The sequence below is a fragment of the Enhydra lutris genome, unplaced genomic scaffold, assembly GCF_002288905.1.
Source record: "Enhydra lutris kenyoni isolate GAN:26980312 unplaced genomic scaffold, ASM228890v2 scaffoldscaffold53, whole genome shotgun sequence".
In the NCBI taxonomy this organism is placed as follows: domain Eukaryota; kingdom Metazoa; phylum Chordata; class Mammalia; order Carnivora; family Mustelidae; genus Enhydra; species Enhydra lutris.
In genome coordinates this window covers 12,399,962-12,459,534 of record NW_019154137.1, presented here as the reverse complement: position 1 = coordinate 12,459,534, position 59,573 = coordinate 12,399,962, and the positions used below count along the sequence as shown (strand labels likewise).

The window sequence follows — 59,573 nt, the reverse complement described above, 5'->3', positions numbered from 1 at the left end:
AGGGGAATCCTGGGGTAACAGGTACGCATCTTTTTAAAGCTTTCCTTTCTGTGGCACTTGTGAAATCCTGGGCGGCCCCCCCCCCCCCCCCCCCCGTTCCCAAGATCTTCTTGTGACTTCCTCCCCGCTGTCCCCCAGCTTGCCCCACGCCCTTTGACCATCGTTCCTTCGGGGTGAGCTCAGTGAAGACAATCCTTCTCCCCCAAGTTGAAACCATACTTCTTTGACTCTTCCTCCTAAGCTGGCGGGTGGGGGGGGGCAGCACCCCAGGTCGCTCCCCCACGGGCCACGCTCCCCTCGCTGGAAGCTGGAGAGCGCCAGGGCTTCCACCGCCCGGGTTGGAGGCCTGGGAAGGAACCCGTCCACGTAGGGGACCTAGCGGGAGCAGGGGCTAGGAGGGTGACCCCGCGAGTCGGGGGGCGGGCACAGGACTGCAGGGGCTCTGGGCGCTCGGAGCTGGCTGCGCGAGCGGTCGGAGGCGGAGCCCCCCGCAGAACCTTCAGGGCCTGCGCCGTGTCCGCGGACCGGCGTGCAGGATGTGCCCTGCTTCCTGTTTGCTCAGCCCCCGCCACGAGCCGAGCTCACACACTAACCGCAGAGCCTTCAAAGGCAGCCAGCTAACCAGCGTTCTAGGCGGCCGCCTCGCCTAGGCCTGGGAAAAGGCGGGGTGGTGGTGGTGGCGGTGGTGGTGGAGGGGAACCTTTATCTAGTGAAGTACAGAGAGGCCACCAACCACCCGCCCCAACCCCGGGACAGAAGGGAGCGAGTGTGTTCTGTCTACGCTGCCCTTCTGTCTCCTTTTCAGATGTACCTCCTCTGGTCAGCAGCTCCTCCCCACCCCCTCTCTGGGGATCTAGGGCTCCCCTAGTTGGACTCGCCTTCCCCCAACTTTTCCCTCCCAGTACGTTGCCCTGGCCCTAACACATTGCCCAGTCCCCAACTGGCTAATGGGCCCTAAACACCTTTTAAATAGGTTTCCCTTCTGGGCAACACATTACCATTTTATAGGTCACTTCCCAGGTACACAGATCCGTCAGCTAAAGAGGTGGTCTAGATCAGTAGTGCAGTGAACAAGGCCGCCTCAGTCTTGATAATGGGCTGGCAGACAGGACCGAGGACTAGTTCTGGGCAGAGCATCGTGCCGAGCACTGCGAAGAGACGCAAAATAAATAGTTGTCAAAGTCCCTTGCACCTGGGAACTTCCATCTAGGCAGCGAGGCAAGCTCACATTTGCCCAGCACTTGCTCTCCGCCAAGCACTACATTAAACCCAACACAACCCCCAGAGGTAAGCAGTTTAAATTGGGATTACTATGGCAAAAATGTGCCCGGTATAGATGTGCGGTGGGAAAGCCCTGATTTAGCAGCAATATTGCTATTGTGTGTTTTGGGGTAGGAGGTGGCACAGATAAGTGAGATGCGTCTGAACCCTCAGAGGGTAGACAATAGGGCTATGAAGACAGGACGGTTATTGTCAGCTGCGTTCAGGTAGAGCAGCCCACCCCCCACCTACACCCCTGAAGAGATTCTAATTTGGTAGAAGTTCATGGAAGGGATATTTAGGGCAGTTGGGACCCCGGTATGTGTGAAAGTGTCCCTCCCTCGAGCTCCTAACGGGTATAATCCTGGTTTGAGAGAGTAAGGGTTTGGGTATGGAAGGATATCTATATTTGGATAAACCTCCCAAATGATTCTTATTCTCACCTCTCCCGGCCACACACGCACATCCGGTGGAAAATAATACTCTGTGGCAGGCGGTGGGAGTGAAGAGAAAGGGGAGGGCGTCTGGAAGTCTGATCCTGTGCACAAAAGCTGAATAGTTAGGGCCATGTATGTGTGTGTGGGGGGTATCTATAGGGGAGTCCCATCAACCTGGGGAGTACTCAACACCTGTAATATTTGGCTTAGAGGTTTGGAGTGGAGAAGCAAGTTGACTTTGAACAGCTGTCATGTAGAGGAAAGGATCTATTCTGGGTGGCAAGGAATGATGGGAAACATAAATGGAAGGTTTGGGTTTCTTCCCAGGAAGACATTTTCGGGGTGTGTGTGTATGTGTGTGCGTGTGTATGTGTTTAGAAAGGGAGACAGTGAGTGGGAGGGGAAGAGGCAGAGGGAGGTAGAGAGAATCTTAAGCAGGCTCCATTGTGGAGCCCCACACAGGGCTCAACGCATGGCTCGACCTGGCGCTTGTTCTCACAAACCTGAGATCGTGACCTGAGCCTGTAGCAAGAGTCAGAGGCTTAACTGACTGAGCCAGCCAGGTGTCCAGACATTTTCGATATTTAGATGGTACTAGTTCAGCCCTGGTTAAGTAGTAGAGCTTCCCATCTCTGGAAATGTTCAAGCAGAGACTACGTAGTTGCTTGGAAATACTTGGGCATTTCCAAGGTGAAGTCCACTTTGGAAAGCCCAGCCCGTTAGCAGATTTCATGGTGGTAATCTTAGGCAAGGAGCATGAGGAGAATAAAAGAGCAGGTAGGAGGAGAGCAAGAACCTGGACAGGAAGCATCCATTCCTCAGGCACACACACAGTACATGCAGAGTGTACAGCTCTAGGAGTGTCAGGGAGTCCCTGGTAGCAGGGGCTGATGGGAGGGAAAGTCATTTCTGAATCTCTGAGCCCATGATAAGTCTTGGTTTAAAAACAAAGAACACCTGCAGGCAGCTGTGGCTATGACCGCAAAGAAGAGGCTGGGTTTTTTTTTTTTCTTTTTTTCATTTATTTGAGAGAGAGAGAGAGTGAAAGAGAGCATGAGAGGGGAGAAGGTCAGAGGGAGAAGCAGACTCCCCATGGAGCTAGGAGCCCAATGTGGGACTCGATCCCCAGACTCCAGGATCATGACCTGAGAGGAAGGCAGTTGCTTAACCAACTGAGCCACCCAGGTGCCCAAGGCTGGGCTTTGGTGCTCTGATAAAAACACACTCACTCACTGTAGGGCCTTTCTATGGGAGACTGGGAGGACCGGGCTGCTCTGCCTAGGACTGTGTCCCAAGGTTACAAGGACGAAAGTCACCTCCCAGAAATGGGGTCAGGTAGGACTGGATTCAGATTGCCATATATCACAGGTTGTGTGACCTTGGGCAAATGACCTTGGGCAATGCGGTCTCGGGGAAACAATGATAATGTGGGCCTTGTTTGGGGAGTGTGTGTGAGTGTAAATAACCAGAGTTACCCAGATGACATATTAGAGAGAATGCTGTCAGTCCAGTGCACAGCTCATGCAAAATGCTTGGTACTTGGTGGGGGAAACTCTCTCAGTTCACTCCAGGCTCCACCCACAGTGTCTCCTCTTGCCTTGGCACCTGCGTCTACATCTCGTCTGGACCCCACCTGAATCTCTGCTACATGACTCTGGCCCATATCCGGTGTGTCTCCACCTTGCCAAGGGCAGAGTCCCTCAGCCCAAGTTAGTCTAGGACACAGAAAGTGTGACAAGCAAGAGAATCTAGAACTACTCAGGACCACTGGGAGGGAAATTAGCTTTTCAGCTTCAAGGCCTTGGCTACGGACCCCTGGGGTTTTCTCAACCACCCATCCTACCCTACTTGAGCTGTCAGCTCAGTTCCTGTTTCACAAAGAAACAAGGAAGTGCCGAGGTGGGCCAGCCTGAGGGCAAGGGCTGGCTGGGCGTGGTCAGGGAGCACCTCCTACTTCCAGCTTAGAGAGCCCTGGAGGGCAGGGATGGACATGGAGGAAACAGTCGCTATCGAGTCTTTCATATTTCCGCCTATTTTTTGGCACCAAGAGCGCCCAGCCACTGATTTGAGGAAGTGCGTGGTGAGTTGGTAAAATTCGCTGCTGACGTGGTTTAGCCGAGTGAAGGCAGCCAGCTCCACCCCTTCCGTGGTCCCAGCTCACGAAGCACTGGAGCCAGCTAGCTGGCAAATGAGAGAGGACTGGCTTAGTTATAATTTTAAAAATGAACCATTTAGATTCTTTGTGTATATACGTAAGTAAGTATGTATGTATGATCTCACCCAGGTTCTTTCCTATTCCAAAAAAGTTTTAAAGCATTGAAAAATGTAACTCAGTCCCATCATCACGCCTGTGTGCCCGGCAACTAACTGGTCTCCTTGGGCTTCAGTTTGCTCCTTAGAGGCAACAGGGAGTGGCAGAAGGACACACTGAAAGCCGGAGAGGAGCGAGCACAGTTGAGTCAGGATGCTGGGGATTAATCCTCACTTGGGCCCCAATGGGCTGTGTGACCTTGGGCAAGTCCCTCCTTTTTCTGGGCTGCTGTTGCATTTCCCCATCTCTACATCAAAGGGATGAAACCCGCTTTTTCTTAGTTTTATTTGGTTTGTTTGGTTTGGTTTGGTTTTGGTCATGGAGCTCCCGGTCCGGGCTGGCTGTGGGATTTGTGGGACCTGGTAAAAGTGAAAATGCAGGGCCCCTTGTTCAGACATTTAAAAAAAAGATTTTACTTATTTATTTGAGAGAGAGAGACAGTGAGAGAAAGAATGAGAGGGGAGGTCAGAGGGCGAAGCAGACTCCCCTTGGAGCTGGGAGCCTGATGTGGGACTCGATCCTGGGGTTCCGGAATCATGACCTGAGCCGAAGGCAGTTGTTTAACCAACTGAGCCACCCAGGCGCCCTGTTCAGACATTTAAAAAAAATCTCAAAATGATGACAGCAGAGCACAGGGCTCTCCTTTAAAAAAAAAAAATCTATTTATTTATTAGAGAGAACACGAGCAGTGGGAGAGGGGCAAAGGGAGAGGGAAAAGGAGACACCCCACTGAGCAGGGAGCCCAACATGGGGCTTGATTCCAGGACCCTGGGATCATGACCTGAGCTAAAGGCAGATGCTTAGCCAACTGAGCCACCCAGGCGCCCCTGTACAGGGCTCTTCTAAGCACACGGCCCTACATGACTGCACAGGTCCATCACCCAGAAGTTGCCCCTGCAACTACTTCCAGTACAATTTTAAGGGCAGCCCATGTAGCCTGCTTTTGGCTGGAGCTACGCTTTTTGTGGCAGTCCTTGTGGCATTTCTAAGGATCCTCTGGCTCTTAGGAAGCATCGCTAGAAAAACACAAATTAGATACTTGGTTGATAGCCTGTGTAGTTTCGATGATGTAGGTATAAAATTTGGATCCCCAGTTTTTTCCTTACCTACCTCCGAAGGTGAGGCAAGAGTTGAAGTTGCGCTGAGCGAATAATAGCATTATCATCTCCCGTCTGCGTGGCTTCCTGGCTCACAGAGTGCAGTCACATCCGGGTCTTATGAGCCTCTCACTGTAACCTCATGTGGAAGGTGGTATAGGTAGTTTACGGAAGAGAGAACTGAAGACCAGAGAGGTGAAGTGACTTGCCTCTAGATACACAGCAGGCCCAGCTGGAACGAGAACCCTAGAATCTGAACTCCTAAGTAAAGGGGCTTTTCCAAGGGGGCGTTTCTTTATCTTCAGTTCCTAATGAAGTCTTAAGTGCTCGTGCGTGGGTCGGCCTTGCTGTGTATGCTTGAGCATTGCCCTGTCTGGTGCAGCGTGAAGCCCTTCAAGCAGGCTGCTCAGTGTGCTGACAATCCGGGCCCCAAGGAGGGATGAGCTGGGGTAGCAGCAGCCCCCCGACCCAGCCATACTTCTGATGCGCTCCACCCCACCCCATGCTGGTGGATTGGAAGGGGTAGGTCAGGGAAGCGATGAGGCAGAGCCCTGGGTGTTGCACTGAAGGGACGAAGGAGGAGCACGTGAGCTGCCCTGGGCTGAGAGGCCTGTGAGCAGGTCCCTGTCAGGTTTCCCAGGCCCGCCTGCTGCCTGTCAGAACCCCAGGAGCAACGTCAGGGATCAAAGGGAAAGATCTGGGGAAGCAGGATGGTGTGGAGAACAACAGTTGGGTCTGAATCCCAACTCACCAGCCTTGTGACCCTGCCTGAGCCTTAGTTTTCTGAGATACATGAGAGCCGTACCACCTGCCCTTTCCTGAGAGAGTGCGTTCTTGAATCATCTGACTGGTTTGAATCCTAATTTTATCATGTCCTTGAGGAGTGACCTTGAGCAAGTCAGTTAATCTCTATGAGCCTCACTCGTTTTCTTCTCTTGTAAAACAGGAACAATAAAAGGACCTTCTCAGAGGTTGTGGACATTAAGTGAGAAAATGAGATAATGTATGGTACACTTGACAATATATGAGAGGGTAGATCTCATGTTTACCATTCCTATCACAATAAAATAAAAAATATTTTTAAAGTGCATATAAAGCATAGTGCCTCAAATACACGAAACACTCAGTGAATGGTAGTGTTGATGACAATCGTGATGATGATGACGATGGTGTTAACTTTAATTTTATTAGTAGTAGCTGTCTTTGTGGGGTGACCAGGTGAGAGAGTAAATGAATCAGCAAGTTGAGGCCCGCTGTTGGGTGCCGTAGGCTTGCAGTGAGGACGGCTGCGGCCTCTGGATGCAAGCCTCAGTGGTGATAACTGTCACAGGTCATCAGTAAAATCCGTAAAATAGGCCTGGTGGTCCCAGGCTGGGGGATGAGTCTGCCTGGCGCCTTTACCCAGCACTCTGCCCCGGAGACCTGGTTCTCTCCCCGCCCAACCCCGACCCTGCTCAGCAGAGCACAGGCATTGCTTCCAACTTTCCTGGACTACATTTGACAAGCCCTGCAGCATGGGGCTCCCTTCCATCCTCTCCAGAAGGCTGTGACCTTTGGCACAGGCAGTGGTTGACTGAATGTTCACACACGTACATGCACGCAAGCTCACATGCCCATCTCAAGCCCGTGTGCTCCCCAACGGAGCTTCTGAGAGCCTCACATCCCTCCCCGCCCCTCACCCCCTCCCCTTCCTCCCCCACCACAAAAGCCACAGGTAACAGCAGTCCCCAGCAACACAGAAGACACAGTGTAAAACCCAGAGGCAGGCTTCGTTGCCGTGCTGTTTTAAGTATCTAGCAGGATGTGAGCCCAGGTGGCTAACGGCAGGGCTGACCAAAGAAAACTCCCTCCCTCCCCTCCGCCCTGCCCCCAGCAGCAGGCTCAGTGAACTTGGAAGGGGATGGGAGGTATGCTAAGGCATTTTACATAGTGCCAAAGGGCAAAATAGCTGGACTGCGGGCCCATTCTGACTCCGCCATGTCCCACCCAAACACTGTATCCTTGGAGAGGTCCCCCAAGCCGGAAGTCAGTTTTCCTATCTGTAAAATGGGAAAAGCAGAGTCCCACAAGTCGAGCCAGCCCACACAAATTCAAGACCATCTGAGGATGCTGGAGGATTTGTTGGCATTGTCATTGTAGCTGCATTTTGGAAGGTTAAAATGGCCACACACGTGCTGGGGAGTCTGGGATAGTGATTGGGCACTGCTGCTGAGGCTGTTCCCAACTTTGGGTAGGGTCATATTCCAAAATGCTCCCCACATTCCCTCCTACCCCATGGCCCAGTTTCTATGGCTGAACTCCCTGTCTTGTGCCTTGGCATGGAATCCACCCAGGGTTTAGAAGTGACAATCTCACGTGGGGGGCAGGCTGGTGTACGTACGTGCCCCTTTCTGGCTGGCCTCCCTGGTTGCAGAAGACTCAGCCTCCTTCCCTTCCTCTCCCTTCACAGGTTCAGCAGGGACCCTAGGCCAGAAGGGCGCTCTAGGGCCAGGGGCGGGTTGGGGGATGGTCAGAAGCAGCTTCAAGGGTGTGGAAAAACCAAGTCAGGAGCCAGTGGGGGTGGGAAGAGCTCCGAGTATATCCAGCAGGTGGCGATAGGGTGGGGCTCTTGGGGGGGGGGGTGGCTGGAGACCCTGGGGATAGGGTACTGCCTTATGATGGTCTTTGCGGGGGTGGGGGTTATAGGTTAGGCCTACTGGGCTCACAAGAGGAAAGGTGCCAGGGGACTCTCCTATCCCAGGGCTAGGGGTTGGGAGCCTAGGGTGAGGTGTACAGGCCCTTCGGGGACATGCCAGGGCCAAGAAGCCCTGGGTCGCTGGGGTTTAGTCCTGGAGAAGAAAGCTGAGGGCAATGGTTTCCGGGCAATGGGCTGGCAGGGGCTCTGGGAGCGCGGGTGGTGCAGGGTGAGGGGAGATGAGCTAGAGCGTTGGCCAGGGAGTCTGCGTGTCTAGACGCTCCAGCTGAGGATGGTAAGAGAGGAGACTGCCAGCAGAGAGGCCAAGGAGGCAGTACACGGGGCTCTGGCGGACAGGGGCTCTGTGTGCCGCTGCAGCCACTCAAACTCCTCCAGCAGCAAGCGCTGCTGCAGCTCTGGGCCCACCTTCTCGCGGATGGTCTGGTAGTAGCGGTTCAGGTACTGGAGCTGCAAAGGGAAGGAGGGCTGAGGGCCTCCCCAGAGAGGAGGTCTTGGTGCCAGCCAGTCCACTCGACAGTATTCTGGCTGCCTACCCTGGCGCCCAGCCACCATCAGGCCACAGACATTCTCTGGGGGCTTTTCAGAAGCAGTTTGCTACAGTGACCATTTAGTGTCATGGTGACTTTCTTGGGGTGGGTGGGGGATGGGAGTGGAATGAAAGTTGGGTGAACATTATTATCCCCATTTTATAGAAGAAGAGACTGAGGCTTATATTAGGATTTCAGGTGGCAGAGTCCAGAGACTCAGTCTCAGACTCCCCAGGAGTTCACTACCTAGGGTTGGGCAGGTTGGGCTGACTAGAGAGTTCTAGAAGCTTTGGATTCTCTGGGGAGGCCCCAGTATGTGCCAACAAGCCAACAGTGTGGACTGTCCCAGGGGAGGGGAAGTGGCAGAGGGTCTTGGGGTAGGGAGAGCAGAGGTGAGAGGCCCAGGGTTGGGAAGAAGGCAGTCATGGTTATGGGCTGAAAGATGGACAGTGCTGAGGGTCACTTACGTGTTCGGGAGACAACAGGCTGACGTCAATGAGGTTCCGGTCATAGGGTACCAAGGACACCACTTCAAAGGTCAGGTAGGACCCTGGGTACTGGAATGTCAGAGGGAAGGTAGGAAAGCAGGAGAATGAGTGAGTAGAAGGGGCTTGGCTGAGGGGTCCCACGCAGAAGCAATGGGTACAGGGAATGGGCCCTCGTCAAGCCCGAGACTCAAGGTAGGCTGGATGTCCTACAGTCCCCATGTCCAGCCCCCACACCCCAGGCTGCACTCAGCACCTCATCTTTGGTGCTTATCAGATCTGTATTTCTCTCCTTTTTAAAAAAGATTTTATTTATTTATTTGACAGAGATCACAAGTAGGCAGAGAGGCAGGCAGAGAGAGGGAGAAGCAGGCTCCCTGCTGAGCAGAGAGCCTGATGCAGGGCCTGATCCCAGGACCCTGAGACCATGACCCAAGCTGAAGGCAGAGGCTTTAACCCACTGAGCCACCCAGGTGCCCCAGATCTCTATTTCTCCAAGTGTGTGCTATAACGCAGTGGGGGCCTTGTTAAATATGTAGATTCCCAGGTCCACCCCCCAGACCACTGGAGTGAGAACTTCTTGCACAGGGCTGGGAACTCACATTTAAATAATTTTAAGGTAAGTTATTAGGTTTTTATATCTATCTATCTAATATATATCTTTATATATTTCTATCTCTATCTAAATCTCTTTGTATCTCTTGATTGACCTACCTATAGAAATAGGTATAAAAAAGACAAAATAGTCCATAATTCCCATCTCCCAGAGATCCCTTGCATGGTTGTGCTTAGAAAATTCAAACTACCATAAGATACACAATAAAAATGGAAAGTCTCCTCCCTGCCCAGTTCCCTTCCTGAAAACATTTAAGACATATACAGTAATTAATCCACTAATTAATTATTTTAGTCCACACAAAATGGATCCTACCACATGCTTTTCTGCACCTTCTCTCCACCCTGTTAATGGTAAATGTAGGCAAGCGCTGCATATTAACACGAGGATATCTACCTCCCTCTTTTCTAAGGGCTGTGTAAGGGTCCACAGTATGCATGACGATACACTCAACCAGTGGCGGATACTTAGGCTGTTTCCACTTCTTTTTTTACTATGACTATCGATGCTACAACCCACATCAATGTATAAAACATCTTGGTGACCTTGTGGAACTAGATCCAGAAGACACATATCTGGGAAAGGGATTGCTGAGACAAAAGGTATAGGCATTTTATTTTATGTTATTTTATTTTATTTTTAAAAAGCTTTTATTTATTTATTTGAGAGAGAGTGTGTGTGTGTGAGTGAGAGAGAGAGAGATAGAAGGAGCAGGGGGAGGGGCAGAGGGAGAAGGAGAAGCAGACTTCCCACTGAGCAGGGAACCCAGATGTGGGGCTTGTGGCTTCATCCCCAACACGCTGGGATCGTGACCTGAGCGGAAGGCAGATGCTGAACTAACTGAGCCGCCCAGGAGCCCCAAGGCATTTTAAATAGATATTTTTATTGATATTGTCAAACTGTCCTCTAGAAAGATTGTATCAATTTGTGCTTCCTCCAGCAGTGTGTGAGAGGGCCCATTTCCTCATAGAGTCACTGTAAGTCAATCTGGATATCACTAAAATCACTCATTGTTTGCCAATCAGATAGGTGAAACATGGTAATCTATTGTTATTTTGATTTGTGTTTCTTTAAGAGTAAAGTTGAGCATCTCTGCATGCTTATAGATCATTTGTGTTTATCATAGAGAGTTGCCTCTTCGTGTCCCTTGCCTCTTTTCCTGATTTTTGTCTTAATGATTTGTAAAAAGCTCATGGCAAAAGAAGGAAACACATGCTTTCCCTGTGGTACCTACTCTATTTGTCATACATATTTTGACTTTGTTTATGATATTGTTTCCGTATATACAGGGTTTTTCTTTTTAAAGATTTTACTTATTTGAGAGAGAGAGAGAGAAAGAAAGCATGAGCAGGGGGAAGGGGCAGAGGGAGATGCAGACTCCCCACTGAGCAGGGAGCCTGCTGTGGCGCTCAATCCCAGGACCCCGGGATCATGACCTGAGCTGAAGGCAGACACTAAGCCAACTGATCCACCCAGGCACCCGTCCATATAGACAGTTTTACATTTAATTTATCTATCTTTTTATTCACGGCTTTTGGATCTTGCATAGAAAGGCCCATTTCCACCCTCCGATTATAAATGAATTTATATAGATTTCTTCGAGATCTTTTATGGTTTTACCTTTAAATCTTGATCCATTCAGAATTTTATTTTGGGGTAACAGTAAGGTTCTTCACTTAAATAGCCCCCAAATGATTAGCCATTTGTCCCCCCCGCCCATTTATTAAATCTCTCTTGTCTTTACTGTTTTGAAACCCCAGTTTTATTATAAATTAAATTCCCATTTTATTTACAGAACTTAGAAGGGCACCTGGGTGGCTCAGTTAGCAAAGCATCCTATTCTTGATTTGGGATCAGGTTGTGATCTCAGGGTTGGGAGATTGAGCCCCAAGTCAGGCTCTACCCCCAGCGTGGTGCCTGCTTAAGATTCTCTCTCTCTCCTTCTGTTCCACCCCAACCCCCAAGAAAAAAAGGAAATTAGAGGGTATATTTCTGGATTAGTTGTTTTGTTCCACTGTGACATCTGTCTCTCCCATCTCTGGTGCCATACTGTTTTCATTACAGTAGCTTCATTGTATGTGTTAATATCTGAAAGGTCGGTTTCCCTTATTGCTCTTCTTTTCCAGAACTTTCCTAGCTACCTAGCTATTTTTGCATCTTAATTTTACAAACAGTACTATCATTTTGTGAAGTTACAAAAGCATTCCGTTAACACTGAAATTGAGGTGGTCTTGAATTTATAGATTGATTTTGGGAGAAATGACATCTCCATAATATTGAGGCTTCTTTCCAGAGAGCACCATTTACTTAAATCTTTTTTATGGCCCTCAGTAGACATTTTCTCTGTATAAGTCTTTTTATGTTTATATGTAGGTATTTTATCCTGTCGGCTGCTATTATAGGGAATCTTTGTAACTAACAAGCTCCCCTGGTGATTATTATAGGCATCGAAGACCAATAATTTAGGACAGGGATACTGATTCATTTGGTCTAGAGTGGGACCTGGGCATCAGCATTTTTTTAAAACTACAGGTGATCTTTTTGTTAGTTTGTTTTAAAGATTTTATTTATTTATCTGACAGACAGAGATCACAAGGAGGCAGAGAGGCGGGCAGAGAGGGAGAAGCCGGCTCCCCGCCAAGCAGAGAGCCTGATGTGGGGCTCGATCCCAGGACCCTGGGATCATGACCCGAGCCAAAGGCAGAGGCTTAACCCACTGAGCCACCCAGGTGCCCCTGGGCATCAGCATTAAAACCAAAAGGCTCTTCTGATGATGCTGATATTCTAATGTGCAAACAGGCTTGAGAAATTCTGAGCTATTATGGAATTTTTCTGGAGCACAGGAAAACTCCAAATCAATTCATGTCCACCTATTAAATGTCCTTCTCCTTGGACCTTCCTTATACTCCATGGAGCCCAAAGTCCCTGCCATGCTGTCTGTAGCTCTAACCTGTCCCAGCAGCACTTTACCTTGGTCTTTGCTTCTACCACGAGGGCCACATCTTCAAGACGTATCCCAAATTCTCCATCCTGATAGTAACCAGGCTCTAGGAAACACAGACATGCTGGTGGTATTAAGCAGGAGAAGGACCCAAGTCCGTGTTTCCTGTACCAATCGAGGAGTGGCTGGAGGCCCAGCTGCCTGGCTGCTCCAGGCTCGGGCAGACCCACCACTGACCGTAGCGGAGGCCAGGACTTATGGCCCAGCAGGGAAGACATAAGAGCTCACTTGGATCCTGGAGGCACTCCTATCTCCTGGCGTGCTACTGTCCTGTTACCCCAGCATTTGACTGGAGACTCCAGAGTTTGGATGTACAACCAGGAACCAACTCCCAAGGGCAAAATGAAGGTTTGAGCTGAAGGGATTTAGGATTAGGATGGGACAATGCACTTGGGGCTGGGAGTGCTGGAGCCCAGAGGGCCTGTGCCTGGCATGCTCTCTGAAGGCTGGTGCTCCCTCAACTGCAGTCGTAGGCTGGTCTTAGAGTAGGGAGGGGGGTGGAAGAGCCCAAGAGCCATACCGATGGAAGTGAACATGCCCTTGGCCATGGGGATGTTGCCAGACTGGAATCCCACTGGCCCTGGAAAAGGAGATGTAGGCATGATGTCAACTCTCCCATACTCACCAGCTTGGAAACTAGCAGGCTCTAGGGAGGAACAGGTAACTGGGGACTGCTGGGGGTTCTTTAGCAGCACTTGTCCACCACATCACTGTCTACCTAGGGCTGGTATGGAGACCAGACTGGCTCTGCTTTTCATTACTCTGACATTGATGCCAGCCACCTGCTAGGCCTTGACCTGCCACTCTTCTCTCTGAGCCCTTCCCCAGTGCCAAGCAGGCAGCAGGAAGGGCCAGTTCCTACCATTTCTCACTTCCTTGTGGAGCATCACCTCCCACCAGCTGGGTGGGTCACTGCATCCCTGTGGGTCTTAGTCGTTTCCATACCTGTGAAATGCTCTACCTCCTTCATAAGACGGGGGACCCCAGGGAAGTGTAAAAGAGACACCTACACTCATGCACGCACAGGAAGTTGCCAATGCCATGGCCTGTCCCGTGACCATAATTGAGCCCGACATCCCACAAGGCTCTGCGGGCAAAGACCTCCATCACTCGCCCTGGAAGAGAGATGGCCCCAATCAATCGGCTGGACCCCAGACGCTCTGCTTCACCCCATGCTGCTTTCTTATCCCAGAGCCAACTCCCAAGATGGTACCCGTGGAGAGTTGCTCCTGAGAGGAAGCTTAGCTAGCATGCACTTTCCCCAGCACGTCTCACATCGTACCTATGACTGCCATAACCCACAGAGACCTCACCCTCCCCATGGACATATAGTATTGAATTAGGAGGCAGGAGGCCTGGATTCAAGGCTTCCTCCCCCAGTAACCCTCTGTGTGACCTTGGACAAGTTGCTATCACTCTCTGGGTGGGATCTATACAATCTATACAATGGATGGGATGAGGATATAATCCGTGCCCCACTAGCTTCCCAGGGTGGCCATCTGGGTCCAGTGAAATCAGGGCCTGAGTCTCTGGGCCCAGCCTGCTTTCCAAAACCCACCTGATGTACTAGCAGGAAAGACGAGTCTGGACAGATCGATATTTCCTATCAACACGCGGGTATATGCCTCCTGATGGGGAGAGGGAGAGGTAACATGCTGAGTAAGAGGAGGGTCTTGGTAGTTTTCAGGTGCTCAGCCTGGGCCCACACAGGTGTGTGGGTCCAGGCCTGCAGGGGGGCTTAGTTGGGGGGAAGGTGTGTGCTCACGTGTGGTCACTCAGGTTCTGGAAAATGGTCAGGGGCAGCTGAGGGGACCTGCTGAAACGTGGAGCTTGGTCCATGTGGTTCTCTTTGGCTGGCCCACAAAGGACATTTGTACATGGTGGTGGCCTGAGGCCTGACAGTGGGAGTTGGGAGGCAAGCTCCCTGAGCTAGAATTCTAAGCTGGCCACTCACAAACTCTGAGACCTTGGGCAAGCAACTTTAACCACTCGGTGCCTCAGTTTCATCCTTTGTATTGGAATGATCAGAGCACTAGCTCAGAAGGCTGTTGGGAGGAGTAGGTAGACTCCCACACATAAGGTGCTTCAAACAGTAAATGTTCAAATAGAGGTCAGTGCCCTTATTACTGTTATGCTCATCCTTCAGTTTTCTTAAGGCCTTGGGTTCGGGTTGGGGCCCCATAATCTGGGAGGTCAGCTTTGCTTGGTTGGGCTGCTCACCTTGTGGATAAAGGGAGGGAGACAGGCTGACAGAAACCTCTTTACTCCTTGTGACAATGTGGTAAGTCCCTTTCATCACACACACACACACACACACACACCACACACACACACACACACACACACACACGCACACACACACACGCTTGCCATCTTGCGCAGGACAGCCTATGGACTCAACCCATGAAACTGTGAGCTCCTAGAGGCCTGGCCAGCTTTTGATTTTTTCTCTCTTTCCAGCACCATGCCTGAGTCATGGTCTGCTTGCCGAATGCATGAATGCAACCCCCACCCCCGCCGCCCGCTGCCACTTCCCACCCACTCAGAGGCGCTCAGTGCACACAGGGGAAGTCCTAGCCTCTGCCCCAGGTGGACCAGCCCTCACTCCTTTCTGGAAACCTCCAGCTCCTTTCTACCTCACTTCTGAGACTGCCTGTGCTATTTCTCTCTGCCTGGAATTCTTTTTCCCCTCCTTCCTGCTGCACACAGGTTTAGGCACACAGACAGCACCAAGTAAATATTTGTTCACTGATTTCCTGAAAAGGGGTGGTGAAGAGCTTCAGCTGAGGCCCTGTTGGAAGCTGAAATATCTCTGGGGAAATAGCCAGGAGCATTCGGTTTTCTAGTTCTATCTTGCTGTGTGACCCTGGGCAAACTGCTTAACCTCTCTGGGCCTCAGTTTTAGCCTCTGTAAAATGAAGGGCTTTTGCTGGAGTGATTGCTTGGATGTCTCTTGGGTAAAGGTGGGTAGGGGAATTCTGGGTCCAATGCTTACCTTTTGGAAAGCAGAGGGGGTACCCCAGTGGATTGTTCTGGTGATGTCTGTGGTTCCATCCCTGTGGACAAGGAAGAGCAACATATACAGTTCTGCTGAGTACCTGGGGATAGGGATTGTGGCTGTGTGCTTCCTGTGTGCTTTCCACTCGGGTTCGAGCAGCAGGAATGGGGTGGGGCTGAGGTGGGTTAGGGGTAAAGGAAGAACACAGATGCTATCCTCAAGTCCCCATCTTCAGCATCTGTGCATAAAGGGATTCTGCAAAGCTGTTGAGTTCAAAATCGCTAGGTTGTGTGACAATCCTGATGCCCACATACATACACCACCCCCATATCGCCTATTTTGGCTGTTTTATAAACATGAGTTTCTTGGGTCAGCCTGGCTTTCAAAGCAGAGTTTCTTCCAGGCTTTCAGGGAGGCTGGAGGGAGGGGGAATATCCCATTTTTACCAGTGAAGAAACTGAGGTTCAGAGAGATCGTCACACTCTTACACATTCACATAGTTATTTCCCATTTCTAGAACACTTTTGCAGCTCCCTTGGAAGGGTAGCAGAAGAGGCCACGTTATCCTCATTTCCCATTACCCTCATTCCCCAATTGAGGCCATGAGCTATCTCCCTTTCTGAGCCTCAGTGAAGCCAGGCCTGGAGCAAATGCTGACTCTACACAGTCCTCTCCTTGTAAACATGGATCTGACCCAAGGAGTTGCTCAGAGTCCCAGGGAACTGAAGCCAGGAGCCAAAATGTCTGACTCCCAACCACCAGCGGCAGCTGTGCCCCCAGATGGCCCCTGTGGCCACCACCAGGGAGGGGGAGGGGAGAAATGGTCCCAGGGCCCTGGGGATTCCTCCCTGGGAGCAGGTCACAGGGCGTGGCTGACTTCTTCAAGAAGGAGAGAAGAGGAAGTGAGGTGACCATTTCCCTGGCCTCACCCTGCTCAGAGCGTGCCCCAGTCCAGCAACGCCCCACAAATCCACTTCCTCTTTACACACTGGCCATCTCAAGTACACAGTACACACAACGCCACACTGGGGACGAGCAAAGTCTGCTAGGCTAAGCTCTCGTGTTAGCTCCCAGAGCTGCGCTTGGAACAAGCGAAGAGCCTTTGTCATTAGCACGTTCCTCATTTCCACAGGACAGAGAATGGGAAATGGTTTGAAACTCCTTGCTCCTCCATCAGTTCAGCACACCCCTTCCTCCCCGCAACCAGCCCCACCCAAGCTTTCCACAATCCACTTGCTTCCTAGATGAGAAGGGGGGAAAAACCTACTGGCTCATCTCAACTTCTGTGTGAATGATTGGTCACACATTTGGAAAAATTGGGTCAGCCTATTCTGCACATCTGTCCTGTCTAGGTGTTCAGACTGTGCACTGTACAAGGGTAGCATGGCTGAAGGGGTACCAGGCACTTCGTGGTTATATAGGAATGCCAATGAGAGCACACAGGTAGACACACGGATCGTGGAGTCTTGGAGCAGGGGACAGGGCCCTCCTACAGGACCCAACATGGCCACGCACACACTCACGCATATCTACTCACAGACGCATACCCGTGCTGACAGGTGTGCCCAGTTCCAACTGGGCTCCAGGCATCCCCCGAGACTGCTTTTCTTACCTGCCTGCTGCTCTCGGAAGCCTGATCTTGCCCCCTACTCCAACCTGACATGGGTACCTTGTCTGCAGTGTGGGGGTACTCGTGCTGCTGATGGCGTGGGGACCATGTCCTGGGTACACACGAGTAGATGAGAACATGGGTACGGTGTCTGTGTGGCCAAGCAGGGCTGCTCAGACTGTCATGATATGTGGGCTTCAGGAACGTTTTACTTGAGTAAGGAGAGATGATTCCTGATTCTCACCGAGGTGCTGCACAGGCAGCCCCACTCTTGAGGTTTTTGTGTGTTTTCCACCGTGCAGGGGTCCCCAGGTGTGCAAATGGGCACGATGCTCAGGCTCATTCCACCCAGGGCTCTCCTTTCTCAGACAGAGGATTCACACCCAGGAAGGGGAGAGCTGTGGCCAGCTCTTGGGAAGCCCTGGATGTCTGAACTGAGGTAGTTGGCCAGGGCAGGGTGGGGGATACTTACCAGTATTGCCCCCCAGAATCCAGCAAGTACATCTCATCTGAAGACAGCTTCCGGTGCTGCTCCTTGGTTGGACTAGGAAGGGGAGAGCCACTGAGAAGGGTGCAGCCTAAGCCTGCACTGGGCAGGGTAGGGGTGGAAGCAGGGGAACCCCTCACCCCTTATATCCCCAAGGGCCCTGGGCAAGTACTCGGTTGATGCCATGAATGTCCTCAGTGCACACCTGTTGATCTTGTACCTCACTGAGCAAGGTTCCCAGGAAGGGGAGAGAGATAGGAGCCTGGAAGGTGGGAGCCTGGAGAGCCTCAGAGAGCATCCAGGGCCACCATCTCCTCCTGCATAAGGAGACGCAGGCCAGCAGAGGCTCAGTGGCTTGTGGGAAGCTGTGTGGTAAAGCTGGGAAGGAGATGGGCCTGGACCCAGACGCTCAGTCCCGTGCCCCCTCTAACTTTCTATGACCTCTGAGAGCAGAGGGCTCCGAGAAGCCAAGACACAGGAAGGGGGGGAGGTCCTTGAGGGTGAGGCTGGAAAGCAGGAGTCGGTAAGGCCAAGGAATTCCTCTCCTGCTACGCTCTAGTGGGGAGAAGGGGTCAGGCCAAGGCAGCTGCAGGCTTGGGAGGCTCCAGGGGAGGGAATTCTGGGGTAGGCCAGACTGGCCCATGGAGGGCATTTGATCTGCTCTTGCTGAGCCTGTGCCGGGCTGAGGCATTCTGATCAGCTTGGGCCCCCAAATTCCATCAGGCAGGCCTGCCGGTGTTTGTTTTCTACGGAGCCAAACATCTGGTTAGCTCACCTCTGGGCCCACCTTCATCGGCCCAGGCTGAGTAAATAGGCTTTTCTCCCTGTGTATTCGATCGTGAGCTTCAAGAATTAGCTAATATAAATAACTCACAGGAAGCCAAGGAAAAGCATCCAAAAGCAGCCCTCCCTCCCTTCCAGATCCCTCAGCCCTGTGTGCTCACAAAGTCTCAGCCTTTCGTGGCAGAAAACTGCTTGGGCCTTTTCATTTCAAGAAGACTCCTGATCCCTGACTGAGGTCCACTGCCCACCCGTAGCCCCCACAGTACTAAAGTCCTCAAATCTTAATGTGGACTTGGGTCCCAGAGCCACCACCGCCCCCCCCCCCCCCCCCCACCACATACATCAGGATCTCGATGCCCCGGGGCCCTAGAAAATTTCTTCTCCTGAAGTACCTGTAGTGGGCTAAGGCAGCATTCAGGCCACTAGCAGAGATGGTTTCGAAACTGGGTCCAGAGGAGAACGCTTCCTCTCTGGAAATCACATGGCAGAAATGGTCAACAGACAGCTCAGAAGCTAGGCTGGGCCCAGGATATCTAACCAGGGCAAATGAAGGTCACAGCTGCCTCTACCTCAGCCAGACTCCATTGGGCGCCCCCAGCCCCACCTCCCGCTGCCATCTTCCCAGGCTCCAGTCTGTCAGCTACAGAGCCTTCCAGGTCAGAGAAGGAGGGACTGTAGACACTAATTACTCCCCCTCCACCTCCATTTTACAGATGGGAAAACCAAGGCCCATGGTCCCACAGCGAGTTTGTGGTAAAGCAAGAGTAAAGAATCCTAGCTCCTTGTGTCTGAAAGCTTCCCCAGGCCCAGGGCGGCAGCCTGCACCTCAAGCCTGCTTACGGCCTGAGTCAGACGTGCTCTCAGGGAAGGTCGCTCCCCAACTTGATATTTTCAAGCTGTCCAGGAGCCCCACCTGGCCTGAGCCAGCCTCCCCACCGCCCTCCCTGCAGGGGAGAGAGGGTCTGTGCCTGAAGCAGACACTAGGGGGCACTGATGGGTTGTGGCCCTTCAAGTTGGCCTGCTTTGAGCAGGCGGCGGGGGACTGTCATGGAAGACGCCCTGCCCAGCTCTCCTACTACGCACGGACCTGTTACTCCTTGTTCCAGAGAGGCCCCCCAATACGAGGAGGGCCTTCCTTCCTGCTGAAGTAAAGAGGCCCAGTCTCCCTCCCTGCCCCCACCCCCAGACTTAAAGATAGCCCGTTCCAAAGGCGGGCGGTGGTTCTTCACCTGCGTAACTGGTCCAGCCACTGGGCCCCTGAGAACTCATCCACCGTGCCTTTGGGCACGTTCTTCTCCAGCCACACCAAGTAGCGGATCACAGCCACGGCGTCCCGCACCTGGAGCCGGCGAGCAGAGCAGGGGACCGGCTGAGCTCGCAGCCCCGGCTCTGGGACCAGGGAGATCAGACAGCTGCCCCGGGAGCTGAGCTCCCCACACTCGAGGGCTTCCCTGACTGTTTGATGATATTAAGGGATTCTTGTCCAAGTTTATATATGATCAGAGTGTGATTATGTTTTGAAAAGAGTTCTTATCTTTCAGAGATACTGACTGAAGTGCTATCTTTTAGAGATACTAAAGTTTTCACAGGAGAAACCGGATGATAGCTGGGATTTGCTTTAAAAACCATCCCTTGGCAGAGGATGGGCGTGGAGGCAAGGACCGTGGCCTTTCAGACCAAAGGGCCACAAGCTACCTAGTGCTGAAGCTGCAGGAGGGTGCGGGGCAATCATTAGGCTAGTTTTTCTACTTTTGTATATGTTTAAACTTTAAACTTTTCTATAAGAAAAAGTTTGGTAAAATGAGGCGATTTCTTCTCGTTTGGACAGGAATATCCAAAAAAGCAAGCCATCCTCTTGCAAGGGTGGGGAAATCAGGCGAGCAAAGACGAGGAATGTGCCAGGCAGTGATCAAAGCAATATATATATAAAATTCAATATAATTGTATTTATATAATTATGTAACTCTGTTTATATATATGTAATTATATATTTATAAACTCATTATATATTTGTCTATGTGCATATTTCTATTTATATGTATCTACTTATTTCTATGTAATTGTATAAAACACATGTATATGTGATTATATATTACAATTAAATATTAATTAAATATTACTTGTAATTTTTATAGCTATCATATATTATATAACACATGTTTATTTATCTATTTAATCCTCACCACAACCCTATGCTGTAGATTCCTGTTATGATACGCATTTCACGTATCTAAAGTAACGGAGGCCCAGAGAGATGAAGCAACTTGCCCAAAGTCACCCAGCTTGGAGGCGGGTAGAGGAGCTGAGATTTGAACTCAGACACTCTAGCTCTGGGGCTCAGGCTCTAGACCATGGTACCAGGCTGGGAATAAGGGGACAAAGCTCAGGTGGGTGCCCAGGAGTCTGGGGTCCACTTCACTGTTTCCACTGAACTTCTTCGGGTTCCTTGGCAGGCTTTCCTTTCTAACTCATCAGACCAGGAGTTCCCAACAGGCTAGGCTGCCTTCTCATGACTTACGTGGCTGGCCCTGAGGAGGGCCTGCTCCTTGCTGTTTTTCACTGCCTTGGTCACCATCACTGGGGAGTAGGTGTCTTTTATAAGTTTTTCCTGTCATGGACAGAGAGGAAGAGGTCAGGGAGCATCTCCAGGGCAAAGTGGGGTTTGGAAAGGATTGGCAGGAAGTCCCAGCTAAACTGACACTTGCCATTCCCTATAGTGACAATGGCCTTTCCGTCCAGGGTTTTCTGGCTGCCTAGGTCTCTCCCTGTCTTCCGTGTCCGGCTGAATCTTACCTCCCTCCCTGCCCCTGAATCTGGGATTCTCTGGGATGGATCAGAGCTTAGTCCCTGGGATGGATCAGAGCTTAGCCCCTGCCGCTCCATGGGCTGTCTAACAACGTGGGATTCCCGCACTATCATATCATCACAGATAACATTTATGGAGTGCTTGCTGTGTGCCAGGCATGGGGCCTCACACGTACTATCGCCTCTAATCTCTTCAGAGCAACTCCTCTGAGGTCGGGACTCTTACTGCCATTTTGCAGGTGAGGAAACAGAGGTCCAGACTGGCTAAGTCACTTGTCCAAGGTCATTACGTAGTCAGTTCAAGGTAGAACCAGGACTCAGTCTCAGGTTTGGCGACCTCAGAGCCTCTGCCCTACCAGGCTGTGTTCCCTCTAGTCTGCTTGACAATCTTCGGGCTCTCTGCGGATGGACACCTGCCTCCTCTTTTTCCATCTCTTCACAGGGAGGCCTAGAAGGGGACTGACCAACTGTCTGAAGGGCTGAGGGGCTGTGGCCCCACTTTAGGTCAAGACTTATCAGGACTGAGGTGGGGGTGATGCCTGGCCCAGGCGGGGGTCTGGCAAACCTACCACAGGTATCACTTCATAGAGCCCGTATGTCGTGTAGCTGGTCCCAATCCAGATCTTCACATCTCCGGAGGCATAGGTCTGGACGGTGCCACGGACCTGGCTGTAATCCTCGAGCTGCACACACATGGAGCCCGTGCAGTTGGAGTTCAGGTACTTCAGGGTCTTAGAGTCAAGGCAATCCTTGTTTACAAATAACCTGGGTCAGAAGGGAAGGTCAGGAGGGTCCTGAGGGTCTCTCAGGACAACACAAAGACAAGGATCCCTTCATTCCTAGAGGTCAGAGGAGCCCCACCAAGGGAGCCAAGCAGACCAGATTTGCAGTAGGTGGGAACAGAGGTCAAGGGTCAGGAAAAGCTGACTGGAGGCTTCCTAGTGGGCCCTGTTGGGAGCAGGCAGCAGGATCCTGGGAAGGGCAGGGTAAGTGGTGGGGCGGGCGCAGTGCAGAAGTTGGGGGAAGTCCCGGAGAGCAAGCCGTACCTGATAGAGGAGTCTGTGAGCAGTGTGTAGGAATAGAAGAAGGGGTTATAAGGGATGTCACTGCCTCGAAGGTTGAAGAGCCCTGGGGAAGAGAATTGATGGGGACTTTTTGAGGCTGATCGGCCTGAGGCAAGTCCATATCCCACCTTTGCCCCACTGTTTGCTCTGCCCGACCAAAGAGTCCCAGCCATATGCCTGCACATCTGCCTCTGAATGTTTTTCAGGGGTTTTCTTTGGGGGGGGCGGTCTTTGAGGCACTGATGAGAGCTATGCCCCCTTCCTCCCAGAAAAATGAAGACACCCAGCCAGCAGTCAGCGTAGTTTTGGGGTGTTCCCAGCAAATCTGAAGCCCAGTGCTGGGACAGAATCAGGCAGCATGTGGTGCTAAACTGGGGAGTGTGAATGCCCCAGGCTGGTAGCCGCGCCAATGGCAGGTGTTAGCTGGGCCCTTTCCCTTCCTGAGACAGCCTTTGCCGCTGTGGTCAGCCCATTCCTCTGATGGTCCATAGGCTGGCTCCAGCTTGCTCTGCACCTCCTGGTTTTCTTATTCAGCCGCTTTCTCAGTTCCCACAGGCCATGGCCATGGACTTCACGGAACCCATGGTTATAAGGTGATTGGGGGAGGAATCCAGTGCTGCAGGGCCCAGGAGGCATGGGGGTTGGGGGGAACCAGGTGCCCGCCCCGTGTCCACAAGTCCATACTCACAGGCCGTCTCATCGAGTGCCGACAGAAGGACTGCAGTTGGGCCTTTGTAATGCTTCTGCATCTGGCTGCGGATGTCAGCTACCTTCTCCTGCCAGGTGCTCCCTAGAAAAAAAGGTGCCCAGAGAAAGCATAAGCGACATACTTTCCCTTTGGCACACTGTTTCTGAGAGGGCTCCCTTAGGGCAATCATTTTCCATGGCTTTCAAAGCAATAGAAACCTTTCTCCAAACAAACTCTCACTAGTGTAGTTGTTAAGGACATGGACTCTGGAACAACTGTCTGCATTCAAATACTGGCCCTGCCATTACTAGTTGTGTGACCTTGGACAAATTCCTTAACCCCTCTGGGTCTTATCCTGTATACCTGTAGAATGAGGATGGATTATCATGATAGTATCTAGTCAATAGGGTTGTTAGGGGGCTCAGATGAATTAATATTTGTAATGCGCACAGAGTGGTGTCTTGGTGTATAGTAAGCCTGATGTAACTTACTGATGAATAAATAAGCATGTAGAACAGAGATTGAGAGAGCAGCCTTAGTTGAAGGGCGAAGGGATCAGACTAGGTCATGTTCAAGCCTCTTTTCTGAAATGACCTGGTGCCTAATTAGCCATGAGTCCCTGAAAATTGTTTTAATCCCTCTGACCCATTTTACAGATTTTATAGAGACTTCAAGGAGGAAGAGGGACTTGTCTAGGGTTTCATAGCTAGCAAGGGGGTAGAGTTGAGATTTCCAGGTAGGTCTGTTTGACTACATGACCTTCTTAGTCTATATGGACACTGGACTGTCTTGCTAACATTGTCCGTCCCCAGACTTGTCCTTAAACTCTGTGTCCCAGAGCTGTCCTTCCTAGGATGCTTGTACCCTGGTTCTAGTTCTCATCTTTTATTCCTACTCTCTGCAATGCAGATGAAGAGTCTGCCCCTAGGCAGGGCTCATAATTTGCTGGCAGAAGGTCGTAAACATTAAGGGTCCCAGTTGGGCTCAGAGATTAGGCATAAGTAACTTAATGCCATTTATAAAAAACTTTATGCAAATGGGTAAAAACTATTCAACAAAAGCCAGAGTTTTGGGTGATACTTTTTAAGGATTATCTTATTTTATTGGGTAAAATATACATAAAGTAAAATTTATCATTTTAACCATTTTAAAAAGTGCACAATTCAGTGGCTTTAAGAACATTCACACAATTGGGGCGCCTGGGTGGCTCGATTGTTAAGTATCTGCCTTTGCCTTAGGTCATGATCCCAGGGTCCCAGGATGGAGCCGCATCTGGCTCCTTGCTCAGCAAGAAGACTGCTTTCTCCCTCTCCCACCTCCTTTGCTTGTGTTCCCTCTCTCCTATGTCCCTCTCTGTCAAATAAATAAAATCTTAAAAAAAAGAACATTCACATGATTGTGCAACCACCACCACTATCTAATTCCAGAACATTTTTATCATCCCAAAAGGAAACCCTGTAGCCATAAGCAGTCACTCCCCATTGCCCTTCTCACTCAGCCCCTGGAAACCATTCACTGACTTTCCATGTCTATGGATTTACCTGTACTGGATATTTCAAACAAATGGAATCATACACTATGAGGCCTTCTCTGGCTTCTTTGTTTAGAATTATGTTATCAAGTTTCATGAATGTGTGACAACAAACAAAGGCAAATTTAATTGTCTGATGCATACAGGTATCTTTGAATAATTAACTTTTCCCAGTCTTCTCTTTTCCCTTTGCGCCTTTTAAAGCCTGTCAGTTGCTAGAGAGAAAGTCTCGCTTGCCTCTGTAAGTTTATAGACTCAAGAACTCTGTGCTTGGGCTTCTGGGCCCAGTTCCGGCTCTGGATGGCTCTTCCTTGAAGACTAGCAGTCTGTGAAGACTCAGGATTACCGTCACTTGTGGGCAGTGACAAATCCCGTATGAATTCTCCCTCCATCCTTGGAAGGCTTTCCCCCTTTATCCCCTCCCTTTCCTGACATAACTTCACCCTTCTTTATCTGAAAGGGATGAGTTTTACTTACGATTACACAGTCTCGGCTAGCAAATTTTAAAAACTTTTTCGAGATACAGAATGATTCTGCAAATTATATCAGAATGGATAAAGAAAATTGGACACAATTTTAGCTTGTTTCATCCTCCTTGCTATTTTGAAATTTCCCTCCTGCTTTCTTGACTCCTTTTCAAACAAAGAATGTGCACAGACCTGGATGAGGATAGGGGCCTCTCGGATTGCCCAACATTCCTAGGAATCCACATCCATGCGCTCTTTTGGAATTCCTGGGGAGGTAGGGGGTGGTGGTAGCCAAGACAGTGATTCATCATCAGTAGCCTGGTTCCGGTCAGGATTTTAGTTAACCACTTACCAGAATCATAGAACATGCTGTTCTTTTAGGACATATTTAGATGGTATCAATGACGTCAAAGTGAAGATTAGCTATGTTAGAATTTGGGGTGATCACTTCACTTTCCTTTTGCTCTGGCCAAAACCTGAGCTGTAATTTGTGCCATGGATGGCCCCTGAGCTTAGTTATATACTTCCTTTGTCAGCTGGCCCACCTGACCCTAGTCATCTTACTCCAGGAGGGCTGGAAGGCAGGGTTTGAATGAATCAATACAAGCCAATTTCCACTACTGGACAAGCAGCTCATATCATGTTTTTTTTTTTTCTCTCTCTTCAAAGGGGTAGGGTTCTTTTTTTTTTTTTTTTAAGTCTTGCTCTGACTCCCTTGTTTCCTCCTTTCCTGTTCCTTCTTGCTTCAAATCTCAACACTATTTATTCCAGCATTTTCTATATATGGTGTGAGGACCTTTTGATTCAGACGGAGATCTTTGAGATGAGAGGGCCCAGACGTCTGCTTTTTCAATAAGCATCCCAGGCAACTCGGGTGCACAAGAAAGTTTGAGAACCTTTGCTTTGGTAATTCCCAGGACAACATTTTCAGCCAAAGGAGCAGCAGTAGGGACCGTGTTGCTTCAAGCTGGGAAGAACATGTTTAGAGAATCACCTGTGAATGCATCCTGCAGGGCATAAATGTGCTGGCTTGGAAACTGAGGCTTCTCTGATCCCCATGCCAGGTCCACAAGGTTGGCTGTGGTGGATGCCAGTTTTATGTTAGAGTTTTTGAGGGCCGTGTTGTAACTCTCCCAGGAACCTGCAGAGACAGAAATCCGTCACTCGTCCCCTGCCTATTTACACCTCAGGAAAAACCGTGACTCGGGCAAAATTAGTCCTTGTCTGCTCTGCCTCCCACTCCACTCCTGCTGCCTCAGCTGCCCAGAGCAGGTCCAATCAGTCTGGTCCTCCTGGGGTATGTCCTCCCAGCCCCCTCTTTCTGCTTTCAAAGCCCCATTGCCTGGGGCCCACTCCAACACTGCCACAGCCTACTGGCTAGGTTTATCTTTTTAAGTGCCAGTGGCAGTGGGGCCTTCTTCTCAGTACTATCCATTTTAACAGCGCATCAGTGCCCCTGCCCAAAGGAATGGTGATGTTCACACCATCACCATCAGAAAGGCTGACAAAGGGACGCCTGGGTGGCTCAGTTGGTTGGACGACTGCCTTCGGGTCGGGTCATGATCCTGGAGTCCTGGGATCGAGTCCCGCATCGGGCTCCCAGCTCCATGGGGAGTCTGCTTCTCCCTCTGACCTTCTCCTTGCTCATGCTCTCTCTCACTGTCTCTCTCTCAAATAAATAAATAAAATCTTAAAAAAAAAAAAAAGAAAGGCTGACAAAGAAGCCAGCTCTGAAGGGGGAGCCTTTAGATATACATACATGATGACTTTGCCCTTGGGGGCAATCTGGCCAGCTGGCTGGGGTCCCAGAGCCGAGGGAGCTGTATTTCTCGGAGGAGGGGAGTATGCACCTTTGTTCAGAAACCCACTGAACTCCTTTGACCTTCCAAGCTGCCTTCCAGAAGAGGGCTACCAAATGATTCTAGTGCCATAACTGGTAGAGCTCCAGAGCATAGAGGATGGTTCTGGGTTCAAGAACATCCTGGCCTACTGTCTGCTAGATCTTAATGACTCCTCAAGTCTTCTAGGTTGGGTCTCTGTACTCGTGACTTTGAAAAAAAAAATCTGCATTCATTCTTTTACATATACTTTCATTTCGCAATCCATGAATAAATCTTTGTTGCAAAATATTCTGCAACTACAACTTCAGACACTATCTTTGGAGTCATCCTGTCCCTCCTTCTACCAAGGAATGCTTCTTTACATCCCAGAGCGGCTAAGTCACCCTTGTTGGTGGGGACAAAGGCAGGAGTGAGGGACGAACATACCGATGGAGAAGAGAAAGGGGTCGAAGCCCACACTGCCTCCAGCAGGAACCTCATTGAGGAGCCAGGTGACGATGGAAATTATGTCAACTGAGAGGAAGACAGGAAAGAATGTAGTGTCACCTCCAGGGCCGGACCCAGGTCTTTCTGTCAGACTTCTGTCTGTGACCGGCCTACCATATCTGTCCTCCTCGAAGTTAGCCTCAAAGCTTAGGGACGGCTTCAGATTTCCAGAGTCTCCCATAGAGGCCCATCATGGTTTTGCATGCATTTTCTTACCTGTGCCTTCTTGAACCTCGTCCAGGTTTCAATGTTTGGGGGACATGTGACCCCTTTTACCTTCTTTATGTAGCTCCCAGTTGCAGTCCATCTGCCGCTCAGCCTGGGTCCAGTAGCGACTGTCAGTCCAGAGACCTGCTTTCCCCATGGTCACCACTGCCGTTCCTGGGGAAGAGCAGAGAACCTTGGAGGTGAGGATGAAGGTGGGGACGGTGGCCTTGGGCAATGCCTGGGCAGTATGGTGCCAGGCAGTATGGTGCTGGCTCTGAGAATGTCACAGGGGCCTCTGGAAAGAACTTCTCTCCTCCGTTGCAAGGAAATGAGGCAGGAGACACTGAGGAAAGCATTAGGGAAAGCCAGCCTGGGCATACCTGCTTTGTGTTGAGGGCCTCTCCTAAGGAGGGATGAGTGGGTTCTGCTTCTCACAGTCCCACAGACTCAATGCTACATGTAGATGCTCTCAGGAAAGACGGTATGCTAGCTAGTCTCAAGACTCAGTGCCTGATAAGGACACTAAGCCAGGGGCTTAGCTGAAGACAGGCAGAGGAGCCAAACCCAGAGATCTTGGCAAGGATGGGTAAGGCAAGGGAGTGTGAAGCCCAGGGGAAGAATGTTTAAGGATCAGCAAGGGAAGCTTGGATTTCATTCGAGGGGCCAAGATCAGGGTGGGAGGTCCCTTCAGAAACTGGGACCCCATAAAGGGCCTCTGTGTTTGCGTCTCATTTGGCTACAGGAGGTGTTTTCCAGAGAAACGACCGGCCAGGTAAAACTGTCCCCAAGTGAGACACGTGTGAAGGGAATCAGTGGGCCCCTAGTGGCTGGATGTGGACGTAGCAGCTGTTCCTGAAAGGAAGCCCAGGGTGTGCTAAGCTAGGCCTGGCTGTGGCAGGGCAGCAAGCACAGGAGCAAAGCCAGGACAGCCATCTGCCTCATGCAGAAGTGTAGCTGGGGAGCTATGATGTGTGCCCTGGTGACCCTTTTCAGAGTGGTGGAGGGGAGGCGGAGCCTCTGACACTAGGTCCTGGGGTCCTGGCTTCTGAGAACTGGCCACATCAGAGCCTCTGGGACCACGTCTGGGTCTACCAACAGAAGCAATAAGGGCTGAATGGCTCTCACCTGCCGACCCTGTAAAGCCTGTAATCCATGCACGCCTCTTATCACGATTGCCGATGTACTCACTCTAGGAAATCAATAACACCATCATTAGCCTTTTTCATGGAGTTAGACCCCTACCCCCCATGGAAGACCCCCCAACCACATCCCAGTTCTTTCTGTCTGGTCAGATTCTACCAGTTCTACAAGCCCAGGCACACTGGGCACCTCGTCCAGGAAGTCCTCTGCCACTCCTCCAGATCTCAGGATCTCCTCTTCCTTTGGACAGCTGTATTTCTCGGAGTCTAAATCCCATAGTCCAGCCCTGGGCAGAACAGCCTAAGAAATCTCATCTCCCTGGCCAGAATGCAAATTCTGTGCAGTCTGGGATCATGTCTTTTGGTCCTTCTGGGTTCTTCCCTCCAGCTGTCCCGCCCCTCCCCAGTCTAGTACAGTACACTGAGTACATCATGAAGAACTTCTGCAGAGGGCTTCCCACATTATTGTATTTTGATCGTCATCATCCTTCAAGACAGATCTCAATATTTCCATTTTGCAGAAGAGGAAACTGAGGCTCAGAGAAGTTGAGACACTTACCCAAGGTAAAAAAACAAATTCAAGCAATCTCATTGACACTGAAAGTGGCTTCTTTTCCGAACAGCTAGTGCTGGGAAGGTGAATGGGATGTAGGTGGGACCAGTGGTGGGGAAAGGATGGGTTGGGTGCATAGGGTTGCAGCTTTGGGAAAAGCAGTTCTTACTCAGACAATCTTGTTTCCTGTCTGCTCCCCTCCCCCAACCTACACCTCAAACTTGTATAGCCTAGGCCTCTGGATCATTCCAATGCTCCATCCATCAGGTTATGGGAAGGTTAGAATTCCTCCAGTCCAATTCCTAGCCCATACTCTAACCTCCTAGGGCCAGAGTGCCCTAAACATTCATTCTGGATCTGCCATCTGAGAATGATCGAAATAGGTTCTGAACTTATTAATAGTTTCACTGCCTGAAGTCAAGGAGCTCTAGCAGTGTCTTCTCTCCTATGCAAAGAAATACATTCTTTCAGCTTCCCTAAAACTCCCATGTCTAAGCCCCCTACTTCCTTCCCTTTGCCTTTTGAATCCTTTCTCTGCCTTCATCTTCTGAGCCTTAACGGCCTCTGGTTTGTGGCCTGTTCTCATTGGCGGTCGACCCAGGAGAGCAGAGGGCGCGGGTGGGGGAGGAGCTGTCCCTCACCATGTGGGCATCCGTTTCAGGGATGATGTAGGCAGAGAGATTCTTGATGTGCATCTGCTGGCGGAGGGCTGTGAGCCGTGCCGTGGTATTGACCGCAGTAACTGGAAGGTACTGACAGGTGACAGGAAGACACCAAGACACACACAGAGACACACTGCTTAGAGAGGATGATGCCTGGGCCCAGTGTTAGGAGGCGCCGCCACCCTCTCCTTAGGCAGGTGTTGGGAGTGGGTAGGCTGGGCCAGCCTGGAGAGGAATGGGGTGGCAGCCGATGGTATGGGTTAGTCTTGATTAAGGGGCCTGGGCTAAGCGGAGATGGAGGTGTTGATGAACTTGGAGAGGAACTCCTTGTGACAGTAAATGGACCTGGGTCTGGGATGGGGACATGAGTGAGAACGGCATGAAACTGAACCCTGGCACTGGGCCAGGCTGGAGGGACAGTCTTTCTCCGGATACCCTGGAGGCGGAGTTGCCAATTTAGCAAATCAAAATACAGGATATCCATCCAGTCACATTTGAATTTCAGATAAGCCACATACAATGTTTTAGTATAAGTATGACCCATGCACTATTTGGGGCATACTTATACTAAGACACATATTCATTATTTGAAATTCAGATGTCATTGGGCACCCTGTATTTCATCTGGCAGTCCTACCTTGGGGACTTTTTCGAGTTTCTACTCAAATGGCAGAGGAGAGTGAATGAGTACCCCCAGCAATTTGGAGCATTATCCAGAAAGATCCCCTCTAAGCCAGACATTTCTTTAAAGGCTGTTTTATCTTTAAAATGAAAAGTGTGGGTTTTTGTTTTGTTTTACCTTCTGCTCAATGACATATCCATGTTTGTTTTCCTGTAGAAGCCTACCCACCAGCCTGCCCCAGTGGTCTCATAGTTGAGACCGGAAGCAGATATACCCCATGGGCCCTGAGGCTTCCGGGAACTGCTAGCAGGCCACCAGCTTTCACCTCTGTCTTGCCCCTGCCTGAGGAAGCTCTTTCGCCATACTCTGGTTGTGGGAAGAATCTTCTGGTCTCCAGGTAGGAAGCTGCTTACCTCTCACCTCCAATATGCCAGACCTTCTCCCCAGTCACACCCTAGGCCTCCCTCTTGTCCTTTCTGTTGGCATTTCTAGTTCTCTGTCTTCCTCCCTCCTCTTTCTGGGCCTCCCTCTGCGCTCGCTGTTCCTTTAGAACTTTTGTTTTCTCTCCTCCCATCCTCCTGTTTGCCTCTGCCTAGCCTCAGCCAAAGGTTAGCTAGGGGCCTCCACCCTCCTTCCCGCCCTCCCCCCTTTAGGGGAGCGGACCAGGCCAGGACAGAAGTAGGTAACCTGCTGTGGGATGGATGGGTAGGAGGGAGGGATGCGGGGGTGTCAGACACCTGAGAACGTGAGGCCCGCCCTGAGAGATGTTAATCAGAAACAGGGGCCCCAGAGTCCGGAAGTCAGGAGAACGGCTGGTAAGAGGGAAAGGCTAGCGACTGAGCCAGTGGGGGATGGGGAGGAGAGGGGAGCTAAGGGGCAGGTCCGGGGCGGGGCAGGTCCAGGGCGGGGCGGGGCCGGGGCGGGGCCTTACCGGAGGGCTGATGGAACAGTTTCTCACATCCTCTCCACTCAGGTCCACTGGTTTAGGGTGGCCCCAGGCACCCAAAGCTAGAAACGGCGAAGGGGAGAGGTGGGGAGTTAGGGTCACTTGGAGACCAGTTAGCTTCTAGAGAGCACAGGTACTTGGTCCCCCAAATCGCACTGCCTATCCCCCCCTGGCCTAGGTCATTTGAAACAAACAGTGCTGTCCAACTCGAGGATAAAAATAATCACATTTCATGGGAAATTTGGTGGAATGGGATGGCACCCTGGGTCACAATCAAAGAAACCTGTTTCATCGACAAGTGATTGCCACTTTTGCAGGGGTTTTAGTGCTCATTAAATCAATTTTTCCCTTCTAATCTAATTGGGTCTTTTCAGGGTTTACTGAACTGTTGTGTGCAAATTAAATTTTTGTAATCAAATTTTCTTTGAAATGCTCTAGAGGATCTCGCTAAATAATCACCCCACCTTCATTTTACCCTTCTATAAATCTAATTTTATATATATTGGGTTTACTTAAGTTCAAGGCCCACTTGTGCCATTTATTATAGTCCAAATCTCTGGCTCTCATTCCAGGCCCATTTTAAATACATAAAACAGTCAATCCCAGTCTGACATCGTCGCCTGGTGGAGAAAGGTAGGTTAGCATTTAAAGATCTTCTACTATGAGCCAGATGCTGAGCTCAGTAATTTATCTGTAGTATCTTTCTCTATACTTGCAACAAGCCTGTGAGGTGGGTATTACTGTCTATTTTCTACAGAGGAGGAAGCTGAAGCCCAGATAGGTTTGGTAACTGGTCCAGATTTTGCCGCAGTGAGTCAGTGGTAAAGCAGGGATTTGAACCTGGGCCATCTGAGTACAAAAAGTTAACCACAGAAGGGTGGTGACACAGAAAGGATAGAGTATATGAAGTCTTAGTTTCCAGTTTGGGCTCTGCCCCAAATTTGGTGTGACTTAAGGAGAGTCACCCGGTATTCACTGGGCAAACATTTCCTAAGTACCTACTGTGTGCCAGATACTGGGCTAAGTCCTATAGTCTCGGGCCTTCCAGTCCCAAAAATCCAGTAGTCTCTGATAGTACCTTCCCTCCAGCCCTGGCCTTTAGGGTTGTCCTCAGAGGGTAATGGGGGCCTGGGTAGAGGGAGACACTATACTTTTACCTCCTGAGTGGACTGAGCTACAGATAGGAGGGCAGCTGGCATCTAACTCCATAAACCCCTTGCCCAGCTGTCTTGGTCTCATAAACTCAAGGGGGAGATGAGACCCATGCTGTTGATCTAAGAAAATGATCCTATTTCTGTAGGAACAGATTGTTGGCAAAACGGTGTTTCTGAGATGCCAATATAAGAAGGAAGACTCAGCCAACCTGGGTCCCTCTGGACACCCAGATTGTTGTTCTCTGAGGCAGGGGCTGTGGCTCCCGACGGCAGGCTCTGCGGCTGTGTCTCTCTGTGTTTCCTGACACAGGGCCTGACCTTGGGGCAGTGCTCAGGAATTGGGTGCTGACTGAACGAGCGGGATCTTGTGGACAGAAAGGGGAGGGAAGGGAGGCATCCCTAAGGCTGGGGATGGAGTGCGTGTGGAGGGCATTGAGCTGGGCATCGAGTTGTGACCCAAGGGGAAAACAGAGCACCAGAGGAGTGACCAAGACTGAACTTTAGTTAGGCTCTTTCAAGCCGCTTTACTTGGATTTGACTTTGTCTATGTCCATCCTGTCCTTGCTGGGTCTGCATCACCCAGTCCTCAATAAGAATCTTGCTAAGCCAGTTTAGAGACAATCCCCCACCCTTAATATCTGATCACCTTTGCTATCTGATCAAATTCCTCATCCTTCACCCTTCATATCTGTTCACCCTGGCCTGCCTCCAGCAAGAATCCTATAAAGTTGGCTCAGCAAGAACCTCCCACCCCTGATGTCTCCTCTTAGTAATTTTCCATCCACTGTCCCCCTCACTCTGTTCATTGGCTCTAAATCCTCAGCCATCTTGGCTGTATTCAGGGTTGAGCCCAATCTTTCTCCCCTATTGCAACGCCCTTATTGCAATAGCTTTGAATAAAGTCTGCCTTACTCTTAACAAGTGCCAGAATCATCTTTTAACAGGCAGGAATGGAAAGGTGCCAAACCAGATTGATGTGAGTCTGGAGGGCCCCAAGGACTGACCCCGGTGTTCTTCTTTCGCAAGACAGAGAGGAGGACCAGGAGAGAAAGAGACAACCTGGGCCCCCGCCCTTACTCCAACCCTTTCTGAGCCCAGAGGGGAGAGGCCAGAGCTGCTCTCCAGCTGGATCTGCCCTCCCAGTGTGGGAGGGTGGGACCAGGATGCACATACCACAGAAGAGGACAAGCCAGGGGCAGCAGCCCCAGCGAGCCCAGGCCATGGGGTCTCCAGATGCTGGTGCTGGGTGGATGGAGGGATGGGGGAGAAGGGGCAGGCTGTTTCCCTGGCCTCTTCCTCCAGGCCTTCCCAGGGCAGGAGCAGCCAGGGGGTTGGGGCTGGCGACGGGGAGGAGGCGTCCGGCCGGTGGATGGAGAGTTCCCCTCTGGTCTCTTGCATCTGAGGACTCCGGGAGTCAGGAGTGGGGAGTACGGGTGGGTGGGGAAGATTGGGCTCTCTGAGCCCGCCCAATGCAGAGTCCAAAGTTCTCCAGGGCAGAGGAGCAGCAGCTGGTCTCAATCAGCCTGCTCCTCCCCCTCCCCCCCCCTTTAGCAGCTCGCCTCAGTCGTTCCTGATTGCTGTCCCCCTCCTTCCAGCAAGCTGTTTCCCATTAGCTCCCCCACCCCCGGCTCTGGCTCCAAGATGAATGTTTATCCTTCCTCCTCCTCTGAGCTGGCCTATCTCAGACAAAGCCAGTGTCCTCTCTCCCTAGTGTTTGGGAAGCCCCACTGCACCCCTCGGGGAAGTTGGTTACGGCTGGAGAGCTACTTTCTTCAGTTGGGGTTCGTCCCCTCAGGAGAGCCCACTCTGTGAAAAGTGCCACCAGCCACTGGCAGAACTGCCCTTCTCCTGGGACGGCGGGGACAGCGGGGTCCCACTCACTATTCAGCCATTGGAGCCATTCTTGGAACCACTCCTGTGTGGGAGGGAGTGAAGGCCTTGTTTGGAGGGATCAGAGGATGTCACTGAAGAGAGAAAAAGACTCAAAAAGGGGAATTTGGGGGCTCCCAGAAGACACATTTGGTGAACTGGACATGACCCTTCTGCCATAGCTTCTAGAACAAGGCTTTGGTTCCCCCAAAGTAGGGATCACTCCTAACCAGCATGAGTCCCTACAGGGGAAGTGGGGAACACAGGCCCAGCCTCGTCTCCACACCTGTGGCCTCAGTGGGCAACTCGCTAGAGAGCTCCCAGGAAATGCCCTCTAGAATGCGTGGCCAGAAAGCAATACTTCCAAGAGACAAACAGACCCAAAGGACAGGAGCTTACCTAGTCTAGAAGGCCCCAGAGGTAAACTTTTGATTTTATTTTTAATGTATTTATACTCTGCTTACATCCACAAGTTTAAGGTGGCTTTCAAATAATCCATTCAAATACAATAAAATAGACTCATTGGGAAGAGCAAAAGGGGTCTTCATGAGATTCCCTGAAGAAGGGGAATTAAAATGAGTGAGGAAGTTCAGTGAACTCCACCTCCAGGAGTAAAGGCAGAGGGCAGAGCCTACGGCCTCAGAGGATAAGCCAGGGACGAGGACTATGAGAACCTTGAGTGGTTTTGGGACCACTGACCCTCCTTCTGTCTTTTCCCTGTACCCCCACCCCGTATTCCAGGACTGGGAATGACATGATTCCTAGAGACCAGAGGACGGGGGACATGTCCCCACAAAGGCCCTTTCCTCCCCTAATACAGCCTGTGCACTGTATTAGCCATCCTGAAGGGCAAGCAGGTAGACTTGACCAGGCCACGCAGAGGAGGGACCCCAAAGACAGACTTTTAGGACAGACAGCCCCACCTTTCCCAGTGGAGCCAGACTTCTTTGAGTTTCCTACCTGTGAAATACAATAATAATAGGACTAACTTCTTAGCAGGGTGATGAGGACTAAATGAGTTCATGTTTGTGAAGCTCTCAGAATGTGCTTGGCATAAAGGGTCAATGCGATATGAGTGTTTGTGAAGTCAAATACGTAACTACAACAAAAACTGGTGTTGTCTGTACCTTGTTCTCTCTGCCCCTGGCATCCAGCACTGCTGAAATGGCAGTTAATATTGTAGCGGAGATTAGCTGGGCGGAAGTGTCAACCCTGGAAGCAAATAAACCGAGCAGGCCCCCCTCCCCCATCTCCTGGACTCTGCTCCAGGGATGGTCTTGGAGGCTACCGAGGCCGAACACAGTACTCAGCCCTGCGGTCCCGTCCCCAGTCTCCTTGTCTTGGCTCTGATGGCAGTGATGACCTCACCTGCTTTCACCCTCAGCTTATCTCATCTCAAAAGCAATGTCTTTACTCACCAGTTAGGGATACTTGAGCCCAAGTTGGCAAAAGGCGTGGAGTGGGAAGAAACGATTGAGGGTGGGGAGTCCTTGTATGGAAGTGGTTTAGAAGCACCGTAGAGAAGTCCCTAGAGCCTCAGTGTGGCCCGCACGGGCAGCCTGCCTCCGTTGGTCTCACTCCAAGGCCCAGGCCTAGATGAAAGCCCAAGTTCTGAAGGCAGAAACATTGCTTTGTCTCCTTCCTGTCCGTGCCTCTCGTTTTGCACCCTGAGCCCCCCTCAGGCTGGTCACTCTGTCTTCCGACCTGGGTCTGCCCTCCCTGGGCAATGGTGTCTACCTAACTTCCAACAGAATGTGTCTACCTGACCTGCATGATTTCCCGCTTAGGGACAGAAGATGTCCCAAGTCAAGGGCAGATCACAGGAATGACATGTTCCCTGCATGTGGCAGAAAATCCATGGAAAGGGACCGGTGTGTGGGGAGCCCTAGCACCAGGGCTAGGTTTGCTGTGGTTCCCTCTGGAAGAGTGGAACCAGAGGAAGGCCTGGGAAGGGAGGTGAGAACCAGCAGGCCAGAGGAGCAGAGGACATTCTGGCAGTCTGGGCGAGCGGCAGTAGGGCGACCATTGGCAGGAGAGGCACAGAAATGACACCACAGGCAGCAGTCATGGGCTGAGTCAGGGAGCAGGGAGCAGATTGGTGGTAATGACATCAGCAGTACGTTGAGAGAGCCTGGAACAGCCCCAGAGCAGCAGGAAAGTCAGAGACCCATGGGCGGGTTGCGGGAGTGGCTCTAAGCATGGCCAAGCACCCTGCTGGGGATATCCCAAGATACTACTGAGGATGAAACCTTTGAAGGGGAGTCCCACGGTTACAAAGGTGGGAAGGGGAGTTCAAACCTAACTGTTGATATGACCTCGGAGGCTGAGACTGGGTGCCCTTGGCCAGGTGGGCATAGCCCCTTCTCAGCCTTCCATCAGGCTTGTCAGCCATGCTGGGCGACAAGTGTTGTCCTTACCTGCAGAAGAGGAGACAGGCTGGAGAAGAATAGTGGCTTAGTCCAGGTTCCAGCTGATCAGTGGCAGGGGGTGTTAGAGCCCTTGTTCCCTCCACTGAGCTTCCTCGATGCTCCCGTCTGAAGTTCCTCCATGGCTCCCAGTCCTCAGAACAGAATTCAGTCTCTCCGGTTCGTTGGCCATGGCCTTCCTCCCTGAAACATTCCATCGCCCATCTCTCCTCAGCCACATTTTCTCCATCCATCAGAGTCTAGTTCAAAAGTCACCTCATTCACCATATCCTGACCTCCACCTCAAATTCCTCCCTCCATAATGGGGGTTCCCATAACATTTTGTTTGAACCCCTATTTAAAAAGCTTTGTGTTGGGCTGCCTGGTTGGCTCAGTTGGTTAAGCCACTGCCTTTGGCTCAGGTCGCGATCCTGGGATCCTGAGATTAAGCCCCACATTGAGCCCCCCATCGGGGTCCTTGCTCTGGGGGGAGTCTGCTTCTCCCTCCCCCTTTATCCCTCTCCCGACTCTTGTGCAAGCTCTCTCTCAAATAAATAAATAAAATCTTAAGAAAAAAAGCTTTGTGTTAGCCCTTTGCTTTCTTGATTCTGTCCTTCTAGGTCACCCATCCCTGAGGGGCAGGAGCCTGCTTTTATAAATTACTGGATGTACCAAAGCATCCGGGACAGAGTCTGGCGAAGAGTGGGCTCAATAAAAGTTTGGTGACTTGATGCCGAACAATCAACCCCAACAATGTGTGGTCTAGCCTCCCATCCTGAACCCAAAAGGAGTGCCCTTGAACCCCCAGAAGGCTGCCACAGTGTTGTGGGTGGCCCTTCTATCACATATGCCCTGTTTTTTTTTTTAAAAAAAGATTTTATTTATTCATTTAAGAGAGAGAGAGAGAGACAGAGAGACAGAGAGAACACAAGCAGAGAGAGGCAGAGGGAAAAGCAGACTCCCCGCTGAGCTGGAAGACCCCAACGTGGGGCTCGATCCCAGGACCTGGAAATCATGACCTGAGCCAAAGGCAGATGCATAACCATCTGAGCCACCCAGACGCCCCCAAATATGCCCAGTTTTGACAAAAAGCCAGCACTGCCTGAGTGTGTGTGTATGCATGCATGTGTATAAATATGGGGGCGGTCACAGGGGGTGGAGGCATGAGTCAGTTTCATAGAAGCAGGTCTTTGCTGTGATGAGACCCAGAACCTCACCCCCCAGCCAGCCAGGCAGCAGGAAGGGGGTTTATCAGCAGGAAGGGGGTTTATCCCCTCAGAGCGAGGGTTGGGCTTCCCTCTGCTGTGATTAGAGGATGTAGCGGGCAGCTCCCTTCCAGCAGGAGGCTCCTTCTCCTCATGAAATAAGTTGGTGTTTATGGTCCAAGAAATTTGTTAGCGAGGTACAGTGCACCTGGCTGGAGCCCTTGTGAGCCAGTTAGCTTGGTTCAGTTTTGTGGGCACAGACTGAGTCACTTCCTGAGCCCTGGCTGCGTGCTAAGCTCAGTAAGTCATGGTACAAGCCTATGCTGCCCTCCTCAGAGGCCTTGCACTACATGTGGTCAGAGCACCACATGGTGCTCTTTGGGGTCCTTGGGCATTCTCCCAACTATCTCTCTTCTCTATCTCTCTTTGGTAACCTGATCCCTTTCTACTTCTCTGTCAGCTTATGCCTCTCTCCTCACTGTGTCCATGCCAACCACACGGCCCTTCTGTCAGTCTCGAATACTCGACATGCCCCATCTAGCCACAGGGACGTTGCTTGTTCTTTTTTCACCACCTGGAATGCTCTTCCTTCCTCTCTTGCCCTGTGAACTCCTTCTCCTTCAAGTCTCACCTCAAGGATCACTTCATCTGGAAAGGTTGCCCTGACCCCCTTGGTAGGTCGAATTTCCCTATTAGTCCTCTTACTGCCTTTGTCACTGTTCCCACCATCTGCCTCCCAACACTTCCCCAGACATGGAGAGGATCATGGCTCATGGCTGTCTCTCCCCCTCACATCTGCTGTTACCCTGGGTGACAGCAAGGTTCCTTTCAACAATCTGATTAAAAAAAAAAAAAAAAACTACCTGATGTCCTAGTTCTTTAAGTTCAAGCCCCTCCACTCAAAGTCTTTCTCCTCCACTTCTCTTCAACTTCCCACACCAAAAACAGCACCTTGGGCTTTGTCATTGCTTGGGATTGCCGTCCTCTGATTTAACGAACTCCAGCCTCCAATTCTCTGGCCACATCCTCTTATACTTCTGTCAATAGTCCTCTCTCCCTTACTCTTATTATACCTGCTTTTATACCTCACCAAAATTTCCTGTTACTTACTGTATCCTACCTACCACTTACTTTACTCTATCCATTTATCAGCATTCCCAGTCTCACTTCCCTCCCTCTTTGGTCCAGGTAACATAACCCATCGCCTCAACTTCCCTTTTATTAGCATATTTAACTTTTCTGTACCTCTGTCCTTCCACTACATCCATCCTGCTAATCTCCATCTTCAAGTAAAGCACAGGGCCTTTGCACACACTGGTCCCACTAATAGGAATGCTTTTTTTCCAGATATCGACATGGCTCACTTTACTTCCTCAGACCTCTGTTCAAATGTTACCTCTACAGAAAGACCTTCCCTGATCTTATTTGAACAGTGCCTCTGTCATTCTTTATCCTCTTACTCTGCTTTATTTACCTTCAGACAATTAACCTGACAATATATTATTATCTGTTTGCCTATTTTTGTCCATCTCTCTCACTAATAAGCAAGATCCATGAAAGTAGGGGCTGTTTATTTTGTTCTCTGCTGTATCCCAGAGCCTAGAAACATGGCTTGGCACCTAGTAGGCACTTGTAAATATTTGTTGAATGAATGAATAAACCCCAGAGCATTTGAACTATCTGTCTTCTTCATAGGAGAAAATATCACACCTCTGTGGGAGTAGAGTCACTCCAGATTCATGGTGCCCCATGTCAGCAGGCCTCATGATGCTACCTGGCAATCCTTTTACTTGTCCTGGGTCAGCTCCCTTTCCCGCTGCTATTGTAGGTGATTCTAGGCTTTTATCCTGGTCCTCAGACCCCTAACCTGCCTGCATTCCATGACGGATGGACCTTCTGGTTGTTTCTGACTTGCATTATTTCAAAGAAGTGCACTGAAAATCTTTGCACACGTAGAAAGATTTCTACAGGAGCTATGTCTAGAAGTAGAAAGTATGCTTTTCTCATGTCAGTAGATTTTGCCAAACTGCCATCCAAGAAAAGCTATACCAGGTCACACTCATACTAACAGGGTATGAGAATAACTGTTTCTACAACCTAATCAACACAGATATCATTAATTTAAAAAAAACTCTTTTCAAATTTGATGGGTGAAAATTGGTTTCTTGTTGTTTTATTTGTATTTGCCCTATTGTTACTAAAGGATGACTATGTTTCCGTATGTTTTATTTGTCTTTTATTTTTTCATCTCTGAATACCTGTTACTTTTCTTGGTCTATTTTCCTGTTGGGTTGTTTGTCTTTCTTATTGATATAAAAAGATCTTCATATATTTTACGTATTCCTCTCTTATATGCTTAACTAATTACAACGATTTATATACCACAAATATTTTCTCCCTTTTAGCTTTGTCTTTTAAAAACTTAGTTTTTTATGTAGTAAAAAAAATCTATCAAGATATTATTTTATGATTTCTAGGATTTGTGATCTATTTGAAAAGGAAATATCTCACGTATTTTAGAGAGTTTGTGATTTGTGTGTGTGTGTGTGTGTGTGAGAGAGAGAGAGAGAGAGAGAGAAAGAGTGCATGTGTATTTAGCTGTATTTCATCTGGAATTTATATTTGGATCTGGTAAGAAGTACAGATCCAAAGGTATTTTGGGTTTCTTTTTCTAATTTGGACAACGAATTGTCCCAACATCACTATTGACTAATATAGCTTTCTCACTGATTTATAATGCCTACATGGGGCTGTACTATATACTCTATTTTGTTCAATAGATTTATTTGTGCCAACATCACACTGTTTTAATTATTATAGTCTATGTTTTGTTTTGAGAGCTGATAGTGCAAGCCTTCTTTCCCCTTCACAAGTACTTCTATTTCAGGGTGTCTGGGTGGCTCAGTCGGTTGAGCATCCAGCTCTTGGTTTTGGCGCAGGTCATGGTCTCAGGGTTATGAGATCAAGCCCCACCTCAGGCTTCGTGCTGAGCCTGCTTCAAGATTCTCTCTCTCTCTCTCTCTCTCTCTCTGACCCTCCCTGATCTTTCTCTTAAAAAAAAAAAAAGTTCTCTAGTCATGTTCTAGAAATAAAGAAATGGTAAAAAACAAAAACAAAAACAAAAACAAACAAACCCAAACCCAAACCAAAAAACAAACACCCAAATATTTCTTTGTCATAATTGCAGTTTCTTCTTTTTTTTTTCTTAGATTTTATTTATTTGACAGAGAGATCACAAGCAGGCAGAGAGGCAGGCAGAGAGAGAGAGAGAGAGAGGAGGAAGCAGGCTCCCCGCCAAGCAGAGAGCCCGATGTGGGGCTCGATCCCAAGACCCTGGGATCATGACCTGAGCTGAAGGCAGAGGCTTAACCCACTGAGCCACCCAGGCGCCCCTGCAGTTTCTTCTTTAGGTGATCTCAAGATCAGCTCCTCAAGTCGGACAAAATTCTGTTATCGATTCAAGTTGAGGTTGCATTAATGCATGAATTAATCTGGAGAGAATGTCTATCTTTATAAGACTGGGCCTTTTTATTCTGGAACATACCATGTCTCTTAATTGATTCAGGTATTTTATGCCCTTCTGTCAAGTTTTCCATCTTCACCCTCACCCACTGTGGCCTGATTTCAGCCCCTATGACTCCACCACAGGTGTTCTTGTTTGAATCAGCAATGACCTTTGAGGTGTTCTCCCCTTGGGTGTGGGGGACCATGTTCTACTCCCTTTGAAGCTGGGTGGATTTTTGTGGCTGTTTTGACCAATAACATATGATGAAAGTGACACCATGTGGCTTCTGAGGCTAGATCAGAAAAGTTGGTACAGCTCCTGCCTCGTTTGCTGAAATACTCCTTTGTCTTAAAAAAAAACTAGGTGAGGGGCTCCTGGGTGGCTCAGTGGGTTAAGCCTCTGCCTTCGGCTCAGGTCATGATCTCAGGGTCTTGGGATCGAGCCCCGCATCGGGCTCTCTGCTCGGCGGTGAGCCTGCTTCCTCCTCTCTCTGCCTGCCTCTCTGCCTGCCTCTCTGCCTGCTTGTGATCTCTCTCTCTCTCTCTGTCAAATAAATAAATAAAATCTTAAAAAAAAAACTAGGTGAAATTTACATAATATAAAATCAGTCATTTTAAAGTGAACAATTCAGTGGCATTTAGTATATTCACAATGTTCGGTAACCACCGCCCCTGTGTAGTTCCAAAACATTTCCATCACTCCACAGTGAAACCCCATATTCGTTTCCTCCCCCTTCTCCCTGCCTCTGGCAGATACTAACCTACCTTCTGTCTCTGTAGAATTACCTATTCTGGACATTTCAGAATAGGTGGAATCATCCACTACGTGACCTTTCATTTCTGGCTTCTTTCACCCAGCGTAATGTCTTCAAGGTTCATCCATGTTTCAGTATTTCATTCTTTTTATGGCTGAATCATATGCCTTTGTATGGATATATCACAATTTGTTCATCCATTCATCCACTGATTGAAATTTGAGCTGTTTCCCCCGTTTGGCCATTGTGAAGACTGCTGCTATGAACATTCATGTATGAGTTTTTGTTTTAAAACCTGTTTTCAGTTCTTTGGAGTATATACCTAGAAGTGGAATTGTTGGGTCATAGGGTACTTCTCTGTTTAACTTTTTGAAGAATCACCGAGCTACTTTCCACACCATTCTACATCCCTAGCAGTATTATACAAGGGCTTCGATTTTTCTGCAGCCTTGCTAATGCTTGTTATTTTCCTTTTTTTTTTTAAGATAACCGTACTAAAATAGGTATGAAGTAGTATCTCATGATTATGATTTGCATTTTCCAAAAGATTAATAATGCTGAGCATCTTTTCATGCCCTTTTTGGTCATTTGTATATCTTCTTTGGAAAAATGTTTATTCAAATCCCTTGTCTATTTTAAAATTGGTTTGATTGTTGTTGATTTGTGAGAGTTATTTATATATCCTGGACACTAGGCCTTTATTAGAGACATGGTTTGCAAATATCTTCTCCTACTCTATAGGTTATCTGTTCACTTCCATGATAATGCCTTTTGATGAACAAAAGTTTATCATTTTGATGAAATCCAATTTATCTATTTTTTCGTTCTTTTGTTGCTTGGTTTTTGGTGTCATATCTAAGACTCCTTTGCCAAATCCAAGGTCATGATGATTTACCTCCATGCTCTCTTCTAAGGCTTTTATAATTTTTTTTGTCTTATATTTAGGACATTGATTCATTTTGAGTTAATTTTTGTATAATGACCTGAGAACCCTTGTAAGAAATCAATTGGCCATAAGTGCTAGGGTTTATTTCTGGACTCTCTGTTCTATTCCATTGGCTTTTCTGTCTGTCTTTATTCCAGTACCACCCTGCTTTGGTTACTGTAGCTTTGTAGTAAGTTTTGAAACCAGAAAGTGTGGGTCCTACAACTTTATTCTTCTTTTCCAAGAGTGTTTTGGCCGTCAACCCCCCTTGTAATTTCACATGAATTTGATGCTCAGCTTCCTCTTCTGCACAGAAAGATTATTGGAATTTTGATAGGAATTGCATTTGAATTTTTAACTCACTTTGGACAATACTGTCATCTTCACAATATTAAGTCGTCCCGTCCATGAGAAAAAAATGTCTTTCCAAGGACTTCCTTCATTTGTTTTGGTAAGCCGTGTCTTGTACTTTTCAGTATACAATTCCTTGATTATGTATTCATTGATACAGATCTTTTCTTTTGCATGATATTATAAATGAAATTGATTTGTTAAGTTCTTTGGGACTTGCTTGTTGTTGCCGTACGGAAACATGTGGTCCTCGCTTTCAAAGCCGTCAGCTGCCATGTAAGCAGTCCATGTACCCTGAGACCTCCAGGCTACGAGGAGGCTCAAAGTAGCCCATTCGAGGGGCACTTTGGAGAGGCCCTGAGACCATATGAAGAGAGAGAGAGATGCTCGGGCAGCTCCCAGCTGCTCCAGCTACCTCTCTCCCCATAGTGTTCCAGCTCTGGCCACTCTGACTTACGACCCTGAGCCAGACTGCCTAGTACCCCAAATTCCTAACCCATAGAAACAATGAGAGATAAAGGGAAAATACACTGATTTTTGTTGTTTGAAGCCAACAAGTTTTAAGGTGATGATTTTTTAAACATAGTAGTAGATAAACAGAACAATCTTCTAATGACAAATCTAAGGGACCATTTTGAGGGCACTAGACTCTCTGTGGTAGATGATCTGGTAGAAGTGTTCCCTCCTTGAAACTTTCTCTTTCACTGACTTCCTGGATAGTTCTTCCTGTTTTTTTCCTTCTATCCATGGCTGTTGCTTCTTAGTCCCCTACCTACACTTCTTTTCTTCTACCTTCCCCTCAAATATTGATACTCTGGCCTCGGTCCTCTTTTTTTCTCTTGCATCTCACTCTCCCTGGAAGATCTCCCATCTACAAGGTGATGCTAGCCCGGACCTCATTCCCGAGCCCTCAAGTTGTAGCACGAATTGCCCATTGACCACCTCCACCTGGATATCTCACGTTCACCGTGGCCAAAATGGATCTCTTCGTTTTCCCCACAGCCCATCACGTTCCTCATCCAATCGTCTCCAATGTCCCTATATCAGTGATGGACATCCCTATCCACCCAGTTGTCCAAGCCAGAATCCTGAGACTTATTTCAGACCCTTCTCTCTTTCCTGCCTTCACATGCAATATCGCTGTATTTTGTCATACCCACCTCATAACTACCTCTAAAGGTCATTTGTGGGTGTCTTCCACATCTGCATTCTCCCCTAATCAACGCAAATGCACACACAGTCTTTCCTGTTCAGATCCACCATACCCAAGCCACAGCTGGTGTGGTCATGAGTTTGGAGCTGTTGGCTTCGCTGATGAAGATGAGCTGCTCAAGCCAGCCAGATCTCTCTAACTCCAGAATCCATGTCTTCACCACTGGCCACAGTGCGGGGGACTAGTTTTGGAAGAGGAGAATGGAGGCAGACAAACCAGCCAGGGACAACTATCACATCTCTGCCACTCACTAGCTCTGTGATCTTAGGTAAGACATTCACTTCTCTGAGTCTCATTTCATCTGTAAGATAAGAATAATTTTCCCTATTTGCAAGGCCGTTGCCAGGATTCGGTAAGATAACGCAGGTGCAACACTTAGCATAGTGCCCTGCACACAGCAGATGCTCCATAAACGATTGGGGGCTGTTGAAGAAGGAAACTGAGACTGGCTGGCTCTAGAAACTCACCTTCTTTGCTGAAGATGACAGCTCCACACTCGGGGACCGTGTCAGCTGCAGCTTCGTTATGTTGGGTCCGAATAGGGCCGGCTGTGTGTGTGTTTGTGTTGATTAGGGGAGAGTGTGGGTGGTGAGAAGACACTGCATTTTCTCCCTGAGGTCAGGGAGGCAGAATGGGGCTACAGAAATTGGGAGGTGCGCGGAAGCTGACTTACCCTACCTGGAGCCAGCATATCTGGATCCAGACAGCAGAGGGCAGCAGAGCTTGATGTGACTGCAGGTCCCTGGGTTGGTGTTGGGGTGGGGGGGGGTGGGGAAGAGAAACCTAAAGGAAGAACTTAGGGTCCTAATTCCAAATGCAGGGTGGGCTGGGGAAGCTGTCCAGAGTAGAGGAGTACTCTTGGGCTTCCTCTCCCTTGGGGCCTGGGATGAAGATGATTATGGAAGTAGAGTGGCTTGGGAGGGGCAGAAGGGGCTAGAATTTAGGGGTGATAGGTGACTGAGTTGCGATATTTATAAAGTATATTAAAGAAAACACACCTATCCTAGTCTTGTGCGTGTTTGGGCCTTCTCTCTTTTTCGGAGTCCCATTGGTCCTTCTAAGGGCAGAATTATCAACTGGGGACCCTAGAGGTTGTATACACTTCGGTGTGTTAGATGATGAATTTGTAGTACAGGTGAGGAACATGTCTCTAAGGTCCAGATGAAAAAAGCCTCAGGCTCAGGAAGAATCTAAGGCCCAGGAGAGGAGAAATGACTAGTCTAAGGTCATATAGGCAGTATTCAAAGTAAAATCAACACTTAACCAAAACCTTACGGGTACTACTGAACACATTACATACATTACCCCACTCAGTCCTCACAATAACCTTAACCTGGATGTTGTATCATCACATTTTACAGTGAGGAAAAAGCAGCTCAGAAAGGCTAAGCCACTTGTCCAAGGTACACGAGGGTATAAACCCAGCCTGACTCCAGCTTCTATGCTATTAACTGCTGTATTCTCTGCTACTAAACAAGACCCAGGATTAGGTCTCTAGACTCCCAAATCAGGTTTTTTTTTTTTTAAATTGTTACCGTACATTGTATTGGATGGAAACACAGTTTCGGTAAGTCAAATCCTGGTCCCAAATTATATATAAGAGCAAGGCAGCTTGCTACTTCAAATGGATTCTCAGTTAATTCTCTTTAAGGTAAATACCCCCATTAAGAAAAGACCTCCTCTTACTCATAATTGACCTGATTTGGGGTGTTCCTGTATTGTGTGAACTATGTGGGGAATGTGTGGTTGGTGAGTTTCCCACAGAACATTCATGCTTATCTGTGTTCTGCTTTGGGGGGTCATCTTTCCCAGCCTGCTCTGGCTCTCTTCTGGGCTGTCTTCCTACCCTAGTGTCACTTCCTACACCAGAGACACTACCCTGTCAGTGTAGGTCCAGGGACAGTGAAAGAAAGTTAAGGCAATGAGATTTTGAGAGTAGTTCTCTATTTTGTTTTCCTTGCACTATTGCTTGTTGTTGACCGAACAACCATTCTTACTCTTATTCAGTGCTTGCCTGCATGGAGGCATGCGTGAACACATTCATTCAGCACTTCCTAAGCACCTACTATGTGCCAAACACTGTGCTCGATTCTGGCAGACACAGGGATGAACAAGGTATGCACAGTCCCCGTCTTCATGGAATTTTGAGTCCAGAAGGAAATTGCATTGATTGTAAATCATTTCCTCTCAGATGTCCCTTTATGCATTCTCCTGTCTTCTCCATCCCTGTTACTTTAGCTTAAGCTCTCACCATCTGTCCCTTCCTTGGGTCACTGCAGCTGGTCTGCCAGTCTCTGCCTCCTCCCAACCCCCCACCATAGCCTGCACAGAGCAGACAGCAGCAAACAGACTCCACCTTTGAAAACATCCCTTTCAACATATCACATCCTTCCCCTGCTCAACCTGCTCAAAATCCTTCAATGACTCTCCATTTCCTGTCAAAGGTGGTCCAAATTCCTTCACCATCTGGCTAGAGCCAAGCAGTTCCGTGAGCCCATCCTGTGCTGTCTTCCCCTCCCTACACTTATCACCTGTCCCCCTGCTCTGGTAAGGAGGGTCTTCTTACTGTTCCTACACACTGCCATCTCATTCCTAATCTGTACTTCAGCTCCATCTGCTCAAGTCCTACCTGTTCTGCAGAAGATCCAGCTAGAATTACCACCTCCTGACGGAAGCTTTCCAGTAAAGACTGCCCCCTTCCTCTGCTCTTCCTTCCCTGTAATCGTGGGCCCAAATCCTGGCTGGTGTGAGGATCAAACAAGATGCCATCATGGGCAAATGCTTTGTATCTCATAATGAGGTTGTCTTCATATCTTCTCATATCTTCCATTTACTACCATATCTACCACTACTACATCTCTGCCAGATAGTGGGGATCAATGGTTTACAGACATGGAACCCTCATAACACTCTATGGTATAAATAATATCTAATATTAGACCCATCATTCAGATGAAGAACTGAGGCTCAGAGAAGTTAGATATCTGGCTCAAGATCACAGTTACAGGTAGGTCCATCTGGGGAGCATGTGCTCTTTCAGGAGATGGGTCGTCGGACTGAGCTTAGTTGAATCTCAATTCTGCCTTTTTTTTTTTTTAAGCTCCCTGTAGTTCACCTCTACATGGTCTTTGAGGTTTTTTTTACACTTGAGTTTTAAAAGTCCCATTGATATTTCTCCTGGTCGTGACTCTCTGTTTTTATTTTGTCATTTCTTCTTGTCGTAAGCCACTTCCAAGCTTTTGGGAAATGAGGTGAAATGCACTTCTCCTACCTTCCCTCCGAGTGTGCAAGAGAGAAGTGGGCACCAATGCTGGACAAGCACCACCTAACCCTGAGCTCTGTGAGGCCTTGAGGAAAAAGGCAATCCAAGTCAGAAGCCAAAAACCAATTCCTTCTGTGAAATAGAAGAGAACAGAGTCTGTGCCAGGTCCTCTAGCAAAATGCCAAACTGTGGCATGGACTCTATTTCCTGTCATGGTTTTATTTTTATTTTTAAAGAGCCATCAGGTGGTAACAGATGATTCATGCTTTACTTACTCTTCTTGTTTATTTCCCTTCCGCGACCTTCAGATTTTTTTCCCCATAATGTTTGTTCCGGGTTTTAACAAAACACTGAGGTACTAGACTTGCCTTGGTAACTTTTTTTTTTTTTTTTGGTCTAATGTCTTCTTAGCAAAAAAAATGAAAGGAAGTGACAGTATTCCAAAACCATCTTTTATTCCACCAGTAGACGGATTGCACCTGCTACATCTAAGGTCACTCTCTGATCGTTTCCTTTTTCAGTAAAACCTCATTTAGAAGACACTCATGAGCACCACAAGTAGGCTTGGGTCCTACCTGGCCCTACTTAGCCCACTTCTGGCAGAAAAAGCCATCCGAATAAATGGACTCCTTGCACTCACTGAATTTCCATACTCTAGGCAGCAAATTCTGTCACTCCTTTGGAAGCACCATTTGCGTAAAATTGATTGATGCTGGAGATTCTTTTTTTTTTTTTTTCATTAAGGCAAATCCTGATTAGGCTACAATTTGTTAGGCTACTTGGAGCAACTGTGAATTATTCAAAGCATAAAGCTTCATTTCTTTACAAGTAACCTACAATACAAATGGTTCGCTAATTTGAAGGGCTACCTCCATTAGTTTGAGTAAGTGAGGTTGGACTATATTCAGTAAGAATTTATTGATTTCTTTCATCATTCAAATCATTCTCCCTAGGCAAGCATTCTTTTAAACAGCCCCAGCACTCTAGGAAGACTGGAACAGTGGGCTTTCCCTCAGAGACAAAAATGCGCTGTCCCCTCACCTGTCCTTAAGTTGGAACCTTAGTCTTAGGGATCCTTTTGCACTGATATATGCACGTGCTTGCAGCCTGTCTTCTGTGGTTAAGAAACATGGGCTGAAAGTTCATGGTCAGGAGATGGCTGGACTGGAGGACTGTTTCTGTGTGATGCAGTCCAAGTCGCTTTATCTCTCTAGGTTTCAGTTGCCTCATCCTGTGAGCTCATACTGAGCCCGCGAAGAAGGTTAAGGACAGTCAGAGGCCAGGGTCAGGGCTCCGACTGGAAATGAAGATCTTGCTAATCCTGACTGCCTTGCCTGCTTATAGGTAGCCCTGTGTTCTGCCCACTGAGCTAAAGACACAAGACACTAGACAACTAGAGAAGGCTAGAATTATGATACAAAGACATTGAGGAAGGTGGGGGGAAAGATACTGGATGATTCATATTCCCTGCACAGTACTTAGTCACTTTCTGTAAAGAAGGCAAGAAGGAGAAGTTTGCTCCCACAGTCACTGGTGTAATAAGACATTCTCGGATTCCGAATAGATATTTGAAAGGGGTATCTTTCCTTGCTGTGAGTTTTTCTCTGGGAGACTCTGGCCATGGCACGCGGCTGAGTATGCTTCCATGAAGCATCTCTTCTTTCCCTATACCAAGGGTGGGGAGGAAAGGAGATGGGCTGGGCCACCTTGGCCATGTTTGAGTTACCAAATGACAATAGAATTCCTGCTTAGAATGCTAGGGAAATGGGTTTCTCTGATCTCCTGGGAGGAATTGTAATCATAAGATTTGAAAAGCCCAGGGAATCTGTAACTGAAGGCAGTCTTTCATTTGGGACAGGAAGAGACAGACACGGAGGGTGAGACTGATAAGTATAAGGGCGTGAAGCACCACTTCCCCCTGCAGGATGCTGGAGCTGGCCTAGAGGAGAGGAGGTGGTGGTGGGGCTGGGGAAATCTACCCTACTTGATCTAAAGGCTTGCAACCACCCTCTGAGGTCATTATCATTATTATCCCTGTGTTACAAGTCAGGAAACTGAGGCACACCGAGAGAGAGAGAGAGAGAGAGAGATCACATGGCTAGTGAATTGCAGAGCTGCAATTTGAAGCCCAGACTGACTGACTTCGGAGCCTCCAGTTATGGTTATTTGGAAATACACCTGGAGTAGCAGGGAGAGATGGAGAAGAAGAGGTGGGAGGGTTATGGTAACATGGCCTCTCAAGGGTCCTGAGGTGGCCTCAGTGCCAATGGGTAGCTTAGTGCAGTGGTTAAGACCATACACCAGAGGTTCAACAGTGTAAGTCAACAGTCTGGATTCAAATCCCAGATCTACCATTTCCTGACTGTGTGGCCTTGGGCCAGTTACTTGACCTTTCAATGCCTCAGCTCTTCATCTGTGAAACAGGGAAATAAGGGTAACCATTGTACCTACTTCATAGGGTTCTGTGAAGGTTGAATGAATCAATGCAAGAGGATGTTTGCTACCACCCAACATTCAGTGAATGCTACGTACTTATTTAAATCTAGCGTAGCGACAAAGTGTCCGAGTGGTAGGTCTGTGGTCGCCTGGGAGCTCTGTGAGCCTCAGTTCCTCCCTGAAACCCTCTTGGGGGTTCCCATGAGACGATGAAGTGATGCCTAAAGAGAAGAGCACACAGTGAGTACTCGATTCCCACTATTACATCAGCCCCATGCAACTAGCCCCAGGGTAGAGTTCACATTCTCCTGCTGGCCTAGGATTTGGGAGTTCAGACGTTAAATGAGTGGATAAATGGCAAGGGATGGGGAACACCTTGTGTTGTGCAAGGAATTCCATTTTTAATGCACGTGACCTTAGGTCCTGCTGACAGGCAGGCAAGAGGGAAAGAGGCCCAGGTCGAGGGCCTCAAGAATCCAAGCCCTGCAAGGTGATATCACTGATGAGGAAGAACTCAGCGTCCAGAGCCAGACCTGCTTGGGTCCAATCCCAACTCTAGTACATATTATGTGACCTCAGGCAAGGCATTTTGTCGCTCCATGCCTCAGTTTCCCCACATGGGAAATGAAGATCATAGTTGTACTTTCTTCACAGTGATGTTATTGGGATTAAGCGTGTGAACACATGTGGAGAATATTGCCTGGCACGTAAGATGATTATTGTTGATTTATTTCCAGAGAAACCAGAAAGATAAATGAAAAAATGAAGGAAAACTGTGGCACTCCTCCCCACCCTCTCCCCTTCCCCACCGGCTGGAAGACGCTCTTGTCCAAATGGGAAATTGAAGCTAAAATAGCACAATAAAGGAAAGGAAGCGGATGGGCTCCCACTCGCTGTCCTGAGGAATGTGCTGACTGTTCAGGAACAGGCCTTTGGCAGTCACTTAACACAATCACGAAGCAAAAGGACATGATCAAGTCTGTCATCAGGGTCAGTGCCAATTTATTTAAGAAAGTGGCGAGGTTGGAAAAGAGGATGTGGGGAACGGGAGGCCCCATACATTCCTGGAGCTAGTTCACAAAACCCCCGGGGCGGCAGTGCCAGGTGATTATGGCTGGAGAAGCATCTGCCTTCCCCCATTTGTCCTTTCCAATGTCCTCAAGCGAGCAGCCTTGACCAGAGGCTGGGACTGGGAACTTTGAGCCCACCATGATAGGAGGATTGGTGCCTTGCTTGGGGGCAGCGGGGTCCAGGAGCGGCTCTAGTGCTTCCTTTATTCAATTTGGCAAACTTGAAACAACTGCCTTCTCTGCCAGGCAGTGGGCTAGGAGCCATGGGGGATGCTGGGAAGAATGGTGCAGGTAAGGTCTTTGCCCTGGAAGAAATCCAAGAGGATAGAAACTCTGAAGGGTCAGGGACCAAACTGCTACCCCTTTGCCAGGGAGTTTACATGGAAAAAAGAGAATGTCTGGAAAAGATAGTGTTTAACATGAAATAACCTCTATTGGTGGAATTAGTGGGGGTGTTATTTCCTGGGGGGTAGAGTGACCTGACAGACTGTAAATTCATTAAAGGAAAGGGTTCAGCTTCCATCTGTCCCTTGACCAGTCACTAGCATGGCTTTACTCTTAAAGAGACTTACAGGCAGGACATTTAGAACTCGGTCCTACCAGCTCTGACTGAGAGCTCTGTGCCAGGCTCGATGCCACGTGCTTGCCCATGCTTGAATGTTACAGAAAATATATCTGAGGTAGATGAACTAATTATTGAATGATTTGGCATGAATCATAGAAAGGCCTGCAGCTGTAATATGGCCCAGTGGTCCTCACAGTGTGGTCTCTGGACAAGTAACATCAACATCACCTGGGAACTTGTTAGAAATGTAGGTTCTCAGCCCCATCCCACATGCACAAAATCAGAAACCCTGGTGGGGGGTGCCCAACAATGTGGCCCTCCAGGGCATGCTGGCACAGGCTCAAGACAGGACCACTGTCCTAACTGGGTGATCTCTAAAACCCTTTAAGATGGAATCAGAGGGAGGTGAACCATAAGAGACCCTGAACGCTAGGATACAAACTGAGGGTGGCTGGAGGGGAGGGGATGGGGGAATGGGGAAACTGGGTGATGGGCATGAAGGAGGGCCCGTGATGGGATGAGCACTGGGTGTGATATGAAACTTAGAAATCACTGAAATAACCTCTGAAACTAATAATACACTATATGTTAATTCATTGAATTTAAATTAAAAAAAAAAAACCCTTAACATAGTGATCTGAGGTGCCATGAAGGTTCTGGGGAAACCTCTGGGGAGGAAGGGGCTTGAGCAGCTCTGTTTTCATCTGCCTCACATGCTGAGCTGCCACCTCAGATCTTGTTTCAAGAAAGTGCTCCAGACCGACAAAGTTTGGAAACTATAACTTCGTTCTCCCTCTCCTGCCTCATCACCAATACAGACGGGGACACTGAAGCCCAGAAAGGGGAAGTCTCCAGGAAGCAAGGATGGCCTAGAAGCCAGGCCTCCTAACTTTTGGCCCAGGATGCTCTGAGGCATCTCGGGCAGCCCCCACATGAGAGAAGAAACAGGAAGACAAGACCTTAAGCTATATTTTATGAAGATCCTGGGGGCAGTCTGCTTTTCTTTCTAGTTATGCCAGGAAAGGCTTTTAAGGTCCTTAGAGGTAGCCCTTCTGGTTTCCTCTCTCCTCCTATGGCCCAGGACTTGTAGCCCCAGACCACCTCCCAGCCAGTCTGACTCCCCCCACCAACCACCAGCATTCATTTCAAGGCGGAACATCATGGGGGTCTGCCTGAACTCCCAGCCTCTGCCTCCATTCCCCAGCCTGGCTGCTCGCGCCAGCCTGATGTCTGAGGCTCTGCCCAAATCTACAACGCCCTGGTCTCCATCCTTTACCCAACTCCACCCCAGGCCATGCTCTTTCATTGGTATCACACGTTCCCAGCCCCCAACACCCCCAAGCCTATGGCTCCAGCAGGGAGCTGAAGGGACTGAAGTCTGTACCGCCCGCTGTCAATTCTGCCTAAGGCCCAAAGTCTCAGGAGCTGCACTTCCCTGACTGCTGCCTATGGTTTCTCAGATGCCCGGTATCACCTTTGACCTCAGACTTGAGCTGCTGCCAACCTCCTGTTGTTGTTTTCCCCAGGGCAACAGCACTCAGTCCAGCCATCTCCACGTGGTGGGGAAAATGCAGCGGCTTCTCTGGGAGCCAAATGACAGCGCTGAGGCTAGTGGGGGGTCTCCGGAGGCTGAGCCTACGTGAGCAAAGTCAGGGCGACTGTGGTGTGGCGTGTGAGTCAGCTGCTTGGCTCTTCACTTGAGGGTGGGGGGGAGGAGACAGGCAGAGACAGAAAGAGCGAGAGAGAGAGCTTGCGCACATGCACACACAGGGGAAGAGGTAAATTCTGGAAGGACAGAGCGAAGGAAAAGAAATTGAAAACATGACCACTAAAAGGCTAACGTTTGCAGGCCAAGCCAGCTCGTCTTAAATGTCAAGCAAAGAGCGAAAGAGCGTGTGAAACCCTAGCCAGGCGCCCCCTGTCTGACATCTTGGCCTCCGTGGACTGACAAAGCGGGAAGTTCACGGCTGGTGGAAGCGAGCAGTGCGAGGGAAGTAGTCGGGCCTCCGCAGTCAGATGGACATTCACCTCCGGGCTCTGCCACTCACTCGATAGTAAAACGTATGTGAGGGACTTCACCTTGAAATTTGGTTTCCTCAGCTCCAAAAGGGGAATGGCAATATCAGGTTGAGCCATATGAAAATGCTATTTGTAAGTTAAGAAAGGTGGAATATCGCCAATTTGAGATTGGCTCAACCCAATAGCATCTTTCTCCCAGAGCTTAGATTAAATGAGGTAATATAAATGTGCAGATTAAATGAGGTAATATAAAAAAAGCGTCAGCCCTGACATGTAACAAGGACCCACTAAAGGACAGATGATGATGACGGTGACGACAGTGGGTATCTAACGAATGCTGGTCATCTCGTAAATACAGGTCCGGGACCACCTCAAAAATGTCACTGACTTCATCTGAGGGGTTAAAATGGACCCTTGGCCAAATATCCCTCCTCTCTGGACTGCGTCAGCTTGTAAAATTTCTTGCTTAGGGGCACCTGAGCGGCTCAGTGGGTTAAAGCCTCTGCCTTTGGCTCAGGTCATGGTCCCAGGGTCCTGGGATCGAGCCCCACATTGGGCTCTCTGCTCAGCGGGGAGCCTGCTTCCCCCCCAACCCCCACTCTCTGCCTGCCTCTCTGCCTACTTGTGATCTCTGTCAAATAAATAAATAAAAATCTTTAAAAAAAATTTCTTGCTTATAGGTCACTCTTTGCGGTAAAGACACTCTCCCCCAAAGAGTCACAAAAGGGAAGAGATTCGATCACTGGCTCATTGACCCACTCACCCATTCAGCAGCTGGCATTGAGAGTCTGTTGCGTGAGAGGCTGTGTTGGTGCTGGGTTGCAGAAGGTATGGTCTGTGCCCTGGAGGGATTTGCAATTTGGTATAGGGAAAAGCCCAAGCCAGGTGCTGAAAGCCCATTGTTGACAAGTGTCACAGTTGTAAAAACTGTGTCCCAAGACTCATGGGGGTACGGGTACGGGGGAGGGATCATCTAGCTTTGTTTGGGTTTAGGGAAGGCTCCACAGAAAAAAGTGACATGCCCGATGGACCTTGAAAGAATTCCTTGGATGGAGGAAACGTGGCTTCTAGTAGAACATTTTAAGCAGGGGCAATCTGATATATAGAGGCACAAAATTGCAAAGCGGAATGATTGGGATCAAAGTTCAGTGACAGAGACTGGTTTGAAGTTCAGTGCGGCTGCAGTATGGAGCAGGAAAAGGAGTATCAGGAGCTGAGGCTGATGGGTAGGTCAGGACTGAGTTAGGAAGAGCATTGTGTGCCAACCTAAGGGGCTTGGACGTGATCCTATAGGTAAATGAGAACCAACAGATAAGGGTTTCCCAGAGTATCCAGACAAAAAACAACCTGATTCTATCTGAAGTGGGTCCTGGGAATCTGAGATAGAAGGATTTTTTTTATTGTTAGTAATTATTCTCAGCTTTATTGAGGTATAATTTACATACAATAAAGTGGACCTATTGTTAAGTGTACAGTTCAATGAGTTTTGACAAATACGTATACTTAGGTAATAAGTACCAGCTTCGGACTGGGCAAATGGAGCTCCTGCCCTGTGGCCTACATCTCGGTGTGTGTGGGGGGGGTGTCCTGTGCTTTGTAACACCTCCCTTAAAATTGTCAAAGTTAGGGGTGCCTGGGTGGCTTGGTGGGTTGGGCCTCTGCCTTCGGCTCGGGTCATGATCTCAAGGTCCTGGGATCGAGCCCCGCATCAGGCTCTCCGCTCGGCGGGGAGCCTGCTTCTCCCTCTCTCTCTGCCTGCCTCTCTGCCTACTTGTAATCTCTCTCTCTGTCAAATAAATAAATAAAATCTTTAAAAAAAATTGTTGAAGTTCCCCTTTAGTTCCTGGGAACAGCCAGGGCCAGCAATATCATCTGAGTGGGCAGGGTGGGTCCCAGCTTGACATGGGCACATAATCCATGTTTCTTCTCTTCAAGATGCTCTTTGAGTCTCTAGACTCCTCCCCTACCATGCTTGGGGCCCACCAGGTGTTCCAAATAACTCCAGGACTCTCACCTTTGGGACTCCTGATTGGTACTTAGTTCCAAGAGGGCAGTGTGGCAATGCAGTATTTCTCTGACACAATTGCATGAGATTGGGTCACTAGAATGATACTGACACACTGGTTTTGGATGATTCAAATAGTTCCTATAGACAGGGGCTACCTAAAATGCACTTTCTCAGGTTCTGAGCCCTATGAGTGGCTGCGTATATAAGACCTCCCGTGCAATCAAGATTTACACCATGTGCATCATGGCAAAAAGCTATCTTGAAGGATAGCCAATTTTACTCCTACTCCCCACCCTTGACTACTACCTTCTTGCTTTCTTTTACTCTTAGGTCAGTTTTACCTATTCAAAAATTTCAAATAAATAGAATATTACAGTATCTCGCCTTCTATGTCCAGTTTCTCTCAATTAGCATAATGCTTTTGAGGTTCTCCATTTTGTAGTATATTCCTGTTTATTGTAACATACCATAGTATATGTTGCATATTGATACAAACTTTATTGTATATTGATATACAATATTGTATTAATTACCATTGTATTAATATTGCATTAATATTAATTGTATTATTATTGTGTATTAATATACCATTGTATAATATACATTGTATTAATTGTATTACTATACCATTGGTCCATTAAATGGATATACCACAATTTGTTTATCTATTCATGCATTGCTGGACACCGGGTCTATTTCTAATTTGGGGTTTTTATAAATAAAACTTCTCTGAATATTTTTGCACAAAGTTTTTGTGGGCATATGTTTTCATTTCTCTTGGGTAAAAATACCTAGGAGTGGAATGACTGGGCCAAAACTTTGGCTTATATTTAATTTTATGAGAAACTATGGCCTGATTTCCACAATGGTTGTACCATTTTATACTTCCATCCACAATGTAAAAGAGTTCCTATTGCTTCATATCTACTTGGTATTGTTATTTTTTAGAATTTCAGCTATTCTTGTGGGTGTGTACTAGTATCTCAGGATAGTTTTAATTTGCATGTCACTAATGAGGTTGAGCATCTTTTCATGTGTTTAGTAGCCATTTGTTATGTCATCCTTTGTGAAGTGTTCATTCTTTGGGTATAATCTACAGATAATAAAATACACCCATTAAAAGTGTGCAATTCAACGAGTTCAGTCTTTTCAAAGCACCAGCTTTTGGTTTCACTGATTTTCTCTCTCTCTCTCTCTTTTTTTTCTATTTCATTGATTTCTGCTCTTACATTTATTATTCCCTTCCTTATGCTTACTTTGGGCTTAATTTGCTCTTTTTTTTTCTAGCTTCGTAAATTTGAACCTGAGTCATTGATCTGAGACTATTCTTTCTTAATACAGATATTGAGTGCTGTAAGCTTTCCCCTAAGTACTGCTTTAGAAGTATCACGCAAATGCTGATATGTTGTTTTTGTTTTGTCTCATTTAAAAATACTTGCCAAATCCTTTTTTTAAAATTTAATTTTATTTTTTCAGTGTTCCAAGATTCATTGTTTATGCACCACACCCAGTGCTCCATGCAATACGTGCCCTTCTTAATACCCACCACCAGGCTCACCCATCCCCCCAAATCCTTTTATTCATCTGAGAGAGAGTGAGCTTGAGTGAAGGGAAAGTCAGAGGGAGAAGCAGACTTCCCACTGAGCAGGGAGCTGAACTTTGGTCTCGATCCCAAGATCCCAAGATCCCGAGATCCCAAGATCATGACCTGAACTGAAGGCAGATGCTTAACCAACTGGGCCACCCAGGCAACACTTTCCAATTCTCTTTCGATTTATTCTTTGACCCATGGCTTCTTTAGAACTGTGCCATTTTATTTCCAAATATTTAAAGGTTTTCCAACATCTTTTTGTTATTGATTTCTAATTTAATTCTGTGGAGGTCAGAGAACATATTCTCCATGATTTCAGTTCTTTAAAATTTACTGAGCCTCATTTTATGGCCCAGCATATGGTCTCTCTTGGTGAATATTCCACGTGCGTTTAAGAAAAATGTGTTTTCTAAAAAAAAAAAAAAAGAAAGAAAAATGTGTTTTCTGCAGATGTTGGGTGTAATGTTCTATTCATGTCAATTAGGTCAAGTTGATTGATAGTACTGTTCAAGTCTCCTATACCTTATTGATTTTCTGTTTACTTGTTTTATCAGTTACTGAGAGAGGACTGTTGAACTCTCTGACTATAATTGTGACTTTGTCTATTTCTTCTTTTAGTTCTGTCAGGTTTGGCTTCATGCATTTTGAAGCTTATTTTTAGGTACATACACATTTAAGATTTGTTAGAGTGTTCTGATGAAGTGACGCTTTTATCATTATAAATGCCTTTACTCTTGGTAATATTCAGTGTCTTGAAGCTTACTTTGAAATTAATATAACCATCCCTGGTATACCTTTTTTTTAAAGTTAGTTAGCTTGTTTGTTCGTTATAGTAATCTCTACAGCCAACATGGGGCTTGAACGCATGACCCTGATATGAAGAGTCACATGCTTTTCCAACGGAGCCAGCCAGCGCGCCCTTTTCCCTGAAATATCTTTACCCATCATTTTAGTTTTAAACTATCTGTCTTTACACTTAAAAGATGTTTCTTATAGACAGCAAAAAATATTTGAAGCCAATTTTGTTTTTCATACGTTAGGATAATCTCTGACTTTTAATTGTACTGCTTAGAGTATATTTACATTTAACATAGTTATTGATGTGGTTGGGTTTATGTCATCCATTTCTCTATTTGATTTCTATTCTTCCCATCTACACTTCCCAATATTGAGTATTTCCTTAGAAACTTTTTATTTTGAAATAATTTTAGATATACAGAAGAGTTGCAAAGATAGCACACAGTGTTCCCATACACCTTTTACCCAATTTTCTTTAATGTTAACATCTTACATAAACATGGCATATTTATCAAAACTAAGAAATTCACATTGTTATAATAGAGACATCATTTGGATTTTCCCATTAATGCCTTTTTCTATTCCAGGGTCTCATCCAGGATACTACATTTCATTTTGTCATCCTGTCTCCTTACGTTTCCCCTAGCTATGACAATTTCTCTGACTTTTCTGGGTTTTGATGACCAGAACAGTTTTGAGGAATATTAGTCAAGATTTTGTAGAACGTCCCAATTTATGTTTGTCTGGCATTTTCTGTTGATTGGTCTGTGGTTGTGGATTTCAGGGATGGATACCACTGGGTGATGTGCCCTTGTCATCCCATCATAACATGGGGTATGTGACATCAACATAACTTACTGGTGATTTTAATCTTGATTACTTGGTCAAGGTGGTGACTATCAGATTTCTGCACTGTAAACTCCTGCTTTTCCCTTTCAAATTGCATTTGAAATGTTATATACAAGTGACTAAGTTCAGTCCACACTCAATAGGAGGGGAATTAAGCTCTACTTCTCTTTCAATTATCTCCTGATAATCGAAATCTTGTCATAGTCTAGCTCCAACATTAGCTGTTTAGCTATAGCTAGTTTTTTGTTTTGTTTTGGTTTATTTGTTTTTTTTTTCT

The 59,573-nt window shown here is 48.3% G+C and overlaps 1 protein-coding gene across 1 annotated transcript; it reads right to left on the bottom strand.

Annotated features, from left to right (window-relative positions):
• Nucleotides 1-7,805: 7,805 nt before the first annotated feature.
• LOC111157279 (X-prolyl aminopeptidase 2) lies at nucleotides 7,806-33,700 on the bottom strand. Its single transcript, XM_022518575.1, has 21 exons — nucleotides 33,645-33,700; nucleotides 31,303-31,379; nucleotides 29,729-29,839; nucleotides 28,521-28,584; nucleotides 27,465-27,569; nucleotides 27,129-27,215; nucleotides 25,856-26,002; nucleotides 22,864-22,965; nucleotides 22,158-22,239; nucleotides 21,681-21,876; nucleotides 20,825-20,914; nucleotides 19,536-19,645; nucleotides 18,699-18,776; nucleotides 17,509-17,580; nucleotides 15,425-15,485; nucleotides 13,988-14,057; nucleotides 13,440-13,544; nucleotides 12,950-13,009; nucleotides 12,399-12,475; nucleotides 8,795-8,884; nucleotides 7,806-8,247 (listed from the first exon to the last, which is right to left on the bottom strand). The coding sequence occupies exons 1-21, from the start codon at nucleotides 33,691-33,693 to the stop codon at nucleotides 8,053-8,055; spliced, it is 2,028 nt and encodes a 675-aa protein (XP_022374283.1). The 5' UTR covers nucleotides 33,694-33,700; the 3' UTR covers nucleotides 7,806-8,052.
• Nucleotides 33,701-59,573: the final 25,873 nt, after the last annotated feature.

Excerpts from the sequence above, each read along its gene's own strand:
- LOC111157279 (XM_022518575.1), bottom strand. The coding sequence starts at position 33,693 with ATGGCCTGGGCTCGCTGGGGCTGCTGCCCCTGGCTTGTCCTCTTCTGT. Across the intron at positions 29,840-31,302 it reads ACTGTTCCATCAGCCCTCCG|TACCTTCCAGTTACTGCGGT; the intron begins GTAAGGCCCCGC and ends GTCACCTGTCAG. Across the intron at positions 20,915-21,680 it reads TCTATGAAGTGATACCTGTG|GAAAAACTTATAAAAGACAC; the intron begins GTAGGTTTGCCA and ends TGTCCATGACAG.